Genomic DNA, 70,223 nt, shown 5'->3' with positions numbered 1-70,223 from the left:
TTTTCAGCCTAAAGATAAATAAAAACACTTCCTGACTGAGGTCATCATAATTCATGCATGCAAGGGTTAAAGCTATTAAAGGATCAGTTTGTAGTTTTTGTAAAAATAAAAAGTCACTTGAGTTAAAAATGAGTCACAATCTGACCTGGTTCATTCTTCTAGAGAGGCTGCACTTCAGAAAGTTTGGCCTGTCGGCTCCTTCAGTCAACTTGAAGCCTGTCATGACGCCACACGACAGTATTGGCAGAAGTTGTTGAGGTCATCTGTCCTCTCCCTGGCAGATGGAGGGATGCTGAGGGGAAGCGAGGCACACCCTCCAAATGCCCTGACTGATAAGTGACCTCATTACAGCTCCACTGGGCATGTTTTTCTTACTCGCAGAACACCACGATGATGGCTGGCTCCCCAGGAGACCTCGGCTTTTGAGCCGTGCCAAGCTCTCTTGACTTTCTGAGAGTTTTTCTCTGCTTGGCTCATGGCACACAATTAGTTTCCAGGACTGTCATCATCGGCCTGAAACACTTACATGCACACCACATCTTTAATCCCTCTGCACTAGTTGTGTACAAGAACATTCATTGCCTGTAAATGTTCCGTTTGAGTGCACAGAAACAAAAGCTAGGCGAAGACAGCAGGCCTTAAACAGGTTATGTAAGTCGCCTTTATCTGGCCCTCACTCTTCCACACACAATACATGCAGACGCCCCTCATAAAAACGACTCTAAACCCTAATGTTCACCATAATATGTTGTGTCCGTGCCCAGAAGCCCTCAATCTTGGAGGACTTTGGGTTGCAGTGCTGCGGCTGTAAGTAATTCACTCTCTCTCTCTCTCTTCCCCTCTTTCTCCCCTCGTCCTCCCCTGTGTCTGGAGAATGTAAACAGCAAGAGGGAGGCCAAATCTCTGCCATAACAACCTTTCTTGCAGCTGATACAGAGACGGGGCTACGCTGACCGAGAGTCTGAGCCCGAAACAGTCTAATGTACACAGACGGTAAAGTGGGATTAAGGTTTGGATTGTAATGGCGCAACATTTAGTTGAGGGTTTAAACCTTTTGTGGAGGTTTTTCCAGCAGGGTATCAACATTTCAGACATCTGTCTCATGTGGGACATCCCCTGAAGTGTTTGCCTTGGAAGTCACACCACGGATTCAGAGCCAGCAATCAAAACCATTCCTTCTTTATAGTGTGTTTTATTGCTGGCGATGGGGATTAAGGATTATAATGTCTGCCAGTCAGTAATGTAAGAAAAGAAAATGCTGCTGAGTTTGAGCCCCTGATGATAAAGGATGACTGATCTTACCAGATTGGCAAGAAAATTGTTTGACACATTCATGCTCAACAGAGGATGAACCCTTTTCATTTTCCAGCATGGTTCCTGTAGTCAGAGGTTCCTCTTCCTATTGCATTACACAATGCAAACGACCATAACATTTGTTCGATACAATGATGCTCTCCAGAGGAAGATCCCTTTTAAATTTGGCGATTCCACAACCATTGTTATAGACATCCTGCTGTCAGACTTTTACCCATCATACCTAATGACTCCAATGATTTCCAACATTTCTGGATTGAAGGTCATGCTCTCCAGTGGATGAACCCCCCCCACAAAAAGCTTTCCTCCAGCACAACAACCAAGCAAAACTGGAAACAAGATATGGAAAATGAATAGCCAGATTTCTGTCATTTTATCTAATTGTGACTATTCATGGTACCCAGATGATAAATGCGGATGAGTTTGGTTACTGTGATGATATTCCTGAACACCGTGACTCTGAGGTCAAACTGTGCAGTGCTAGCATGACATTGTGTTGTTGGTTTAATGTACAAATTGGGTTTTAAACTGTGTTGTCTGACGTCACCGTCACGTCGTAACGTCCATAAAATCTCTAAACGGACACTAACATGTTATGTGAAGCTATTTAAAAGCCATTTATCACCCACAATCCCTCTCCCCAGAGATGATCCCAACATCTCCAACTGATATCCAACCCCAAAAATCCCAAGGCCATTTTCTCCCTCTTGTTTCTTTCTCTGCTGAAGAATTTGAACAAATTACCTCCATATGTGTCTGAAGGAGCCCCATGGGACAGGGGGCCAAGAAGAATATACTGCTGACGGAATGCAAACATTGACTTCATCAAACATCACAAGCAGCGTGCTCTGATGCTCTCCATATGCTCACCTGGCAGCGGCAGCCATTTGCTGACAGCACAGCAACATCCCAACCAGCGAGGCTCTTTATCTTCTTATGCCACATGTTGTTTAGTATCTGTGTTGAGGAGGTGGATGGAGGTTGGTCGTGCTGGTTGCTATCACCAGTGAGGTAACGTGTCGGCGTACAGGAGGTTCGTGTTTCCTCGGGCCTTCAAATGATAAGCCAATCGAGAGATAGCAAAGATTTCATGTGTCAATCAAATGTAAATGTTTCATACGTACAGATGAATGGAGGTAAAGGAGCTGCCAGAGCTCCTCTATAGGGCCTCACGTGTTTTCAGCCAGTCACCAGGGAAACGGCAGAGACGGGACAGAAAAATGTGACAGTGGTTAAAAGAAAAAAAATTAAAAAAGCAGAGAAAGACAGGGTTTAACTTTCCCGGTGTGATTAACTTTCAGTCTCAGGTACCACACTCGCTGAAACCTGTGTTTCCTTTGGCACCTGGCCAGAAGCTTTTGACCTTGTTCGATTTCTTTCTCATGTCACTCGGCAGGCGCTCGGCTGTGACCTTTCGGGGGCAATGAATACACGTCTCTGGAGAAAGATCCCTTACAGAAAGTCTCCACGGGCCTTCCAGAGAAAAATCACCCAGTCAACCACAGCTATATTTCACATAATCATTGATGTGTCTGGAGTTATAGTCCTCCCTCAATGCTGACCTCCAGCATCAGGAATGTATGATTCACTGGGGGAGGAAAAAGGGGGTGCACTCTGCTCCTATCTGGCCAACTCCAAGCTGCACTGTAACAGAGCTACAGGTTGATCGTGTCAGTGGGTTGTGCCTCCTCCCCAGGCGTCAAGGGGAGTGAAGGGAGGGAGTGAGGGGAGGGAGGGAGAAGGGGAGAGGGGGTCGTGAAGGATTTGGTAATAACAGGCTTTCTGAGTAGAAGTGGAGCTATTAAAGTGCAGGTGGTTTCATTGTGTAGCCTTCCATTTGGACCCACAACTCAGCCGTCTGATGGGTCGTTTAATGGTGATTAAGAGGCAAAATTAGGAATTCAACAACCCAGTCCACACAAGACTGAGGAGTCATAGAACAGTGTGACCGCTTGGCCACGGCCAGCATTGGTGCTGTTCCACACTCGACTAGTAAAATGTCTTTGAGGCCTCTTAGCTGTGATTCATAAACTAACTGGAGTCTAGACTGATATTCATTTTCATAATTGATGATGTGGTGACTCTCTAAACGCTGACTTGGTAACATATTTGGCTGTTGACTCACATTACTATCGTGATCTTTGAACCACATGATGATGACTCACATTTTGGATATAAAACCAATTGCCAGGATTCCAGTATCATCAACCGACCAGAGCATTTTAGTGCCTTTCAGTCTATTGTTTTGTTTTTTTCATCCAGCAACTTACTGTAAGGAGTGTCTGTTTTCAGAGAACAAAGCCTTTAAACTGATTTTACTCCATGTGCTCAGCATCAAACAGCACCAATAGACAAAGTTAATGACTAGCTGGTGAGTATAGGGGAGCAAGTAAGCAGCTAAAGAGCCAGATATCCAGTGTGTGGAGACCAAAACAGAGATAAAAGAAAGAATATTGAACCCGATCCACACAAACAGGACTCCAACTGGCAACTGTTTGCTGATATGTTCACCATTATAACTGCAGGATCATGTTTATGCCTCCAAGTGGCCAAAAAAAATCAATTAAAGTGGGTTTAAAGAAGGAGAAGAAGAGGAGGAGGAGGAGGATGAAGAGACATTGATAATAATTCTTAAAATGAGATGAGCATCGGTTAAAACACTCTCCCAGTGGAATCAGTATTGATTTTGGTCTTAATCCATATTTCTGTTGTCCTACATCTATCAGTGTGGTCTGCTTCTATCTGAGAACATGTGTGTGGTATTGATCGGTGCTAATCTAATCTGAGCCTGGAATATGAGAGATACTTGTGTGTCTGTATTGATTGCATTTTAGTATTTTCCTCAGACAGGATATTGATATGTCTCATTCGTTGATTATGCCATTTGAGTTATGTAGTAATAATGGATTTTAGTGACTTTACTGTAACTTTAATGCATGTGGTGTGAGCTGTCATTATAGAGACAATAAGGTTATAGATACTAGACACACTTTAACACAGTGCAGTTCAAACTACGTCCTCCGAAAAGGACCGTAAATTTCATCACCTCTGTAAAACAAGTCCCAACAACACCTGGACATTAGGAGGCAGCTCTGTTTAAGGGTAACAAAATCTGCGGTAACACTTTATGATACATCCTATAATTTACAGTGTAACGTGATTGTATAAATTAATACCACACTTACTAGATCCCACTCATACTCTAATCTATGTATAGTGGAAGAAAACAAGACTACGGGGAACAAGGGAGTAACAACTGGGCATTTTAGAGGGAAGGAGAAATGAATTATATTCTACTATACCTCATGTGTTTGGTAAATATTGGGCAGTTACGGGATGTAGAAATCTAGTCTGGGAAAAATGGTGTTCGCAACAACAATACTCTGGGGAACCTATAAAGTACTTATGGCGTAACGTATTTCACAGTTATGTGCCACCGTAACTGAGGTGCTGCAGAATAGTAGCCAAAGGGGCTTTTGGGTAAAAGGGGAAGGAACAAAAAAACTTCATATTACAACCCTCATTATCTGTTGTAACTGTGAATATAGTCCTTAATAGCCAGCTGCCACGCTATTAACAGACACAGGTGTAATACTAATGCATGCTAAAAAGGACGTGTTGTGACCTGAAATCCCCAGAAACTGTTATAGTTTTTCAAAAGCAGGTTTAAAAATGTTTTATTTAGTGAAATTGAAAGAGATGGTGCTGTAAATATGCTCTCTTATCATATATCTTTGTCGTTAAGATAAGTTAGTAGTGCACAATAACATGCTTTCAACTGTTGACACCTAAAATAAAACGTCCATACATTTTATACTTAAAGGGCAACAATGCAAAGTGAGGACTAATTTTAGCACAATGGTACCACCGCACGCATCTGTGGAGTTTCCAGCATGTGCAATATGGCATGAAAGAATGGAGAGGCCTGATGGTGCACTCAGTGACATATCCAAAATGTCACAGTGTGAGCAGAGCAGAGCAGAGCAGCAAGCAACAAAATGACCCGGAAACACTTAAAGAATTCAATTAAACCACGAGATAACATTAAATGTAGCTTAGAGAAAACAGAGGGAAAGGTCACATTATCAGCTGTGCTTTTACATTTTTCCCCTTATCCCATTCGAGGGTCCGAGGACAGAGGGGTGAGGTATGCTGTATAGATTGTAAAGCCCCTTGAGACACATTTCTGATTTGCTGTATTGGGCTGTATACATTAAATTAGCTAGACTTGACTCACCCCCACTGGTCCATTATAGCAAACACGTGTTGCGTGGAAAGCAACATAGTGTGCTCAACGTAGCAGAATGAAGAAAGGTAGGCAGGAGGAGGAACAGTATTAGGCCAGAATATATAACAGGATTTCTGCAGGCATCAAATGTTTTCTTATCACTTGTGGTCAGATGTGTTTGTATGAAGACGGGAAGATGAACACTATCTAAATGAAAATGAGAAATGAGGCCGTACCTGGAAGGACGTTAAACCACAATCACCAGAATTCCTTCATGTGGTGCAATTTGCTGCAATTTTTTTTGAGACGTGATTTTTCTCAGAGGGAGGACTGGATATAAGGGGCTTTAAAAGCTCTTCTTTTTGGCAGAGGGTTTCTTCAGCTCCTCCTAACTAACCCGGGGCAACGGAGACGCCAGAGTGATGCCTGGCCGTTCTCTGGGAGGAAAATCCTGTTTAATGTCTCCACAATAACATTCCCTGGGGTTATTTATTCAGGAATGTTAATGTGCTTAGAATCTACTGGCCTCTGTGGCCTCTGACACGGGCTCCTCTGGGCTTTCCTATCAAGCCTTCGATCAGGCACAGCACAAGCTCTTTGGTGCCGCTGCCATCTGTTTAAACAACAAAGATTGATGCAGCAGGAATCTATTGACGGCCCTACAGTCTGTTTGTGCAGAAGCCTGCCTCAGTGCATTCACACAACGTGCATCTCTATTTATGATTTGCCTCAATTTGACACTGGAAGCTGATGTATTTTAATATTCTCCAGCTTCACAGTGGTGGAAATTCACGGACTTCTCGGTATGCCTCTCACGCACTGTAAACACTGTATTTATGTGTCTTCTCAGCTCCAGGGGCTGTGCTTTATGTCATGGTTTGAATAAACACAACACAATTACAGGATGTAAATGGGCCTCTCCATACATATGAGATCCATTACTTTTCCACACTCATTTAATCTCTCCGTAGGTTCCTAAATGGAAACAGATGCACAGAGCAGCATGATCACCTAACTAAAAATTCATGAGCAGCTGGAGTTATTAACTAACTGTTTCCCTTTAAATCATGAGCCGTTTTACATCAGTCTTTAATATGTCACTTAGATCATTAAAGGATAAGTTCGACATTTTGGCAGGTACCCTTATTTACTTCCTTTCCCAGAGTTAGTTGTGAACACTGGTTACACTTTTATAGCTGTACAGTAAATAGGAAACTCACCAAAGTGTGAGCGGGGAGTTATTTTATTAGTTAGTTTATTGTCCACCATAGTAGAAATTTGTCTTGAGCTTTGGCTAGCTCCGTTTTTGTGGTGTGGTGAGTGGTAATGGTCTTGTCGTTTAACTCTTTAACTCATTTAACCAGCATATTCTACCAAAATGTTTAACTCTTCCTCTAAAACCATCTCTGAATGTAGGATAAGTGACTCAAGTCAAGTGATTTTGGCCGGAAAAGTTCTGAAATTTCTTGTGTACTGTACTTCTGACAAGTGACGACTTCCAGTTTGTTTTTCTTGGGAAACTTGAATGCACCGTGGAGCGTTTTCTGGCCTAATTGTGCTGTAAAAGGTCCGGGGGTCTGGCTTTGTTTGCATGTGAGGGCCTTCCACAGCCTGTGTGAACCCAGAGGATTTCCTGACCCAGTGGCCTCAGTTGTTATGCTGTTTTTCTGACCCTTAACTCAATGCACACAAAACACAAACACACGCCAGGCTGCGGGCTGTATTCACTGATGAATTATTCCACACCACGAGGATGCTAAAACACCTATCCCTCTTTTTCCATTAACATGCCATCCGTGTGTGAGAGACTTCAGGATAAATCAGTGAATGTGGTTTCTCTGCTCTTCACGTTTCAGGTGGTTTGGCCAAAATCACGCAGGGCGACTCCCCTAATAAACCCCACATCCTCTTTATGATTCGTGGTAAATCACACTTAATTGCACTGACAGATGCTATAAAATCTTATCTGCTCATGACGCTGGCCTTTCAATGACATCCACACTTTGACCATTTTTAATGTTTGTGTAAGTTTATGATTTCCCTAAAACTGGAAGTTAGAGGCCCTGACTCGTAAAAAACATAATTCTTTCTGTGTGTAACATTTTTATGATTACCCCTGTACCTCCTGTACCGCCGGCCTCAGGGTCACTCTGAAAACACTCGCTCATGCCCCCCTGAGGTTTTTTTTTTAAATCCACTCCTCATTCCAACTTCCCATCCTCCAAGAAAATTACAGGAATGTTGCGTCAAGTTTAACAAATTTGCTTTTCAGTCTTGCGCCTCTCTGTGATGAACTCATGGAAGGTGTTCGCAGCAGGCCAGCGTGTTTGTCAGGAAATTTGGACAATTAATGGCCGAGACTCTCGTATAAAATTACAGAAACCATATTCTTTATGATTTTAAGTAGATGTGGTGACCTCAGCGTGTTGACTCAGGCTCAGCTTTCAGGGTTGCTGTGGGTTTGACGGCCTCGTCGGTGCAACTCGATCTGTGCCCTTAAGAAAACAGACTTAATGAATGTGTCCCCAGAGGAGCTTGCTTGATCAACCCTTGAGAATGCCATCTCACGCCTCGGTGCTGAGAAATGCTGAATGTCTGCTGCCATCTGCAGGCCCTTCTGGGAGGAAACAAGCCCTTCCAGTCTGGTTGGCCGAGTCCCCAAAGAGCACATCGATTACCAGATCACGTGAAAAGAAGCTGCGTGTTATGGCCAGAAGTCAGAGAGTCTGAGCAGATGTCCCCTCTCTCATAAAGACTTTCATGCTGCGCCCTGCGACTGACTCCTAATGTGCAGGGAATATTAATGCTTTGTGCTGTGACCATCAGAAGCAAAAGAAAATCAATGCGCAGCTTTTAAATCGTGAGCTTTATTGGCTGGTGTAATAACACAGACTGCTTCAGATCTACTTATGAGTATGATCACTTATTATTATGTTGATCCAAACCGAGTGGCTCTTGGTAACAGCATCACCAATTTGCTGATAAGATTCCTTTTTTTTTTAGTTCACCTTCCCACCATAACTACAGTGTTACACCGAGGCCCACAGAGCAGCTCCAGCAGCAAACACATCCAGGGGATTGTGTTGCACTGCTGAGATTTAACAGCAGAGGTGAGTGAGCTTTACGAGCCTCTAAACTGTGGAGGCTGCTGCAAAGGCTGCTTTTAAATCACAGGAGTGAGGTCATGATTCTACCCATTGGTGGGTGAATTTGTGCTTTAGTCGTCACATGTCTCTGTCCTTTTATTGTTGTTTTCATTCTTAATATTTTAAAGATGATACTCAGTGTTCCCAGTAGTTTTCCACCCAGGTCTTTCAACCTGCTTTTTGAACAACTGCATTTCTTTGCGTGTATGTTGGTGTTGGACTCTTATGTATGTTAATAACATCCTTTCTAAAACATGCTGGAGCTCACTGATTGTCAGACTTGGCTGTTTCTCTGCAGGTCTGTGTTTGTCTCCCTCTAACTGCAGCCAGTGGTAAAAACCCTCCTCACAGTTCCCTCCCACTGTCTGACTTTACCTTTCACATGAAAATAACTTTGTCCTTCGGGGGTCTCAGCTTAGCTTTCCGGTGGAGCATCATTAACTCTTCTTGAGCCTGCATGTGGCTTCGCCTCTTCTCAGGCTGCAGCGTCACACACTCCTGAGACAATGTATGTATATAAGTGTGTGCACAGAAAGTGGCCTTAACCTCAATCATGGGGAGGCAGGAAGCTCCCATAACTGTTGCCCTGATTTTAATGTGGTATGTTATTGGTAGGCATCAATTTGGGGCAAGATGACAGATGAATAAAAATAAATCATCTATTTGAGTGGGTGGCAGATGTTAGCTCTCTGTCACTGTACAGACCTGCTTCTTCTGGAAAAACTTCTTCTAAACAGACTTTTATGGCACAAAATGTCTCAAAACACACGTTTTTACGTGGCAGTAAAGTTAATTTGTTAATATTTCGGACACTATATAGTCTGACCGCTGGTAAATAGGCCCATCTGTAAAACATGAACATGTCATTCAGTACGTACAGTGCATACATACGCTGAGTGTGTTCTGCATGGTATCACCAGAATCCTCCCAAACAAACAAACAAACAACCAACCACATGCAAAATACAGACACAAACACCTTTCCTGTCATTGTGCACGAACAATGAGAATCAGAGTCGTACCAAGATACATGGGAGGAGGAGTGTGACTAGCAAGTATGGGGCTGTATAGAAAAATGTAGGCATGTAAAAGGAAGTACGGCACTGTGTGTATGTGTGTGTGTGTATGTGTGTGTGTGTATGTGTGTGTAAGTGGGGGGGGGGGGGTTATAGTCTTGAATGAATGAACTAACAAACATGCAAACACAATAGGCAGTGAATGAGTCAGTGTTGTGTTTCCTGCAGTGAGAACATGCAGGATGTGTCTTGTTCAGCTTGTGTGTGCAGCTTATTTGCAGCTACGACTGATTGTGTGTTTATTTCTTTATTATTATTATCACATTTAAGAGTGGAGTCTCTTCCTGTTTCACATGATATTTACTATGTGGGCTTGTGTTTGATTTCTTATCTTATCTCAGGTCAACAGGAGAACATTTAATTTAGATTAGTCAGGGATAAGTTTAGTTATTAACACAGTGAATCATCACTGTACTGTACTTATCTCCAAGCCTTTGGGGCATTTAATGTAACTATAGGTTGACTGGATTTCTGTTTTGGACATGATAGAATAGTATAAGTGGAGTATTTTTTTATTAAACAATACTCTGAATGACTTTTTGAATAAGAATGAATGAATGAAATGGGTTTAACTTGCAGGACTACTGGTCGGACTCTGATCAGACTAATATGCGCACAGGTGTCACTGAAGCCTCTCCATGTGACTGTCGGTATGAAACTCCCACCATTGTTTGTCTGAGGACGACACAAAGAGCACTTCCACTTTCCAGCATCACATTCTGGGCCACAGACCAGCAGCAGCTCTGCCGCATGAATGGTGACAGCGGTCAGCAGCTCGTTGGCACTTCCAGCGTTTTCACGGCTCTCTGTGCGCTTCTGTGGCAGGTCGGTCAGTCCTGGTCGTGGCTCAGTGTGGAGCGTTCAGGAAAGCAAACGCGTGGACTTTGTTCTAAGTCGGCAAGCGTGGGAGGTTTATGGTTTATCTGACTAACTTCTCCCAGCTGGGAAGGTGAGGTGACTTTACGCACAGGCGCTTCTCCAGGTAAAAGCCACGGACACTTTAGGAGGGGATTACTGCGCGGAGGGATGGCAGAGGAAATCCTCAACGACTCCTTCCCAGATCTGAGAGAGCTGGAGAACAAGGTGGGCAGGAAAACACCGGAGAGTCTCCTGGTGTGGATGAGGGATGCTGCGGACTGTGAGGACGGCTGGAGGTCTGATGTGGTGGACCGGGGAGACCGAGGCTCAGCCCTCAGAGACAGCTTCTCTGACAAAATCAGCAACTTAAGGCAGGAGATGGTGAGGATTCCCACTGTGCTCCCAGCACTGAATGCATCATGTTGTGGCTACTGAGTGGACAGTTTTCTATTTTGTGGTGTCTCTGTTTGAGTGTGTGTGTGTGTGTGTGTGTGTGTGTTTCCAAATTTGCAAATATGCCACAACCTGAACAACTTGTTTCAGCCACCACTGTCCTCATTACATGTTTCTCTCTGAAGAGCAGAAATGTCAAAACCACAGCGTTCCTGTCTGAGCCACTTCACCTGCTCATGTTGATGCCTACTGACAGACGCAGTCACCTGCCTCTCCGCCACACCCCTCCCTGGCTTCTGTCTCATTCACCTCCATTCATTGTACACATTCTGGCTGGATTCCTCCTCTCATTCTCATTCCTCCTCACTTCTTTTGCTCTTTTCTGCACACACACCTCTGTCAGCTCCACATACACCTGCTGTGTGTTCACACCAGTTCCCTTATCTACGTTTTAACTCCACACACACACTCTTTATGCAGAGGTGCCTTCGTTCCGCCGATGTGAGGATCCTGCGCCAGTTGGTGGCCGTGCACGAGGGGATTGAGGCCATGCGTTGGCTGATGGAGGAGCGGGACGCCTTAGTCAGCCGTGGCAGCAGCTTGACTGGCAGCCTGAGCAGCCTAGTGACTATGGAGGAGCAGGGGTGCTCCTTGTCCCCCTGCAGGTACAGCACAGCGTTTAGTTTGGCAGGCATTTAAAACTTGCTCTTGTTTTTATATGAACTAATATTAGATCATGTTTTTGAAAAAGTGCACTCAACATAATAATACTATGATCAAGATTTAACCTGAACCAAAGTACAGGTGAGTCTTTATCATCATCAGCGGTGTTTGAGAGACACAGAACCATAAAAACTTAACCAAAAAGGTTTTTTCTCACATTTAATGTCACCATATGACACATTCATGTTGCAGTGTGAAAACACAGACCGGCAGGAAGGTAAAACTAACTTGAGCTGAGCTTGAGCAAATGTCTACAAAGTAAATGTTTGAAGTTTGCCTGTCACGTGCCAGAAGACAATCGTACACACGTGTGTACGAGTCCCACATTTTGCCAGATTCACTTCTGTCCGTGCGGCGTAGTTGTGTACATTCAGCACACAAGCTCTTAAACCTAAAACAGAGAAAATAAGTCGTTTGGTAAATTTACCTCACTGTATTTTGGGTGTTGATTCAGTGGCTGAGTGTTTCTATCATTCCTCCCACAGAGGAAGTCTGAGCCCAACTCAGGATTTGACTGAAATCAGTGGTGAGGAATCAGAAAATCACCACCCACAGGCTGAGCACGGCGATCCAGACCACAAGAGCTACTATGACATGCTGAGGCCCGAGTGTGCTGAAGCAAGACCTCCTAGTTCCTCCACCTCCAAGTTTGAAGTCAGTCATTCTGCAGACGGCAGGCGTGGTCAGGCACCATCTGGTCCTGCTGGCGTTCTGGTCAGTGCCCCACAAACCCAGGACTCCTCGGATGCAGCTCCATTACGAGGTATCAAAGCCGGAGCTGAGTCCATCAGGAGAGCTCTGCTCAGATCGAGCAGGCCCAGGAGAGAAGTGAAAGTGGATGCTGGTGGTTTAGCCCTCATTAAACAGTCAGAGCAGCAAACTCAGGTGACTTTCAGAGACTCGCAGAACAAAACGACGGAAGAGGACAAGAGTTCGCCCAGCAGAGAGACGGTTTTGCTGGGCTATGATGCTCAGTGGTGCTGGGTGGAGTCACAGGACGACGTGACGTTTTTATGATCCTCTACAAGCACAATTTACATGTTTAAAAGCTGAACAGTTAACTGCCCGTAATGCAGTGGGATTTAAAATGCACTTGATGAATGAATGAATGATGAGTGATGCCTAATGATCACTGCTTCACTGTCTCTGTTTCACCACTCGCTCTGTCACTCTGTCACTGCTTTTGGTTATGCTGCTTTAGGAATTAAGAAAATCTACAAAAATCTATAAAAAAAAACTTTTATTAAAAATGAGGGAAATCACAAAAATGAAGGAGCTCTTTAAAAAGATATCTAGAAATGTTTAACGTCCTGTTCTGGTGAATGTTTTGCACACAGGGGACTCTTATATATTTTAGAGATACTGTTAATGAACTTCTTTTAAATCAGTGGATCTTCTTCCCTTTTCATTTGATTGCACTGAGTGTCATTTGCTTGTCAATTAGACAAGAGTGGCAGTCAATAATTTCTTGTGCTTATTGCTCAAATATTGTCCAGTGTCCTTGAAAACGTTCACATTCTAAAGATGGGAGCCATTTTCCTGCTTCAATTGTTATGCAATGATGAGCTTAATATATCTGTTGGTAATAAACAAGACAAAAACAGTGCTCCTTCATGACCCTTTCTTGTCTCTCAACAGCAGAAAAGCATGAATGTGCTCAAAGAAAGTGTGTGTTTGAATGTAAAATGTCCTCAGACACTAGTGATGGTGAAATAAATCAGCTACTACACACATGCACATACACACATGTTCAAATGAAGCTATTTCAGCTGTTTCTATGGGCCAGTGTTGCCTTTCCTTGTTCCTCTGAAGCTTGTAGAAGTCAGTATTAACATTAGAATTAACACAAATATGTTGTTTGTGGACTTATTTATGTTTGTGGCTTTTATTTTGTGTTATAAATAAAAAAACAAGTGGTTGTTTCTGCCACTGTAATGATATTGGACCTTTACAAAGACATAATCTCTGAATGAAGCGTCTCGATTGTTCGTGCGTTTTAATCTTTAATATTTCCGATGCACCGCGAAGGCAACATCCGACGGCTTTCGTGACGTCACGTATTTACATATCAATCAGGAAGTGTTGAGCCAGCAGGATGATTTCTCCTCGGCGGTAGATCTGTGTGACATTAGCGGCGGATAAAGGACGATGTAATGGTGCAGACACCCGCAAAGGAAACATGGAGTTTGGTTTTCTACGCTGTCTCCTTCTCTTCGGCCTGTCAGCTTTGACTTTAGGGGACGGTGAGTGTGTTTTCAGCGGGAGGGACGCGGAGGCTGTTTTCTTTTATTAGCATGTATGCTAACTGTCTGCTAACTTGCTAGTGTATCTGAATCCAGTGTGTGCAACTGTCTCACACTGCTCTCACGCTCACATACACATTGTTAGGAGGATGTTTTTGTCAGCCATGTTGGTGTGAAGGTGACAACATGTATCTTTACAGTATATCTGAACATGCTGCTAATTGGATATTTAAGTAGCAGAGGAAGTACAGAAAGTTTCTTAGCTTGTTTTTCTTTGGTATTTGGTGTCTAACTTTAGTGCCAGGAAGACCACAGACACGTGAGAGCTCTAACAATGTGTCTAACAGTTTGTGCTCTCCCATATGTTCACTCTTCTGCCCTGCAGATGGACAGGTGACATTTGTGTCAGAGCTCTCGTCCAAACCGGCTCAGAAACTATCAAAGTATGGCTGGTATGGCAACGTGAGGCTGCAGAGGTTCCACATACCAGAGGACACAGCCATCGCTCGCTGGCTCTTCTCTGTCACCAAGGGCCACAACTTCCACTGTGGACAGCACAACGTCACCATGTAAGATCTGCCAAGACCCACATCAGGCAAACATCTGGCCAATTTCCTGCCATTCATTAGACTTTAGACTTTAGACTGAAGTCGCAGTCTGAGTGAAAAGAAGCAATAGTAAAAGAAAAAATAGCAATAAATTCATGACTGCGTCTCTCTCTTTCTCAGCCATATCCGATGGGGTGCCCCCCCAGTTATTAACCCAGTAGGGTCGGTGTTTCCTAATGCAACACTGTGGACCCCCGGCCTGTCTCTGATCCTGCCGGTGACGTCACACAGCTCCACAACCTTTAACCTCTCCAGTCCTGCTCCTGGTGATTGGTACGTTGCTGCTCACCTGCCTGAGGATGACGGCCGTATAGAGCAGAAGGTTTGTATGTCGCTGCACACTGTGTGACTACGGTGTTTTTCCAGGTCCCGTTACTTTCCTGTTACCTGAAATTGCTTCACAAAGACTGTTTTGAAGAATGGCACCACTTATTTCACTGTGTTATTGTGGCGTGTGTGTCCATTGTGTTCGTCTGGATTAGACTTTTGTTTTGCATTGAGAAGCCAATCGTGCTCTACTTAACATTCCCATTCACCCATTCACCCCAACCTGTTCCACCGGAGCGAGGAGGAGGAGGAGGATTGTTTCTTACCCAAAGTAGCTGAACCACATTCTGCTGCTGCCTCTTTTTCTTGGCCTCAGTTCATATTGCAGAGCTGCAGCTTATTGTGTTACTAGTCTTATTTTCCAGTTGCTGGCTTTGATCGAAATATTGGGTATTAGACACGGTTTGCTGGATTAATTGAAGTGAATTATGCACCACTTTATACAAATGCACTTGTTTGTCTTTATCTATCAGGGCTTTCCTTCCTGCTCCTACTTCTTCCAGCCTCAGCTGTCAATCAGAAGAGCAGTGGACACACCCATGTTGCGGCAGGGCACATTCCTCCAGCAGACGGCAGCTCCTGACAGACCTGCACGCCTTAAGTAAGAAGTGTCTGTGTACGCTTTTTATTTCCTGTGGTGTCATCCTCTTCATCTTTCTATATAGTTAAAGTTAATGTATTTGTGTCTGCCTCAGGTTGTATGTTCCAGAGTTTGCCTCTTCTGTCTCTTTCTCTGTGGCTGACTGTTCGTCAGGGGAGGGAGCAGACGCTGGGAACTGCTCGCTGGTCCTCAGGCTCAGCTCCAGCTCCCTGCAGCACGGCCCAGTAACGGTGAACTGCTCAGGGATTGGCTGCTCTACGTCTCTGTCTAACCCACCTTGGGACACCTGGTTACGAGTTGTCCTGGAGAGCAACCAAGACAACCGCACCGTGACCTTTAGTATCGTCTCAAACTTCACAGGTGAGCATAGAAACCAACGGCCGCATACCTTAAACATCACGCTTCACATGTTAAACCTCTGTTCTAACCCCCCCCCGTGTGTGTGTGTCTGTGTGTGTGTGTGTGTGTGTCTCAGTGGGATGTAAGCCAAAAAGTGTAGGCCTCACAGCAGATGATGACATCAACAAACTCCGTGGCAACAGCAGCTATAGCAACTCGACACCAGCAGGCAACAGCTCAGTGGTTGCGGAGCCAGTCGCCCCCGGCAACGAATCGGCTTCGCTGCACAACCCGTTGTTGGCGTCGGCGTGTGTGTGGAGCATCCCCGTGCTGCACGAGGAGCTGGATGTCCTGTCGCTCCGGTTCACTCCTGTCAATGGACCCAACGTCAGCGTTACAGACACACACCCCACGCTGCTCACCTACCCCCTGCACACACACGCCACTGGTGGTACCCTCAACCTACAGCTGACACTGAACACTGTAAGTACTACTGAATAACCACACACACACACACACACACAGAGTATTCTGATAAAGCCTGTTACATTTACTTGTTTTGTTCCAACGTGTGTGTGTGTGTGTGTAGACTAATGTAACCCTGGGGAACAGCAGCAGCGTGGTGGCCTGTCTCTCTCCCTGGGCTCCAGTCCTCGAACTCAACCACTCTCAGCCCTGTCGCACAGGTAGCACACACACCTGGTTAAGTGATGATGCCTATAACAACTGGTATGACACTCTAGTTCAGGTTTATTGAATAAGCCCGGCAGCCTTTTCGAAGATGTTTCCCTGCCTTCTGCCAAGTGCATGCTGGGATAGCATTCTTGCACGAGTGGGTTTCCTTAATCCCGCCCCTAATCTTAGCGTATATAATATTGATAAATAGATGCGCACCTGTCTGTATAAACATAGTGACATTACTTTCTCCAACTTTGCATTTTAACCTAAAGCTTTGATTTGATTTTGTTAATTATTTGACTAAATGATTGCTGTGTTCGGTCATTATGAGCCGCCGAATCGTGTGTGTATCCATGGTAATGCCATCAGGTTCAGTCTCTCAGTATGAAATCTTTAGACCCCAAACATAAACAGTGGCACAATAATTGATGTATAAAGAAAATTAGGCACTAGGTTCATGTCCTGCATCAGATGCACATTGATCTCTATTAGAATTCACCTGATTTTACTGATGTCCACGTGTGTGTCTGCAGCTTTATATGGAGGTTATGGTGTTCACGTGAACGCCAGTGTTCCTAAAGCTGTCGTCAGGCTCCCGTTCCCTCCGCCAACAACATGGTACCTCACCCTGCAGCTCACTTGCAACAGGTAGGAACTCTCTTCTGTAACACTACCCTGTTACACATTTGTACTTGTTGTTTATAGTTGGAGATCTACATTTAAAGTACCCGTCTGTAGTTTTGTCTAATGTAATATCTCAGTCTAGTTCATTGTTTTCTGCGTTGTCTAACATATAAATGTGTTCCTCTTGCAGCAGTGACTGTGGCAATACATCGCTGGTGTCTGTGGTCCCAGAGGTGTTTATCAGTGCCTGTGTGGAGGACTGTGGGACATACGGCGAATGTAGGCTGCTGAGATCCTACAGCTACCTGTACGGTGCCTGTGTCTGCAAGGCTGGTACGACACACACACACACACACACACACACACACACACACACACACACACACATAAATATATGTTGCTTTCATTAAAGTCTTCACTTACACTAAAAATAATATCCCCTTGCTGTAGCCTATTGATATTTATTTGGGATGGTGTGTGTGTGTGTGTGTGCAGGCTGGAGGGGTTGGGGCTGCACTGATGATACAACGGCTCAGTCGCACCGTCGCCAGTTGACCGCAACTCTGCTGCTCACGCTCAGTAACCTGTCCTTCCTGCCGGCCATCGTTGTGGCCATCAAACGCTGCTACATCACCGAGGCCTCCGTCTACCTCTTCACCATGTTCTTCTCCACGGTAACACACACATACACTCGAGCAAACATGTGGAGCTATAGCCCAGCAAGGGTTTGCCACTGTCATCACATTTTCTAATGAATAAAATGATGATAAAACTAAAAGCCAGGCTCAAATTGTACAAATATTTTATGACCTAATTCAATGTAACAAACGGCATATTGATGTGATACAGGGATGGAAAAAAAAATCATCTATGTGCATGTATTACCTGCAACTGTAACAGTGTAACTGAAAGGCTGCACAGTTTTTGAGCATCAACAGTGATTCTTCTTTCTCCGTGTTCCCGTTCTTCCTGTAGTTCTACCATGCATGTGACCAGCCAGGTGTGGCTGTACTGTGTATAATGGACTACGATACCCTACAATACTGTGACTTCCTGGGGTCAGTCTGCTCTATCTGGGTCACCATCCTGTGCATGGCTCGCATAAGAGACACATTCAAATATGTAAGACGCCGGCTGTCGCCCATTTCTCTACAGTACTATTATCAAACTTTTCTGAGCATTATATGACATTCTGTGTTTTCCTCTTAATCGTGTGTGTGTGTGTGTGTGCTGCAGACTCTGTTCATGCTCGGGGCTCTGCTGATTGCCATGTCAATGCAGCTGGACCGCAAGGGTCTGTGGAACCTGCTGGGGCCCGTCCTGTGTGCCATACTGATCATGGTCGCTGCGTGGGTAAGATATTCACAAGCGCCTTGTTCATTTCATTTCAAAACCATTAAAGGCAGGTCTGTAGCAAGATTCAACTGAAACAATCCCCCTAAAGCCACAGCACACGAACACTGACTGGTCCGGTCTCCTTCTTTTCTCTTGTGTGCAGGTGTACCGAGGGGTGCGGCGACGACATTGTTACCCACCTTCTTGGCAGCGCTGGGTCCTCTACCTGATCCCCGGGGCAGTCTGCGCCCTGATCGGGGTATGTCTGTACATTTTTGCGGAGACGGAGGACAACTACTACTACACACACTCGCTGTGGCACATCCTGGTGGCCAGCTGCGTGGTCTTCCTGCTGCCACCGAGGGAAAAGGACCGGGAGGCGTTAGGCTGGAGCAGGGGCTGGAGCTGGAGCTGGAGACCGCGGGTCTGTGGGTACACACTCTGTCAGAGCAGCAAGGACGAGCTCTACACTGTCACATAGGAGGAACAGAGACGCTGAAGGGACTGACATTGATTGTTCAACAGCACTACAAAACATTCACATAAGGATGAACGACAGAAACGCAGGGTGTCTGCTTGTGTTGACAAAATCTTCTAGTATCTTTTTATTGAGACCCATATTCTCGTGGGTCGGCCCTTCTCACGTTCACATTCACCGAAGGTTTGAAACTCTTATGATACAGTGGAAACCGCACATAGTGATCACGTCTGTCTGGGTTAAGGATTTCTGTCTTTGTCTTTATTTCTCATACAGATTGCCATTGGTGTATTTAGCACATGAATATAAAATAAATGCTTTGCTACGTATTATGTGACCAGAGTGGCTTCAACCACAGGTGCTTTCTGGGTTCAGAAAATAACTACAGAATCATCTGAACCCAGAACTTAATGCCATGGAAAGTAAAGTAAACAATTCCAGGAGGTTTAAAATGTTTGTCCACATGTTGTCATATAAGAAAGGACCCAGATGAACACTGAAAGCAGACTGCTTGATCATTACAAGCTTTTTGATCCATATTTGCATTGTAACCATGATCACTATAAGCGGTTTCTACTGGATTTGAATAAAAAAAGATCATAAAAATATAGCTTGCAGACATCCTGAAATATTAGCACACACACACACACACACACACACACACACATACCCCATTAACCCAAATCAAACCTGCTGAAACCTCCAAGGTGGTCCGTTGCACCAGCGTAGGTGTGAATTTTGAAACCTTCAGGTAGCACACCACCTGACCTTTGACCTCATGATCAGGAGCCTGTACATATTGTGTATGTACATATTTTACTAGAGTAGGAAATTAATGTTTGAAATATTTATAAGGAATAGCACTTTGTTGAACTCTTTTAAATCTTTATATTCAGCTTCTCATTGAGTCTCATTTCTGGACCTGCTTGTATTTCATTTCCATCTCCGATTTAGAAAACTGTTTCAACCTCTCGATCCGTTCCAGATGCGCTTAACTGTGATTATGTGATTAACTTCCGGGTAGCTCGAACAAACATTAAATTAGTTAGACTGAAGTCCACTTTCTAGCTTTGTTTCTGGGACTTTCAACCATATAACATGGCCTTCATCAGCACAGCAAATTAGCTTTTAGAGCACAAAAAGAACCAGTTATGCTAAACATCTAATAGAAATGATTTAAAGAAACTGCTCCTAATGTCTTCCCATAACATAACTTCAGCTTCTTAGCTTCACTCCATGTTTCTCAGCCAGTAGTCGGCTGTAATTCAGTCGTGTCCACATCTTCTTCTGTTCATGGACTAATTCACATGGACTCAGTGTCTTTTCCAGTCTTGCCTGTCCACTTGTCTGTGTTCTCATCCAAAACCTTTATTACTTTTTTTTTTTTTCACTCTGATGCACTTTCATGATTAAAAAGCTAATGCTACTATGTAATGTACATAGCCCACATGTGTATGAATCGGCACTTCATGAATGTATATTCAGATTTCTGTGTCCAGTGCCTCCTCTTATCTGTATCCTCCCGTATGAGTCTGTGTGTGTGAATGTGTGTGTTTTGTGTCTTGCACCTGAGCGTCTCCATACTTTCTTTAATGTTTACGTGGCGTCTGTTCCTAAGTGTCCCATACTGTGATGTTTTTTTGTTTTCTTTCTCATTGTGATTTTGCACTGGTTCAAATTGAACATTTATGTCATTACGCTTGCACAGCTTTCCTTTAATTGCTGAAATTTATGTGTGTGTGTGTGTGTGTGTGTGTGTGAGAGCGAGAGAGAGTGTTGTCACATTTAAGTACGAAAAGACATACCTTCACTCCGACATACTGTAGCTCTCATGCCGTATAAGGATGGAGAAATGTAACGTTCAATGTGAAACATGATTTTACTTCCTTGTACTGGACAGCTAGTTTTCAATCCATTTAAAAAAAATCCAAACAGCATTATGCCTACCAAAAATAAATCTGTTGTATAAGAGAATGTTTCCTGTTTTTAGTGCTTTTTATGTGGACTTGTACCATTTTTCTTCCCTCAGGCGCACACACACACACACACACACACTCACACACACACACCAGGAGACGATGGAGGAAGGGAAGCGGATTATAATAATCCTCAGAGATGTGGAAAGTGCTTGTTTGGAGTGTTGAAATACACATCTCACTTGTGTGCCCATATATAGCTCACCTCCATTAGTAAATTTGATGGGCTCCTGCTAAGCTGACACAGATCAGAGCAACAGTTCATAACGGCAGGCCTAACTGCTCATTGTTCCTCTGATGGACAAAATCCAAGCTGCAAAGTCTGACATATCCTGAATTTAAGTCCCTACAATGAGTCAAGCTTCTTTGTTGTTTATAATTCAGGTTTTCTGTCGTGTGACATGTAAAATCAGTGGAGAGTTAAAGTGAATTATCAGCTAAAAGGGAACCTTGTCAGTGTATGTTGTGTTTACAGCAGTGACTCCCAACATGGGCTTCAGCATTGAAGGGATGAATATAAAGATTTAATCCACACAAAGTTCAATTTTTCTTTTTGAAATACTGGATACTTTCACCTCTCCACCTCTCCATTGAATAAAGAGGCCTAAGAAAGTTCACACTTGTGTTAACACTTGTGTTACTTCGGCCCATACAGCCAGTAGAGGGAGTCAGTCCAGTAGGGGAAACTGCAGCTCCCACAAGACCGAGGGAGTGAATAACGGGGGAAGCAGACTTCAGCCTGAAAGGTTAATAGTTAGAGATGAAAGGTGTGAAAAGAAGTTTGTAAGTTTAGACACATTAACGGAGGAGAAGGAGAACAGACTGAGCCAATACTTTCTTCAAATAGCGGCTGGTTTTTAAGCTTCTGGAAGTGGCTGTCAAATAAGCTCTCTAATTTCATATAACACATTTCGGTGACGATGAAGATCCCAGTGTCAGAAACTGTATTTAACAATTCATCTGGTGATAAATTCTTTAACAGTCCACGTGGCGAAGCCTTCACATTTAATAAATGCTAAAACGGGCCACATAAAGACTTTGTGCTCAAAATAGACCCAAAGGCTAAGCGGAGACAGAGCATGTGAAGGAAAGAGAAGATAAGAACGAGAGGACGTCAGAAGAAAAAGGAAGAAGTAGATTAGAAAATAAAAGCCTGATCACACATCCACGCACACTCACAGGTTACCACAGCATGCAGAGCTGAGAGTACAACACAACACAACACTGACTGCTGTTGTGACATTTTATTGGGATGAAGAACATGCTTGAGCAAAATTAACAGCGACAACCATCACAAAGTGTAGCTCTGGCATGGAATGAACAAAAAAAGCAAACTGTACGATAAATCACAGACATGCTGAGGCAATTCTTTTTGGCTAAATACATATTTTACATCGCTATCACTCTACTATAGAGGAACTTTCATTCCTAAACCGGCTTATGAGAGACGGAGCAGATTCTTTATAAAATCCACAGAGGAAGAAAGGAAGACTTGGTATTACGAGTGATTATCATGAACAACAGGAGAGGCTTTCCATACTGAGATGGGATGTAGATGCCGGATGAACATGCAGCAGTAAAGGCTGTGGCAAGTAGCACTAAAAGCACTTGTCTCTCGCTCTCTGGGAATAAGATGTGAGGCTGCCGAGGTATGCGTTAACACCTGCGCTCTGAGAGGACGCTCTAATGTTGAAATCCTAGCTGTGGTGATGTTGTAGCGTTGATACGGACAGTTTGACTTGAAAGAAAAAGCCTTAAGTGGTTGCTATGGTGACCAACACAGACAACGGACACTGAGATAATTGAGTCTGACACGTTTTTTTTTTTGTTTTGTTTTGGCCAAGCATCAGCCATGGGAGCCGCCTGCTGAGTTGGTACCTGCTTGCTCGGCCCCTTTCGCATGCCCGTCCTCCTCTGTCACCTGGGCGGCAGCCTGAGCCGGGGAGGGGCTAGAGTGCCGCTGGCGTCTCATGAAAGGGAAGACGCTGAGAGGATGGAGAGAAAGGATTTATTTATTTATTTAAGTAAAAGAAGCGCATAAGTGGTAATAAAGCAAAAGCGAAATTGTTACCTCTTCTTCGTCTCCTGGGGGACTATAGCCTTGGCCAGAAGAGTCTTGTATAGATCAGACTTTAGATATCTTGGGTAAGAGTCCTTTACACACAAACACACACACACACACACACACACACACACATAAATACAATGGCATCGTACAACATTAGCACCATAGTAAGTTCTAATAACCTTCCTTAAAAGTTCCTAAGTGTTGCTTATAGGTGAGAAAAGACTAAATCTATACCATATCAACTTAAAGTTCACAGATAATGTATGTTTTGACAAAGTTTTCTTAGTTTCTCTGGGGAACTGTTGAAGTTAGTGTTGTATGTGGTATCCCTCAGGGGTCAATACTAGGCCCACTGTTATTCAGTTTGTACATGTTGCCTCTAGGCCATATATACAACACAAGTCATGATAATTACGCTGATGACACACAGTAACATCTATCCTTTTCCCCTGGAGATCCAAACTCTGTGAAATCACTGCCTGAATGCATCATAGACAAACAACTGGATGTCCCATAACTTCCTGCAGCTCAAAAAAACGAAAGCGAAATTTCTCGTTACTGATGCTAAACCCTTCTGGAGAACTACCACACTTGTTAACATCGCTTTTGACACTGACTTTTCTTTTCTAGAGCCACATCACCAACATAACAAAAATGATCTCAATAGATCTTCGATTCCGTTTAAACATACTGTATATTGTGAGCACATTGTATCTCCCCTGGCATTAGATTTGTTATTTAAATAAAGTATTTAAATAAGTTTTTTTGGTTGATTCTAGGTTCTTCAGTGTGAGTTTGCAAGATTTGGCTCCTTAAACACAAATCACGTGTACAATACTGCTTTTGTTTTCGTTGTTTTTTTTAAGTATTGGGAGAAACTTCCAAGTAGCCACAGATTTTTCTTCTAGTATGATAATAATAATGTCATAATTAACTGTTATATATAATTGGTGTGTGATAAAAACCATTAGTCTGGTCTATTCAGACGTCTCAGATCTTTCCAGCGCCATATCCAAAGATTAAAGATTCAAGTATCAAACTGAAGCGGGTCAAAGGTCAGACCTTCTTCATGAGAAAGTAGATGTGCATTTGTGCGTCGTCCATGACAAAACGATGTGGGCGTCTGATCCCCTCTAGAGTTTTATCCATGGTCTTACTGTCGATGTTGACCCAACGGGAAGCTCCGGGAGCCAGGAAATTTCTGTGTCACACACAAGAGAGTGGCTGTCATCTGATAGCAAATACAAGCGTGTATTTCTGCATGTTTTGCACGCTTGTCAGCTTACTTGTAGATCTCCTCCACTTTCTCTACGATCTTGGAACTTTCTCCGTGTCTAACATCCTCACAGGCCTGCCAGAAACACAGGTTCTCCGCTAGCAGAGAGACAGACAGTGTGGACAGGTGAGTGTGGACAGAGGTGACGATGCAGGAAAAAGTGATGCATGATCAGAGACTTTTTATGGCGTGGCTGGCCGCCGTGAAAAACCTTGGTCCCTGGTCATATTTCATACAAATCCTTTTCCTGCCTCCCTTCCTCTACTGTATATCTCACCCCTAAAGATGTCTTAGACTTGGACCTTATCATGACACTAATCTTCTCACCACTGGGATCAGAAGATGTCTGAATGCTAATAAGAGCAAGAACCAATTGAAGGTTAATATGAAGAACAATTAACTTCATTTTCTCTGCTTATTAAGGCACTAGGCTTCTCCATATGAATATTTATTCACATGGAGAATAAAAATAAGAAGGTAAGAAGACATGTGGTGAATTCGTTACACCACTTTATCTTTATCAAATCAAGACAAGCCATCAGGATTCAGGCCCCGCACAAACACACACATACACAAGTATATGAAAGTGCTCATGTCATTCTATATGTGGATTATTAAATCCTCCTTACCGCTGAACTCTTTCTCCAGGTAGGTCATGAATTCCCGCCTCCCCATGACGTCATTGAGCAGCTCCATGAAGCTGAAGCTCCAACGTTCGACTCGGAGACGCGTCGGTGTCGGCACCCTGCTCACAGAAACACACCCGCAACACACACCAGGCGCACAAATACATTTTTTTTAGACGTCTGTAGTGGACCGTAGTTTGGTTATAGTGCGTGTGCACCTGTGTGTGTTCTCTCACACTTCTGAATTCATTGTCCAGTGAGCGGCGTCATCTGAGATCCAGGGGTTACTGGGAAGGCAGCCTTGCATAATGGGATCCTGGTTCAGGTACTGCTCGCTGTATTTCACAAAGCTGCACAGCCACACACAAAGGGAGACGTATGCACACACACACACAGAGCAAAAAACACACACACACACACACACACACACTGTATTATTGTATTAGTGCTGCAGATCATAAGAGTTAATGGCCACTAATTCCAACTTGCCTCGGGAAGCGTCCATTAGTGGCTCTTATAGTGGCAGCACTAAGCCTTACGTGAAAGTGTGTGTGTGCGCGTGCTTGGTAGAGACGGTTCAGTTTGGTTCAAGCAACATCAAGTCCATTAGTCCGCGTGTGTGTGTGTGTGTGTGTGTGTTCATCAAACTGACACATACCCTTCTAGGCAGATGGATGACTTCACACGGTTTCGACCGAGGGCTCTTCTACAGGTTTCAATCTGTTAACAAAGGCCAAAGGTGTAAACACACACACACACACACAAACACAAACACAAGGGAAGCTGTAATATACACTCAATAAAGTGAGGGTGCATAAATTATGTATGATGTTTACCTCACTTTTGTAGTACTCACTGTTCTAGATCTGTTAAGAGAAACAAAGTGTCATCACTTTAGGTCACTCAGTCATTTATACAGTCATTTCAATCGTAGACAGCTTGCCTGTGTCTATAGATTATTACCCACACAAACAATGGCTGTAAAAATTAAAACAGGATATATTGTGATAAATGGGGAATGCACAGTATGAGACTACTATACTGGTCACAATAAAATGTTAAGTTATCATCACAGATCTTATTATACTGGACTGCTGCTTGTTAGACGATGTTCTAATCAGGCATGAATCTAATATTTTAATTTAAATGTATTTCTATAATAACACAAACTTACTGTCAAACAATCCCAGCAGCCAGAAAGAAGCAAGAGAGCAATAAAAACAAGGAGAGGCGACATCGATAACAGACGTGTTATCACATCAGATCATTCAGAATAAACAGTGAAACAGGAGGTAAAGAAATGTGAGGATGTCACTAACCAATGTAATTCCTACGCTGTAGTTATTTGGTCTCTCTAGACCCATGTCCAGCACATTATGGACCCCAGGCTGAAAGAAGTACACACACATAAGCACACAACTACCTCAGTATTTGTCACTGAGCTTGTGTTTATGTGTGCGTGCGTGATGAGAACATGCGTGTGAGCGAGCACTTATCCATCCTTGAGCTTTCCACTCCACTAGCTTTGACTTTTATTCTCATGTTTCTCTTTCTTTTTCTCCGTGCCCTCGTCCCTAATTCATAAGGGCAAGACAAGATGGAGTCCCTCCTGCACACCCACTTGTCCTCTGCCTCACCCTCTCCTCCCTCCCCCCCCTGCCGTTGCCTCTGTCTGTCAGTCTCCATCTTAGAGTCAAATGCAGCGCTGTGGTGTTTAGGCAACATAAAGAAAGTGGAATGTAATTATTCTTCTTTTCCCTCTCTCCATTTCCCTTCCTCTCTCCCTCTCTCCCCCTTTCTCCCTGTCTCTGCTGTCCCTGTTGTCAGTTGAGGCTTTCACCAGATGGGTTGAATATTTCATGTAAGGGGTAGAGGGGACTGTGTGTGAACATTAGTGGGACCTCTGACTGTTGTACATACAGTATTACCAGAGTATAGCATAGTACAATATAATATAGTAATATATATTAGTATTATTATAACATTATTAGTAGTATTATTGTAATTTATAGATTAGCTTAGCTTAGTATAATATAGTATAGTATAGTATAGTAGAGTATAGTATAGCGTAGTATAGTGTAGTATAGTAGAGTAGAGTACAGTAGAGTGTAGTATAGTGTAGTATAGTAGAGTAGAGTAAAGTAGAGTATAGTATAGTGTAGTATAGTATAGTATAGTATAGTATAGCGTAGTATAGTATAGTATAATATAGTATAGTATAGTAGAGTAGAGTGTAGTGTAGTGTAGTGTAGTGTAGTATAGTAAAGTATAGTATAGTAAGTAGAATTAGAGTAGAGTAGAGTGTAGTGTAGTATAGTATAGTATAGTATAGTATAGTATAGTATAGTATAATACAGTATAGTAAAGTATAGTATAGCATAGTATAGTATAGTATAATACAGTATAGTAAAGTATAGTATAGTATAGTATAGTATAGAATAGTATAGAATAGTATAGTATAGTAGTATAGTATAGTATAATACAGTATAGTATAATACAGTATAGTATAGTATAGTATAGTATAGTATAGTATAGTATAGTATAGTATAGTAGAGTAAAGTAGACTAGAGTAGAGTAGAGTAGAGTGTAGTAAAGTATAGTATAGTATAGTATAGTATAGTATAGTATAGTATAATACAGTATAGTAAAGTATAGTATAGTCTAGTGTAGTATAGTCTAGTATAGTATAGTATAGTATCGTATAGTATAGTAGAGTAGAGTGTAGTGTAGTGTAGTGTAGTATAGTATAGTGTAGCACAGTATAATACAGTATAATACAGTATAGTATAGTATAATACAGTATAGTGTAGTATAGTATAGTATAGTATAGTGTAGCACAGTATAATACAGTATAATGTAAAACACACTCCAATCAAACACAGTAACAGTGAACGTACCGGAGGTCTGTTGATGAGCCAGTAAGCCTGCTCCTGACACTCTAGAACAATACGGTCGGCCTTCCGCCTCTGTTTGGACGCTCTAAACACAAACCACACTGTAAGTTTGTGTATGTGTGTGTGTGTGTGTGTGTGTGTGTGTGTGTGTGTGTGTGTGCGTGTGCGTGTGTGTGCGTGTGTGTGTACCTGAGTTGCTCTCTGGCTTGCATCACCACAAAGTCCCAGGTGTGGTTGATCCTCTTGTGCAACAGACTGTACCTCTCCTAAAAAGGCAGAGGAAAAGGGACAAAGAGAGAAAAGTAATAATAACATAAGCCTGTTTGCCCCCAGACTAACTTCTCCATTAACTAACACACACACACACACACACACACACACACACACACACACAGATACACACTCTCCTCACCTTTTCATACTCCATCAGCTCTCCTTGTTTCCTTATGTTCTTTTTAGCCAGATAGATTGCTGATGGAACATAAGGAAGAAAACAAAAACTATATAGTTATATTTCATTTGTCATATTGGTGCAATTTCCCATCAGCCCCCTCGGTTTGCCTTACCGTAGTCCAGCTCTGAGGCGGGCCACCGGGTACTGGTCCAGAAGTAAGGAGTCTGTGAAAAACAAGTGGCGTTTTTATTATGTTTTTAAACATTTCTAGCAGAGACCGATAGTGGCAGCAGACAGCGGCAGATGGATGGAGGATTAGGAAGTGGGTTAATGGAGTGGGAGGCAGAAAGGGAGACGGATGGTGACAGAGTGGGAGGTGACGGTTCAGTGCGAAGTGGTAAAGTAGTGGATGAAGGGCCGCTGGGTTTGTACCAGCAAGGCAACATGAGCGTTGTGACGTACCTGGAAGCGGTAGGGCGAGTCGTCAGCCCGCAGCACCAGAGAGCGGGGCTCCTTCAGGGGGTAAATATACCCGTATCTCACCAGCATGACACTGATGTGCAGCGCTTCTGTTTAAACAGCACAGAGGAAACTAATGAGTGGGCTGACATAGGATTATTTTTTCATATACAGCTCCTTTCATTAGGGATAAAGCTCTCACACTGAGCGCACCGAATGTGCAGAACAATAATATTAATTGGCCACCAGCATAATGAAACTAGTATGAAATGCTGTGGGTTTCATTTGTCGTGCATCTTCTGCACCCTGTCAGCGATCTCTCACAAATCAAGGCTCCGGCGGTGAAAAGCATCATCAATCTTCCGTCTCCTCATTTGTTTAAGAGCCCTACTTTTGTGACTGACAGCTACCAAAAAAAGCTGTGTGATGCATTTTAATCTGCTCTTACTCCCCTCCACCACCACCCTGCCTTTTTATTTCTTTTTTTTTTTCGCTGACTGCCTCCTCTCCTTCCTCTCCCTCCTCTCCCTCCTCCTTCAGTCTACTCGGAGCACTTTTTCCCCAACCTTTGTTTTAGTGCAGGTACGGCAGAGTCTCCTGAGGGGAAAACTTCCTCGGGGAGGCTAATCAAACTCAGATCACCAGGTGAGTTAATCACACGTGGATCCTCTGGGGCTCACCCCATTCCTGTTTACTGGAAACAGCAACCCCCACCCCTCTAACACACACACACACACACACTACAACATCAGCTTCAGAGAAAACACCATATCCTGGCAACACACTGGCAACGACACACAATAAGTAATCACAGCAAAGTCACACACACACACAATCCGTGCATCAGTGCAGTTGCTCACCCTCCTCACTGATTATGTATTTCTGGATCAACCAGTCAATTATATCACGGCCTGAAGAGCAAGAGAGAGAGAAAAGAAAGGAATGAGACAAGAAAAGAGGACAAACTTCCTCCCTCCACTCTGCAAAGCACACAGTAGTCTCCAAAATTCACCGCTGCATTATTCATGCCCACTGGGACAAACACAAGCTGCAATGTGCATGTCCACACATCCACGCACACGGATGCTGATGCACACTGACATACAGGGACACACACACACACACACACACACACACACACACACACACCTGTCATGGCGTGTGGGATGATAGTGATGAGGAGCCTCTGGTTCCTCATCTTCATGCCCATGTCAGGGTCCTGCATGGCCACGATCACTTTCTCCATCTATCCGGAGATCACAGGCATGTTGTCACACACAGATGCACACAACCACACACACACACACACACACACACATACACACATGCAGTTGTATACACCATAAATAAACGCAGTTAAAACACTCCTACATGAGTCAAAAATCGAAAAAGACAATGCAAACATTACATGTAGCAGCTTTTTAATAACTTGATATCATCCCTCTGTGACTCACACAGTGCTGTAGCTGCTGATTGATAAGTCACATTATTATTATTATCATCAATAACATAAGGTCACACACTCTCATGCATCCTTACCTTTCGAAAGCATGTCATTTGGTTCCGGTTCCAGCCTCCCTTGGTCAGGGTGTTGATGGTCATCTTGCGGGATGCTTGGGATCACTCGGCCGGAGGAAAAAGTGCAGGACCGAAGTGCTGTCGGGAGCGCGCAGCGGAGCGCGCACTCCACTTTCTTTTTTTTTTTTTTTTTCCATCAGGCCGCCCGGTGCCTGTCGGGCGCGCCCCTGTGTAGATTAGAGGGGATTACAGCATCCCTCAGTGATGGCCAGCATCACGTATCGTTCCTGTACAGAGGCGAAAACAACAGCTCGTCTGTGAGTCACACATGTGTTTAAAATATCAACTATGTCTTTAAAATATTGTTTCCACATGTGGTCCACATGTGAGGAACTCTACAAGCCCTCAGTTAAACAGGACATTTTGTGACATGATGCCAAAAAACACAATGAGACTACTTAATAGTGAAGTTCTTCATTTAGCATCACATGACTGCAAACCAGCAATCTGGTTTAACCTCATTCAGTTTACCAGAGAAGTGTTCATACTAAATATGACATATAAATATAGTATATAAAAAAATATATATATAAATATAATATAATATAAAAAAAGTATGGCACACACACAGAATGCAATGTAAATGCATCTGCCCATACATCATTAGAGTTAATTCTATGTAAGACATTTAAAAAAAGTGTTTGTTGGGTAGTAATTTACAATGTAAAATCGACAATTCCTCACAAAACTTTTAATTGTGTTGTGATTTTATAAACGTGACGTTACACGTTCGCTAAAATAAGTTAATTTATGAATAAATCAGACAGAAATGACCATTAAATAACATTTGGTCTTCTTTTTAGGTAATTTAATGTGAGATAATTTGCTTGTTGGGTAAAATAACTCACAGTGACCTAAACCTCCACCGTTTAACATGTTTTTGTGATGTGTATATATACTATAAATCCCACTTAAAGCTGACAGTGAATCAGTCTTTGTTGACATTTACTGAACCGCACATGCGCTCTGCTGTAAACGTTCACGTCATTTAATTTTATCCCACGCAGGCTTCCGTAGAAGCCGGAAGTGATTGTGTCTTCGCTCTGGGATCGTTCACTACTCTCATCCTTTGCTAATTTATTAACTAGATTCAGCGTTTTCGCAGAGGTAAGAGCTTCACTAAATGTATGTGCTTTCTGTAAAAGGTGGCTATGATGGTAACTACCGCACATGAGACATGTAGCGGAATACAGAACAGTGTTTTTAGCTAACCGTGCTAACGTTAGCGCTGGTTGTAGCAGGATGGAGGAGCTGGTCCACTTCAGAAATATTCACCTACACTTTAAAACACTGAACTATAACAAAGTTTAACTTCACAACTGGACTCTGTCGTTACTATCCTTGTATCGGTGTCCACGTACTTGGTTGTTTTTGTCGTGGACAAGTTACTAAACAGGCTTAAGATGAGTGGGTTGCTGTGTTATAGCTAAATGTAGGGTCCTTAGTTTATTGTAGTTTCTCTCTGCAGTATATAAAACACATCTACGACAAGTAGGAAGAGATTTCAATCTGAGTGAAACTGTCCGATTAAGTAAAGATGAAATAAAAAACAAAACTAGATAGATTAATTAAGATAATTTCAATATTTTGCAAAGCCAAGTCTACAACATGATGCCCATATTGAATGTTGAATATCACAGTCACCTCATTGATTACAACATTTTGATCTTGAACTTTCAACAACACATTTTACTTCATGAAGATTTAAAATGTATGTGATTTTGTGTGGGTGTCTGGCAGGTGGTGATGGGTGACATCCGTCAGTCGTTGCTGCCTCGTGATGTGCTGAGTGCAGCCAAGGAGCTGCTGTATCACCTGGACATCTACATATGTAACCTGGTGCAGTCGGGCCGGCAGCCTCCGCAGGTCGACTCCAAAACCCTGGAGCTGGTGGAGGAGTTCATTCTGCATGCGCCGAAGGACCGAAACACCCCAGCCAGGGTGAGGCATGACCCCGAAATGCATGTGCACCAATGTACAGAATGTAAACACATATGAACAGACAACAAACTGTGTTCTTTCAGAGGATGAGCGCTCTCCAGGAGCTCCAGCTGCTGGAGATCATGTGCAGCTGCTTCCAGGAGCAGAGCCGGGATGCTGTCCGTCAGCTCATGTTCTCCGCCCTCTTCAGTCTCCAAGGCAACCAGGCGGACGAAAGTCGCATGGCGCTGTTAGGCAAGCTGGTCTCCATGGCGGTCGCCGTGGGCAGGGTGCCTATCTTGGAATGCGCTGCTACCTGGTTACAGGTGAGGATCCAAACACACTTATATACTTAAATGTGGGTTTTGTGTGTGTTTTTATATTTCTGCTCAATTTTACTCCTTGACTGTGTGGTTAGTCCAAAATGAGTTCTTTTTTATTTGTTGTATTTCACCTCCTTAGTAATTCTCTCCATGTGTGGAGGGTCCCTTATCTTTATTGTACAGCACTTTGGTAACCTGTTTTTTTAAATGTGCTATATAAATGAACTGAATGGGACTGGATTGGACTTGTACTGCGGATGTACTGACCATAAGCCCCTGCTTGTTTCTGTGTCCTGCAGAGAACCCACCGTGTTTACTGCGTGCGCCTTGCTCAGGTGCTAGTAGACGACTACTGTAGTATGGTACCAGGCTCTGTGCCCACCCTGCAGAACATCCACAGCGCCAGCCCACGCTTCTGCTGCCAGTTCATCACTGCTGTCACCACCCTGTATGACCTCACCTCAGGTACCTGAGTGGGACTGAAAATAGGATTTGACTTCTTTTAAAAGTGTATTTTGTGCAACGGGAATGTCCACTTGTTAAATGTCTGAAAATGTGAAATACTCTGCACCTGCGTGGTCTCTTTAACAACATCTTTGTGGGTGTGCGTTTTCAGAGGAGCTCACCCCTCCTTTAGAACTCCTCCAGATGATCGTGTCGTGGATCCAAGACGACCCCCGTCTAGTCCTGATTACCTTCCTGAACACACCCCTCTCTGGCAACCAGCCAATCAGCTCACTTGAAATCACGCCGTTAGGGGGGTTGGTGCGCTGGTGCGTCAAAGCGCCGCTGACTTACAGGAGAGACAAGAAGGAGGTGTTAACTAATGGCGCCGCTGAGAGTGAGCCAGAGGTGGGACCTCTCTTCTCTACTCTCCATCTGAGTGTCCTACAGGTGTGTGGTGTGTTTACATACATGTGCTTACAGTATACATTTATATGGAATGCACAAACCCCCCCCAGCTCACACAGTGAAGATGCCATTGTCCGCCCCCTTCCACATCCAGGTCTTCATGCTTTTGCCCAACATACTAAATGAGAAGGGGCTTTTCGGCCGCCTGGCGCTGCTCCAGATGGAGTCCCTGGCCACGCTCACCGCAGACCTTTCCAGGCTGTTGGACCAGGCCGACAAACACACGCACTCTCCGTCCGCCGATACGCACGCACTGTCCCAGCTGACCCTGGACCGGCTGGCACAAGCCCTGCAGGTGGCTATGGCCAATGGAGCTCTGCTCTGCTCAAGAGGTGAGACTGAAAAGTGGGTTAGATTTATAATTCAGGAAAAATCCCTGCCTTGTCACAGGTTGCCTCAAAGTCCTCAGTAGCTTCATTATTGGGCCGGAGATAGGAAATTAATTTGACAGATACTCATTGTATGTGCTCTATTTCTTTCTGTTTGTCTCGTCTGTGCTGTCTGCTCAGGACAGTGACATGCAGAGTGTCCACACAGCACACATACAGCAACTAAGACTTATAATTTGGACTTTTTTCACAGAGAATTTAATAATATTATTGTACTTAAAGCTGGCATCTGTAATTGTTTAGTTACAAATGGTCAATCCATTTATAAATTATTATTATTCATTGTAATAATTATTGCAGTGCTTGTCTGATCATATCGTCCTGGTTGACAGAGAAGGTTAATTCAAAACAGAGCCTGAACACATGGAGCTACACATTTAACACCATGTTTGTATTTTCATTCATAAGAATTAAGCCTTAAAGGGTTTCCTACCTAGTGAATCTTTATAGGGAGTGAAACTCCAGCACAGCATCTCCACCTTCTTTGGCTTACACCTGCAGAGGGCAACCATGTGTGACAAGCTGCAGATCTGACCTTACCTGACCCAATAACTAAATGAGTAACTTGGTTTAACTGCTTGTCAATGTGTCATCCTGCTCTGGTGATATTTGAGAGCTGATTTTGTGCTGCTTTGTCTCTACAGAGGACCTGAGAGCCATCTGTTCGCGCCTCCCACACAACAAGTAAGAGCTATTATCTGTAAATTAATCATCTGCACTGTTTATTTGGTTTCAGATAGATAGATATAGGCATCAGCCTCAGGGTTATGTCTCCATGGTAACGTGGCCCACAGTGTGGCTTTCAAATTCATTCCAGTAAATAAAGGTCAAGACATATACTCTTAATTTCTGATGCCATTTTAGGCCACTTTTCCTTGAAAAATTGTGCTGTTTTCTGTTGCGTATATCGATTTGAACACATCTCTCTCTCTCTTTCTCTTTCCTCTCTTCTTCGTCCTCTGTTTGTGAACGTGTATCTCCAGTTTGCTCCAGTTGGTGCTGTCCGGCCCAGTGATGTACTACAACAACATCCACAACCCTCCGCTGGCCTTCAGCCCGCACGCTGCCCACTCCCCCATCGCCTCACACCCCACACACCCTGCACACACCCCTCACACACCCCTCGCCACCCATCCCTCCTCTCACTCTCAGTACCCCGCTCAGCCTTTCATGACGGGCATGCCCTTCCCCTTTCGACCCAGCCACTAGAAGAAATAATGCTCCAGCTTGTTTGCGGGTGTGAAGCTGTGTGTGTGTGTGTGTGTGTGTGTGTGTGTGTGTGTGTGTGTGTGTGTGTGTGTGTGTGTGTGTGTGTGTGTGTGTGTGTGTGTGTGTGTGTGTGTGTGTGTGTGTGTGTGTGTGTGTGTGTGTGTGTGTGTGTGTGTGTGTGTGTGTGTGTGTGTGTGGATGTTGGGCTGTGAGGGTTGTTTGTTTTCTGTTTTTGTTGGTGTGCATGAAGTGATGTGTGATTGAGTAATAAGCAGATCTGCTCGCTAAAAGTCTGTTTGTCCAATAAATATTTTTTTACCTCACTCCGTCGGTGCTGTTCTTTATACCGACCACTTGTGTTCACTGTTGTCCTGCTCCCAGCTCCAAGTGCAGAACATCAGTATTCAAATGGCCGTCAGATGTGTATTTCAGGACTTCATTTGAATTATTGCAAAGTACAAGGTGACGTGGAAAGAGTACTAAGGCGTAGGCTTAATTATGGTCTATGCAAATTAAGTGCTGATCTCTATAAATATCATTCCAAAGAAAAAAAAAAGTCTATTTTAATAAATCGTTGATTCTCTTAATAAGTCGATGCAGAGGTAAAATGTGTGTGCAGGGTTTCAACCTGCACTGCTAAACCGGTTCAACAAGTTGTGTGCACGTTGCCCTCCACTCACATAAATACAGTATTTGCATGGAATCGTCTAAACTGTTTGACCAAAGACCAAACGAGTCTTGAATTGGAGAATAAAATGGAATACAAATAGAAAGTGCAGGTGTACACACCACAAGAGGCTACGTGACTCATGCTGAGCACAAAAGGCACAAGCATCAAAAGTTAGACTCTTCACCTCTGTCCCAAACCAGCGTGGGTCATTAAATAACCAAAGCTGTTTGCAGGAGCCCTGTGTGCACAGGCATGGCCCTGCTAATATACAGATAGCATATCGTTCCTGTGCACCACCTAAAAACATGTTCAGCCCTCCCCAGGACCCCAGCTGCCCTCATCCACTATGAGAATTGCATCATCCTTAGTAGTCTCTGCTTTAAGTACATTGCACGAAAGTTTAGGACCAGTGTGAATTGGAGAATTATTAAAGCTGGGGGAGTGTCTGTCTGTAAATGCCTCTCTTTTTTAATCCTATTTCCTCATAATCTTTTGTACACATGCTCTGTTTGTGCTGGGAAGGAAGTAAACATACCAGAGACTCCTGTGTATTGTTACTATGACAGGCAGTCACTACTTCCTTATCTATTACAATGGTGCACCTATAATTTCTTTTAAATGGCATGGAACAACTGTACCGAAAGGCGTCATGCCTCAGACCACAAGATCACCACGAGCACGTCTGAGTGTCGCTGCATCTTAGATTCCAGCTGCCACCTCATATTGTCTCTCAGAAGTGAGCAATGGGCTCCACTGAGGGCCGATTGTTCCTGTGATCACACGCTGCAGATTGTACTGTCTGTGCTCTTCCCCCTCCGCAGAGCTCATGGGTGGGACAGTGATAAGGATATCTTTTCTGTTAGGCTGGTGGAAGGTGCCAACAGATAATATTCGAGTGAAAAAGGCGGGATCGAAGACAGACAGGGGGAGAGAGTGTTCACACTAAAGAGAGTGCATGGTCCTAGAAACCAGACAGGGACTCAGTCAGGCTTCTACTTCTTGTACTTTGGTGTCAATATTGGTAAAATCACTTGAAAATGGCATCTGAAAAAACATCACATCTGAAATAATCTTCACCATTCAGCCTAATATGTCTGAAGGTTTTATGATCATACGTGGCTTTGTGTTGTCTTCTGCATCTTGGGCATGATGATCTAACCTAATCAAACTAACTTTAGAAAGAAAAAACATATTATATAATATATACAGAGCTGGTTTTGTCTGAGCACAGTTACATAGTTTTAAGTAAATGGCAGCTTCTTTCTTGGTTTGGGTTGGTCCACATATCCCCTTGTAGGTGTGTGTTGTGGTTGTGCAGGACTGCCTGCGTCAGCAGCTGCAGATTCCTGGTTTCCTGCTGGAAATAAAAAAGCCTCCCAAGGCCAAACACCAAATCTGATTCACTAAGAACTCCATTTTCCAAGCTAACCATAAACCAGATGGCAGTTACTTTATTAAACTCTTTAAACCATGCCAGTCACTGAATATCTGCTCTGCTCGGACATTTATCAGATGATTGTCACGATGAGTATTTTAAGCTAAAAGCGTGAGACCCTGGAAGTGCTTCACGCTTGAAGTAACAAAAGGCAGAAGTAGTATTATGATTTTGCATCAGTGGAGCGCAGGTGTTCACAGGTTCCTCTACTTGCACTTCCTCTGTCAGCCTGAAAACTACCTGCAATTTCAGAATTAACTGAGCACCTGGTCATTCGAAAGCGAAGGAGGAATCAGAACATGTTGCTTTCCCCTGGCCTTTGGGCACCGTGTAATTTACTGTCAGTGAACATGCACACAGCATAAGGTATCATTAACAGGCTTACACTGTCAGATCCCACAACGCAGGGATTTATCCATAACAGATTATAAGTCCAGCTGTGGTTGACGTGAGACCAGCTTCATTTGCTTTTCTCAAAGAAAGTTTGAGTTTACATCCTGCAAAGCCTGATCTCATAATCGGCTTCACCTTGGAGCGTTGACTGTTTTTGAAGAGGTAGCAAAGAAGTTTTTTAAAGGTTTAAGCTGCATTATGAGAAACAGAAGACCCGTCTATGTCATCCAGTCCTGAGCTCCTCCAAGAAACTGAAGCTTTCTCTGTTAGGTTCACCTGCTCTATCCAATATGGCTGCTCTGCCACAGAGTCTGCATTTATGATGCCCAGTTTTCGTTGACAATCTGATAGAGGTGTTAATTAAATTTACAGGTTTTAACACGGAGGTCGTAGTCAGCGGTGATGTTGTAGCAGAGTGCGTTTGGATTAGAGGTGTTTCTGATATTCTGCCCCCTTCGTTAATATAAACGAGACGAACAAAAGTAAGAAACATCTCTCAATATTTTAGCTTCAACTATAAACTCATATAACTGAATCTACACATCTCTGAGGATGTCAACTAAAACTGAGCTTCATAAAGATAGATGTTAAGGCGGGGCTGTTTTATTGGACTGATTTAGATTGTGCAAATGTACCTAATAAAGTGGACACAGAGGGCATCTCAGTTAGGCGGCTTCATCCTCTGGGGACCGTGCACAACATTTAATGACAGCCCATCCCAGTTGTTGTCGCTGTCAGCGTACAAATCTGGTTTTGGGTGAGCGGCTACAAGTCTGTTCTGAAATCCAGTGTTTTTGCAGATGTTGCTCAACCTCAGAGGGAAGTTAGTAACTCACCTGAAGTTGCTTAAAGACATTAACAGTCACCAGCAGGATCTCTTATCTAACACCTCTCTGTCTCAGACAGGGATAAGCTTGCATGGCTGGTTATCCATTAACATTTAACAGACTTCCTGTGCTTCTGCTTTGTAACCGGCCAATAGTTTAATGTTTTATGTGTGAAAGTTTATTAATTGGAAAAGAGGATGTTTTCATGTGTATGAGGGGAACTACAGTGTGGCACAACGATGTTTCTAAATCATTTCAGCACACTGGTTTGGTGTTGCATGCTGCACAAGTGGTTCTTAGTAAACTCAAAGTCAGGCTGGGAGTACTGTTAGAGCGCCGTGAGTGGCAGCTACAGATACTGTGGTGACTGTTTTCCATACTGTGCATTTATGTTCATAGTGTAAATATTTACTTATCATCATTACATATATATTTATTTACTATTGCTTATTCTTCTACTGTTGCTTATTATATTTCTATCACTGCTTATCTTAGCCCCTGCCTCTGTTGCCACTGTAATATGTGAAAGTCTATCTGCTCTATCTAATGTAATCTAATCTATCTAAGGAATGATTACACAGAAAGAACTATTAAATCTGCCGACAGTCTCTATGGTGACGTTACATTCTTGGCCTCCGACGGTACGAAACTACGACAACTACAACCGTAAAAAATGCAGTTGAACTTTCAGATCTCTTAATCCTCGACGGTGAGGCCGCTGTGTCTAAGAGAGGACAAACATAAATTCCCAGTATGTCCGCTGTTTTCTTTAGCAGGAGATGTAGAGGAGTGTAATAAGTGCACTCTTGGGTAACATGTGTGTCCTAAAAAACAGTGATGGGAAACACAGGTCCTCTAAGTCGCATCAGCCCCTCTTTTATGTCACTAATGATGGAAAGGGACTCAAAATGTGGGAAAATTATGTTGTGGGAAGGTTATTAAAACCTGAGCTCAGACCACCCAATGACTGGTTTGCACAAAATATACGTTAGCAGCCGGGCACCAGGCATAAACATGTAATTACTGAAGATACCCAAAAGAGCAATTACAGGGACAGACACACAATCACACTAAGGCAGTTTGGGTTCAATAATCAATAATTAAAAGTCATAGCAAATAAATAGGATTGCAAAACCAGCGATCAAAAAATAAAAAGAACCACTTGTTTACAAGGATTTACTAATAATTTACCACCACTGGCGCCTGCTTCGCTGCTGCCCACCACAGATGCCCAATCACAGGGCAGTTGATTTGTCAACTATGTCTGTATGAACATAACACCGGGTGATATAATAACCAGATTATCAATACCGTCTCCATGCTCAGCTGCTGGAATAGTGCTTTTGTGTCAATCTAAATTATTTACCAGTATTGGCTTCAGTTTATCCGGCTCCAGGCGACAGGCGGCTGTTGGTTTCCTTTAAGCTTAATTTGTGTAATAGTGCATTATACCTGGACGTTAGAGAAATGAGCCGGAATGGTCCCAGACAACTTGACTGGAAAAAAAGTCTGTGTCTGACTTAGTCAGCACACCGATGACCAAACTAAATAGGTCTGTACTTCCTCTCCTTTCCTTGAGCTGCTGTTTTCACAGCTGCACCACAAAGCTGTGGGGTCTGAAACGTTAACAGTCCCGGGAACACTGGTCTTATGTTTGTCCTCGTGTCAAGGTGAGCAGCAGATGGAAGTCGCACTGTGGGTCATTCCAGGTAATTCATGACCAACATGAACCACGGGCTTCTTCCTGAATCAAAATACTGGTGTGGTTATAATATTGTTTTACAAAAACTAAAATAAAGTGTGTCTATGAAATGCAACATAAATCTTAAAAGATTATTTAACTTTTTGATTTAGTCAGTTTATTTATATCTGATGTGGCTATAATATTCATACAGGTGCTCTAGACTATTGCTCTTATGAGGAAAGCTGTAAGAATGTGGTGCAGACTGACATTTGAAGTGAAGAAAGTACCATGAAGTGGAAACTCTCAAGTGGAAGTCGCAAAGCATCGCTGAAGATGCTGAATGAATTTAGCTGAAAAGCTGAACTGCAGCGTAGAACTTAAAAAACTGAAAAATGAAAGTAAAACTGGAAGAATCGGACGTTGGAAAAGCTGAAAGAAAGCATAGTACTAGTACTAGGAGAGGTTGTAGTAGTAGTACTAGTAGTAGTAGTAGTAGTAGTAGTAGTACTAGGAGAGGTTGTAGTAGTAGTAGTAGTAGTAGTAGTAGTACTAGTTGTAATACTAGTAGTAGAAGTAGCAGTAGATGTGAAAAAGGGGTAGTAGTAAGAAAAGTAGTGGTAGTAGAAGCAATAGTAGTAATACAGGTACAGGTAGTAGTAGTATAGGTAATAGAAGTACTAGCTGTAGTACTATGAGTGGTAGTAGTAGTAATAGCAGCGCAGGTAGTAGTACAGGTTGGAGTAGTAGTACAGGTAGTAGTGATAGTAGTAGTAGTACAGGTAGTAGTGATAGTAGTAGTAGTAGTACAGGTAGTAGTAGTAGTAGTAGTAGTAGTGATAGTAGTAGTAGTAGTACAGGTAGTAGTAGTAGTAGTAGTAGTAGTAGTACAGGTAGTAGTAGTAGTAGTAGTAGTAGTAGTAGTATTGATAGTAGTAGTAGTACAGGTAGTAAGCTGAAGAAGTTGAAGAGGATTTTAAGATTCTGCCCCTTAATGTGAAAAAAGTTGAATATCTTAAAAAGTATGAAAAGTCGAAGCATTAATGCCTCAAAAGGTCTGAACATGTCTGAAAGTCTGCTGATCATAACAAGATCGATTATTATTATAAGAACAATAATAAAAGCTCTGCACTGTCCTCTGTCCTCTCTCACACACACACACACACACACACACACACACACACACACACACTGACAGCCCCAACACGTGTGACCTTCACTGGCAGCTCTCGCGATAACTTGCGTTTCTTTTGGCGCTTTTGGACCCACGTGACGCGGTGGGACGTGGCTTTGGCAACCTCCAGCCAATCCGGGATCTATATCTGGAGGCAGCGTGGTGAACGGCACCGGGCTGGGGAGGCACCGGCACAGACACACGGCAAGGAAGCGGCAAGGTGAGGGACCTCGTGTCGCCTGCTGTCAGCGAGGAAGAAGAGGGTTTGCGCACCGTTGAAGACCAGGTGAGAGGTTTTTTTTTTTAAATTCTGGTCCCGGAGCCCTCCAGGTCTCGGTGGGGTGGCGTTTAAGCTCAGCGTGCGGAAGTAACCGAGCTGTCCAAGCTGTCGTTTCTCTCCGGAGAGCTGAAATAATATCCTCTATCCTTTTTTTTTTTTTTTTTGAGGTGCTTCAGGTTAGATTACCGCCATGAGTGACGCTCTCAGCCCGGTCGTGTCCCAGCATGCTGAGCGCGTAATAGCACCTGTCACCACGTTTCACACGTTTCCACCCGGCTTTTTTTTTTTTTTTTTTAATATATTTTAATACTGACTGGAGATAGGAAGCGTGTTGTCAATGCACCAAGGGCGCCATAGTGGTCCCGACCAGGAAGTCCTGCAGGGGGAACACCTTCCTGCCCTGGGTGACCTGCTCAGGGGTGACTGTGTCAGTAGGGGGGCATTATCACACCCTGCCTGTTTACTGACCTTGACAGGCAGCAATAGGCCCCTGCACAGATAAGACTGATAGATAAATAGGTAAATGTGTCTGTGTAGATGTAGGCTGCTCTAAGCTTCCTCACATCACTGCCTCATTCAGGACGTTTCTTCCAGAAGAAGCTTCACTCAGGGTTCAGTGTCTCGCCCAAGGACATAATGAGGGGGGGGATCGAACCAACGACCTTCCAGCCTCAAGGTTTACTTGCAGTAAAGATAAGCTCTCTTTGGCTGGTTTCAAATAGTCTAATGTGCTTTTATAGGTTTAGGTGAAGCCATAAAGTGATCTGGCACTCAGACAGGCATCTCAGATTGGACAGGAACTAGTTTTTTGCTTATGGATTAGTCATCTGAAGGAGGTGTGGTGTGGCTCGCTGTGGTGTGGTGTGGTGGTTAGTCATTACTGGCACATCCAACGCACTGCTCCGACGAGCAGCAGGTGAACTTGACAAGCCCTGAAAACTGTGACACGTCTCGTCTCTTGTCGCACTTCATGTCAGTAAAGCAGTTAAGAGCTGGTTTGGTGCAGGTGTAGGGGCATTAATGTGTCCTCTACTGCCCCTGCCACCGAGGTTTGAAGACATGTGTACACTGTGGTGCCACCTGCTGGGTTCTGTGTAGAAATGTTGGAGCCATTATTGTAGTTTAAAAAAAATAAATGAATTAATAAGTGTTAAAAAACAAAAAACAAAGGTGTCCTGCTCAGCAACCAGCAGCATCCTGCGCTGTCTCATTCAGAGTGTGCTGCTGTTCTTAAGGATACTCGTGCAGGCCTAATAAACGGGATTTGGCTGTCCTGTTCTACTTAATTTTCCCAGGAGCTTCTTGGAGCTTTTCCCCCAGTGTGACTCTCACATGATCTTCCACTGCACAATGACTCCTACGCTCCCCTGACCCCTCTCCCCTTCGCCTACTCCCCCTGCCGACGTTCTCCTTTGCTCACCATCATCTTTTTTTTTTTTTTGTCTTCCTCACTAATGGTACAAGACATGAAATGTAGGAAACGTGTATCTCTGCAGATTACAGTTCTCAAAATCATCTCATCTCATCTCATCTCATCTATTTGGTGCATTTATACGTGGGAGTGCAGTCTTCACACACATGCATGCTTCCAGTAAGGGTTCGTCCACTAGTCAGACAGGATTTTCTCTTAGCTTTCTGGCTTACAGGCATCGTGTCTCCTCCAAAGCGCCTACTGTAACAGGAAGGAGACTATTTTTATCAGCAAGTAGCTGCTGCGGCTCTTCTTGGAACGGCAGAGCGACGTCTTTTTGATCACAAGTGTCTTGGATGAAATCACCTAATAGCTATTTTTGTCTTTTGTCTTTTTTTTTGCTGAATTTACGTGTGAACACAAAGAAGGTGTATGAACAGACAAATTGGGTTTTACACACTGTAATGATAGTTATTATGTTATTATTGTTATGGCGGATGTTTTTAAAGATGCACTGACTAGTAATAATGATGCAGTGTGAAGTTGTTACGGTATAATTTAAGTTTAAACTTTATTTGACAGTGGAATTATATTCATGCTCCCACTTTTACGTTAATTCAGTGAATGACTGATGCACTTATTGTATGATTTCAAGGCCATTTTTCACCTCCAACTTCTTCGCCCCGCTCTCAACGACCCCTAGCTGAGTTCACAATAGTGCCGTTGTAATATTGGAACAAAAGTCTTCTTGCCACAGCTTCAGTAACCTATGAAGCAATAGTTAGTGTTTTTTTTTTTTTTTTCTTCAAAGGAATTTGTTCTGCCACTAAGAAGACTGAGGAAGCTGTTTTTGCAACATGTGAACCCAGAAGGGAAATTCACCTTTCAAGCACTGACTGTGATATTTAAAGTGTCTGCAGTCCTTGAGGGTGAACTTTAATCACACTTAATTAGAAAATATTTAGTCTCCTCTTGTATCTTCTGTTTTTTTTTTTAGTTTTTCTTTCATGTGATCATTTTGAGAAAAGGGCCCTGATGACCTTTTTCCTCTCTTACTGGTCTGCAGCGCTCGGTGTGCAGATGACTTCTGCCCAACATCGTCCTCTCAGGGCGCCGGCCATGCCGTCCGTCTTAAAAAAGGCTGTTGCCTGCGCCCGCCGTTCTCAGAAGGGCGTGACTCGAGCTCGCTCTCACTATCTCTTGCGCACACGTGTCTAAACGTACCTGACGCAAATACAAGTGATGCCTCCTAGTAATGGTTTAGATGCAACGACCATGTTGTGTGTGCTGCCACTTTTTTACTGGAGATGTTGGTGTTCTGTTTTATATCGCTAGAGTCCATAGGTCTCTTAACTGAAAGTGCAGCTAATCTGATTAAAGTATTAAGGGCCGGTATGTTTGGTATGTAAGATTATAGACGTGGCTCTGCCCACCTTAAAAGAGCAATTAGCTTTACAAAGCAGCTAAGCCTGGTCTGACACCTTTTTTTTTTTTTTTTTTTAAGTCCATATTTGCAGGTGTTTTTTAAGGATACAATTTTTTTTTTTATATAGTTTGTCACCCTTGGGGTTAATCTACTGTAGTTTTCAGTGAGCTTGTATATCAGCCATCAAGGTTACAGAAGCCAGGAGAGGCCTGGGGCTGTCTGAGGCCAAGTCATGGTCTAATATTAGCTGCACTTCATAATGCCTAGAATAGCAAAAGTGTTTTCTGAGCGAACTAATTGTGTTGCCAGGCTTCTTATGTGTCCGTACCCTCGTTTGCGTTATTCAGATCCACTCGGAGTACAAGGTCAGGCTCATGCTCAGTCTTGGATGCACGGCGTTGGAGTTTAGCAAGGCTGCGTTTTGGCGCTGCAAAGTAGGGCAGGCCCGTCGGTCTGCCTGATCGTTTGTGTCCCCGTGGCATTTGCCAGCGTGAGCTCTCCTCACGCAATGTCCGTGTTTGGGATCTCCCTCCAGTGGAGCTTGTGAATTGGCCCGTAGGGGTCATTAAGAGAGTTTCTTTGCTGTGTAGCTGCACAGCGTTATTTCATAATCGCTCCAGGCAAGCTCTGCTCTCACTTTTCAGTTTTAGCTTTACTTCTTCTTCCATTGCTTTGTTTACACGGAACAAGCAGTTGGTCAAACAAACGGCGCACAAATAAAGTTGTATTCCACATTTGGGGCTAAAGCCTGCTGTCAACAATACAGTTTTTTTTCTCAGTGTTTTTATTGAGTCCACAGTTCGGTCAGTGTGGTAATGCTTTATCCCGCGAGGCCATATACTTGGCACTTCAATTCATATTTAAGGGCCATTGGATTAATCTACCTGATAAGAACAGGTTTGTTTGAGAAGCTTTGGTCTGTTTTGTTCTCCCCTGAGGGTCACACTGATCCTGTGTGCTCACTAGAACTGGGATTAGGCTTGGCCAACACTTTCTTTGCTTATGGCTTGAGAAGGTATTTGGCAGTATTTCACACAGTTTCACCTTAAATCAACCAACCTTTCATGCAAATGCATCTGTTTGGAGGGCTTCACTGTCTTATGGTTTGCACTCATTTAGGTGTAAAAGATTGCTGCAGGAAAGAGTTTGGAAATTAAAGTTAAAGACGCACAGTGCTCTTCCCTGGTTACAAGATCGTGTGTTGTTTTCTAATGATAATGACCTTTTAGCTGTTCGACAGCCTTTCTCCAACCCCAGTTGTGTTTTTTCTACATTGTCGTCCAGTGTATTGTAAACTTTGTACTTCTTCTATTGATAACGGGCCTTTTGTACGAGTCATATTTGAACAAAAAAACCATTGTGCCTTTTTTATAATGAACAAGGAAGCGATGCTCCTCCTCATTTTTGTGTCGCAGTGTTGTCCATTAGGTAACTTCCCAAGAGGGCATGAATGTCACTGCAGTAGAATAGCTGCAGTGTTGTTTTTGTCAAACCTGTCGCTTTACAAGTTCATTTGCAGAGAAGACGGGTTCAGATTTTGAAGCAAGTATGGCAAGCCGACTGGGTCAAAACTAATACTTCAACTTGTGATCATTAAAACCATTTATAGTTTCAGTAGATGTGCTCTTTATGTTGTTACACTTGTGAACTGTATCATCATAAAAGGGTGAGACTGATCGTTATCAGCTGCTATTCGTTCTAAATAGTTTGATTGGTGGGCTGTTTGTTTAAATGTTTAAATATACAGCAACTATGCAGAGAAGCTTGATGTATGAAGTTCTATTTTTTGTGAAAAGATGTCTTTAGAGATAACAGGACCCATCTGACCTTACATCGCAGGCCTCTCTCCTGTGGACGATCACATGCGTGGCTCTTATTCCACTGCTAGTGCATTACAACATTTAAGAAAATATACAAAAGACTTAGATTTCAGGTCCGGTTCCTCTGTCAGATAGAAACCTTGCTTTGTTTGGCTTGTCTTTTGAATCAAAGCTAGTGGGAAGCTGGTTATTCTGTTATTGTATTCTTCTGGCGGTGGAGTTCACATGGAGGCATGGCGTCTGTGTTGACCTGTGCTGGACACTGGTCTTTTGTGCCCAGAAACAGTGCTGCCTTTCTAGTTAGCAGCAAAAGGAAACCCCATGGATGTTTGGACAAGAGGTGGGACGTGTTCTTTGGACTCCTCATTATTCCCAGAAGTGAAACAGTTACACAATGTGCAGAAATAAAATCTTAAAGTGCGTTAGACTCTTTTGAGGTATAAAACACTCACGTAGACTTAAAAGGTGGCTGTTTTTGATTTAAAAAACACATTTATAGCCACCAAGTCTGCAGGAGATGAGCGTTTCATTAATAGTTTCACTCAACTTGTTTGTTTTCCCTTTTTTAGAAACCAGTGAAGCAGCAATGGACCAGGCAAGGTCGAAGATATCCAAAATTGTGAGTATTGTAAATAGCATTGCATCCTAAATCCTAAAATAACAAGCTTGTGCCTTCAGGAATGATCCTTCCTCTTATTACCACTTCAGAAATGAGTGTTATTATAACTGTGCATGTTGCATTATTGAATGTTTTTTCTTTTCATCTCTGGAAACAAACACGTACGTCGTCACGTTTCATCAGCACTTGATGTTGGACATTATCAAAGTGCTGTAAATGTCGTCATGAGTAAGACGAGGGTTGTGATTATTTTCTAATCACTGCAAATTTATCCCTTTCAAATGAGGCATGTTTTGAGTTCATGAATTTGTAGTTATCAAATCATTATTTGCACTCTTTAATTATTAATGAACCATCATGAACAATGCTTGGCATGTTTGTGGACAAAAAAGAAAACTGTCACCTGCTTTTGTCTCCTTTTAATTCAGCATTTATTCAATTAACAATTTAAGCCACTGCATATAATTGTAAATAAATTCAGGCAGTAAGGGGTTAATGTTCTGATCACACTAATGCACAATAATAAATCACCAGGTCTGCACGATTCTCTTATCATAAAAACTCATCAAACTCAACCATAACTGAAGTGTCCACTAGCTTCTTCTCTGTCCAGACAGTCTTCGGCTTTTTCCTACACAGGAAGTGGTCAAATAGCCCACCAGGGGTCTTCCTGATGAATCAAAGTACTAGTTGAAACAGCAAAGCAACACCATGCTGGAGGAGGAAACCCAAAAATTGGTCTTTGTTTTGGTCATTACTGATCAAATAAGCATTAATACAGGATTTATTAACATTAGTAAAGCCACTAGTACTGTATATTACACTTGTATTTGAAGTATGGCTCATTAGAAAGTAATAAATCTGCTTATTGCAGAACATTTAAGGCTGAACTTTCATAATTCATATGCAAAATACATGTCATCTCAAGAATGTCATAACAATTTAATTGAATTGCAGCTCATATCCGCTTATAACCACATTATTTCCTCATAGCTGCATTGTTCTGTCATTACAGTTTAATGGGGAGCCCCACTCCTACACGCGCTTCAACCTGACGCAGAACATGGAAGGCGATAACAGCCATGTGGAGATGAAGCTTTCGTCTGACATGGATGAGGAGGTTGGGGCGAATGGCGTGGGAGAGCACCTCAATCACAACTCAAATCGCAAAGCCTATGTGGCTCAAAAGCTCGCACGCACCCCCAAGAACCTCTGCGTCTTGGCAGCCGCCACCCTCCTCATCTTCATCATCGGTAAGAGGGGGCTGTTGAATGAAGAAGCTGCATTTATATTAAGTTTGCATCACTTTAAAATAACTTATGGAGTTCCTCAAGGATCGATTTCAGAGCTACTACTTTTTAATCCATATTGGTGGTGTGACCAGAAGACACGGTGTGCCTTTCCCCACCTATGCAGATGAGCCAGTGTTTTAGATATAAGGACCCTGGTGTCAATAAGTAAATATTAGTTTGACGTCTCAGAAAGAAGTCAGTCGGCATGAAACCTGGTGTAACCATGTCCCTTTCTGAGCAGCACAGAGAGACTATTGAAAGTTATATGACTAAAATTCAGGCTTAGGCATGGAGTAGCTGATTCAATGAAATGTAATGCATGCTATGTGTACTGTACAGGACTGTGATGGTCGGTGGTGTAGCATTTCAAAATGCCGACTGCGTTTTGTTTAGGCTGTAACTTGATGCCTTTAGTACGTCCTTGGATGTGCACCCTGTCTTTTCTATCAGTGCTTCAGGTCCATCTTTCCCTTATTCCTCATTTGAAACCCCTGCTAATTTCAGGGTACTTGATCGGCTACCTGGTTCATGAGAAGACGGACATTCCTCCCAGCAGTGTGCCCGTTGTGCGCCCCTTTGAAGAACCCTTCGCCCACGAGACAGGTGCTGCCCCCCTAATGGACTGGGACGATGTCAAAAAGCTCCTCGCTCAAAAACTCTCTCCAGCCAAACTTGAATCTGTCTTCAGGTGAATGCACAGTCCTCACACTGCCCGTAGAATCTGCTCTGAGGCAGTAATACAGTAGCTTATGACTATTCCTTTATATGCATTACAGTTCTAAAAGTGCGGCATCGTGTCCTGTGTTCTTGCCCTTTTTCTATTCCCCTCATGTTGTATTTTCTCCCGTCCTAGTGAGTTTTCCAGTGACAGCCACCGCGCTGGTTCTTCAGGTGATGAGTTTCTGGCGAGCAAGGTGTTCAATAAGTTTAAGGACTACGGCATGAAGACCTGGACAGATGAGCACTTTGTCAAGGTTCAGGACCCCCCAGCTTCACGCAGCAACAAACTTAAATTCAAGAATGGGAGGGAGGAGCGTCCGACCGGCTTCCTGTCCTACAGCGGCAATGGAACAGTAACGGTAATCCTCAAGCTACATTAAATATAAATGAATGTATTCTTTAAATTAAATCGACGAAAATGTAATGATTTTGTTTTTTGTGTCCAGGGGGCCGTCCTGTATGCGTATTACGGGCAGGAAATTAACTTCAGGTTGCTGCGGGACAGGAACATCAACATGACTGGCAGAGTCGTGCTGGTCAGAGCTGGAAGGATCAGCTTTGCTGAGAAGGTGGGCGGTTTTGTGACTTTTCATATTTTGTTAACTTTCCTTAATCGCTATGTGGTTTGTATTTTTACCAATATTTAGCTGTTGGTGACAATAATAACTAACTTGTCTCTCCATATGTCTCTTTCCATTTTGTGCTTGCAGGTAGCCAATGCTGCCAAGATGAACGCTGCTGCTGTGTTGATCTATGCGGACTCTGCCGATTACTCTATTGGAGAAACCACTGAGCTCTTTGGACATGTGAGTGTGGACAGTTTAGAAACAAAATGTTGAAAGAGGAAACTCACCGGAGTATGTCAAATAACTTTTAACCGTAATTTGCGTTTGGAGAGTTTGGAACCATTATTGCTTGAGCAGCCTGCACAGGAGCACGAGAGGGAATATAAATTCTTTAATAGTGTTTCAGTAATCAAGAATTAAGGAAATGGAAGAAAGGAAACCAAAATGTTTCTGTAGATTTTAGTTTTTGAGCTGCAGAAATACAGACACACGTATGACCGAGCTTTGCAAATGTTTTGAGGATGGAAACATATTTGACATGTTTGTTATGGTTCAAAGACTCACAGTAAATGTACTTTATGAACTTAACTGTTGATAAGAGGAAGCAGATGCACTTCTCCTGCAGCAGTTTTGTGAACAATACATAACTTTTCTTTTTTTTAAATAATAATAATTAACTTTTAAACTGAAAGGTTTCGTCTAACCTCCCTCTATCCGTCTCCCACAGGTCCACATGGGCTCAGGGGATCCCTACACCCCAGGCTTCCCCTCCTTCAACCACACCCAGTTCCCACCTGTCCAGTCTTCAGGCCTCCCAAACATCTTGGCTCAGACCATCACAACAAACATGGCTACCAGCATTCTGGGGTGAGGCTGCCACACGCTGTGGACCATCTGAAACAATCCTCTTGGAGCAAAATGATTAAAGATTCTGATAGATAATAATAAATACAGTGCTGCGACAGTTGGCTCCATAGTAGTTAACGTCATGAATGTTTGTTGTCTGCGTCCCACAGGCAGCTGGGGGGTCAGAATGTGCCTGAAGGGTGGGGAGGCATCTACAAACTGGGAGACGAGACTGATCTCATCACCGTGGAGGTCAACAACATCCTCACTGAGAAAAAGATAAATAATGTCTTCGGGGTCATCAAAGGATTTGTGGATGCAGGTACAACAAGATGTTTTATTTAAAGCTGCGGTAGGCAGGAAAGGAAAACAGGCAGAGTTTGTACTAAGCCCCTCCCAGCAGATTCCTTGCCCTTGCTTCATGCCCCTCTTTGGGTGAAAACAGCCCCTATAATATACCTGGTGGTAAATACAAATTCGCAGGTCTTTGCCAGTTTAATACCATAAAATAAGAATACAGTGTCAGCGTCATTAGTAAATAGAGCCTCTGTATCTCTATCTCTTGAGGTACATGTGAAATATGTGGTTTCCTCTAGAGCAGGGGTGCCCAATACGTCGATCACAATCGACCGGAGGTAGTGCCGCTAGATCATTTTGACCTGGTCATTTTAACAGTAGTGGGCACCCCTGCTGTAGAGGATCTACTGCGACACATGTTCTGAACATATCTACAAGTTTCATGATGATTCGCTAACTGGTTAATTAGTTAAGGCCCATTTCCTTCTAAGCCCTGACTTTGGCAAAGACATCTTGATCGATGATGGCCATGATCTTTGAGCAGTCTTGATCAACTATAACAGAAATGTGTGATGTGTTTGTAGAGCAGCCGATAGAAACGCCCTCTGAAAGGACCAGAGAGGTCGGAGAGGAAGTGCAGGAGTCTAGTTTTCTCTCGGACCTCTAGAATTACAACGTGACACCAAAAATAAACTGCCTACCGCAGCTTTAACAAGAGAAAGATGCTGTGATCAGAAATTCAGTGGACTGAAAAACGATACGAGTGAACCTGTTCTCACTGGCTTTTTTTTTTTTTTTTTCCCCTCTAGATCGATACGTGGTGATCGGCGCTCAGAGGGACGCTTGGGGTCCAGGTTTTGCTTCGTCGACCGTGGGAACCAGCGTCCTTGTTGAGCTGGCACGCTCCATCTCAGACATGGTGAATAACGGTGAGTCTGAGGTGTCAAACTGTGACGACAGTAACGTTGATGTGATGGTAATATCTGACCTATCTGAGTCATCGAGCAGCTAAAGATGTGTTTAACTAAAAGAGAGCAGTGAAATACTGATTTCTGTGTTCCACAGATGGATTCAAGCCGAGGAGGAGCATTGTGTTTGCGAGCTTTAGTGCTGGAGAATACGGGAGTGTTGGCGCCACCGAGTGGTTGGAGGTGAGGATTGCACAATGAATGTTTTTTTTTTTTTTTTTTAAGTCTTTCTTAAAGAGCAGTTTTTATGCAGTAATAATGCTGACTGCTTTTGGTACATGCAGGGTTATCTTTCTTCTCTGAGCATGAAAGCCTTCACCTTCATCAACCTGGACGGTGTCGTGGCAGGTATGAGCTGCTCGCTAAACTTTAGATATAGATATTTAATGCTTCCTCTACCTACAATACGACATTATGTGTTTTTCAGAATGGCTGAAAATGAATCTTCTTTTGCAGGTTGGAGTGGATTTAAAGTCGCAGCCAGTCCCTTGATGCACAGCCTGATTGAGAGAACTCTGAAAGAGGTAAATCCCACTTTCACTGTCATTGGTTAAATACTATGATCCGTTTCTTTGGGAATGTTCTAACGTACATATTTACAATTGTCTTCTCCACAGGTGAAATTCCCAAAGAATTCTGCATCTCTCTATTCTCAATTTGCAAAAGGCAACTGGGAATTAAATATGTAAGTGTGTTTATACATCACCTTCACGTCCAAGCTTTAGTGCCACATCACTGTCATTCTCATGTTTGGGCAATCTTCATTCCCTAATCCTCTCCTTTTTCATAATATTTACCTATATTGGAACATAGAGAAGCTAAAGCTCCATCTTGTATGTGTTTTTTTTTTTAATCCAGTTTGGAGCCTCTGAAGTTGGATAATGCTGCGTATCCTTTCCTCGCCTTTTCTGGCATCCCCTCAGTCTCATTCAGATTCACCTCTGGTAATTCAGTAAGTCATCCAGCTGTACTAAAACTTAGATAAAACTTTTTTCCAATAGCCATAACCCCAGACGACCTTGCACACTGAGCCGTTTCATTAAGATCTAGGTCATTTTCCGTGACTGTAATTCTCAGCGTGGCTTGTTTTCTCCCCGTCAGGACTACCCCTACTTTGCCGCAATGTGGGACACCAGAGAGAAACTGAACATAGCCACGGGCAGCCAGGTCTCTGAGCTGGCTGAGGTAGCGGCCCAGTTTGCAGGTCACATGGCCCTGAGGCTGATCCATGATCATCTGCTGCGGATGGACCTGTTGAAGTATGACCGTATCATACGTAGTCACGTGTCTCAGATCAACACGAAAGTCAAGACTCTGCAGAGGGTGAGTCGGACTGAACTTTCAGGTCACTTGGCTGTTGTTCCCTCGTGAGTCTTCGTGTCATGTCTGTCTGTATAGAGACGGATGTGCTGCCTGTTTGCTCCAAAGAGGCGTCGCAGTTAATTACTGTGGACGCTGTGTGTGCTTCCAGATGCAGCCCCTGCTGCTGCCCAAGACCCTGACAGTGAAGTGGTTGATGTCGGCCTCCGGCTCGTACAGCCGCGCCGCTCGCAGCCTGGCGTCCGACATCGACAACAGCGACCTGGAGGACATTGAGGTGTGCCGCCTCATCAATGACCGCATGATGATGGTAAGACCGCTACAACTTCATCTTTATAAAGAAGTGTAAAAACAATATTACTGATGCTCATTCTGTAGCTGTCTCCTGTTCTAATCTGCCCATGCGTGGATTGTTGGTACTTTACACTTTATTTATGAACTAAATGGGAAGGATTGGCAGCGTACAGATGTACCAGCATGATTAATAGATCGTGTTGAGAAGGACAGATCATACATGCAGTAAACACACTAGAGATTTGATTCTTGGTGTGGAGGAATAGTGGACCACCCTGACACCTTAAGGGAGAGTGGTATGTTTTTATGGATTTGAATTGAATGGTTGAATCCAACAAATGAAAGTATTTCCAAAACCGGATCTTCATATAAAGCTGAGAAACAGTAAGGGAACTCATCAAATTGCACTGAGAAGCTTTTCTAGCTTAAGAAACGAACATTTGCCTGCACTTCATGAGGTGTCAAAGGAATATTTGTGGCAAATGTTATCATTATTATTATTATTATTAGAGAATCAATAACACATTTTCTTCTCTCCCTCATCCCCTGTTCCTCCTCTTGTCTCTGCAGGTGGAAAGGAACCTCCTGTCGCCCTACGTGTCCCCCAGCCAGAGTCCTTTCCGCCACATCCTGCTGGGCTCCGGCCCTCACACTCTCATGGCTCTGTCCGTCCACCTGGAGGCCCTCAGGACCGACGACCCCAAGGCAGACGCCGACCTGTTCCGCAACCAGTTTGCCCTGGCGACCTGGACCGTTCAGGGCTGTGCCAACTCTCTAGCGGGGGACATCTGGTCCTTGGATAATGAAATCTAAAGAGTCACTCGCCCCTCCTCCCTTGCTCATGGTTCGGCCCTCTTATCACAACTGGCTGTGCTAAAACCAGTAGGCTGTGATCGTTAACCAACATATCCACAGCTTTTTGAATTCACGTAAGCAGATTGAGGAAATTATAAACGTGGATCCGTTTCTACGCGGATACCAACATCATCAGTCATAACCTCTGTCCCATAGTTTTAAGATTTCAATGATGGGTCGCCTTTGTTTTCCCATAAACCCAAACATTAATGATAAGATACACTTTGGTCTTCCGCCTTAAAGTTTAGGAGCCCCTCTTCCACACACACACACACACACACACACACACACACACACAACGAAGCTGAAACGAACAATGGTTCAATAATTCTACCATGTGGCACTTAAATCTGCATTTTGAATTCTTTGGTGCTACTAACGACTACCTTCAGATGGCACTACGACTTTAGATTGGTGTTGCCCAGTGAATGAGTTGAATGTAGTGAAAGTGTTGCTTCTTCAGCACAGTATCGGGTCTTAATCACAGGAAAAGGCCGTGTTTGGCAGCTCAGAGATTCATAAAACACAAAAGGGCAGTACGACGCAATAAGCTAATGACCCGCGTTTGTTTACCATCGTTACTACAAATCAGAGCTGCTGGTATTCTCATGCTCCAACCTGAGCCGGTGTGTGCTGGTAGCTATAATTTCGTACTGTGCTGAAATCTGCTGCTCAACTCATCGTCAGAGATTCAGAAATTGGTGAAAAAGGAGCAGATGTGGTGCAAAGAACAGACCTAGAAGTAGATTTGTAGACGATCAGCTGCTGTTACTTGCTGTGTTACTCTTAAGAGCGGTCCTACTTCCGCACAATGATTTTAAAGAAAAAAAAAAGAATTGGTAAAATATCTGAATCATCCACCTCCTGACATGAGAGCGAATCTCTGTAGGTCTTTTCAAAACTCAAGGGAGAAGGTCTCCAACCACGTGGCACTGACACAGAAACCGTACGTCTATTTATTGTGTTATTTATTTATCAGTGGCAGGGTTCACTATAAATAGTGGGTTTTTTTATCGCCTTTTATAAGAAAAAAATAATGTATAATTATCGGGAGCAGTGCCTTCCATAATTATGACAGTTATACTGTCGAAATGACAAAAGCAGCATCTGCTTACAGAAGGGTACATGTGGACCGACGGCCAGTAGCGACCACAGAGCCGGAGCCAGGCACTTCTCAGCAAACGCAGCTTTGAGAGGACTCGTTTCTACTTAACCGACACTGGATTGGTCCTTTAGGCAAGGCCAGCTCGCACATCACACGCTGGAAAGTACTTACTGAACACCTCCGGCCGTCTGTCGCTACCGGTCCCTTGGTCCATGTACACCTTCTCATCCTGACAGCATTATCGGGAGCAGTGTCTCCCATAATGTGAAGAACGAAAGAAGGTAGTTTTTGCCTACCGCTGTGTGTCCGTATCGGAGGCAGTGCCCTCCATATTTCACTGTAGGGGTGGATGTTTTTATTATCGGGAACAGTGTTTCCCATAATCTGTATATATACCGTACATGGCAACACAATGCACACGTTGTCCGCAGCTTTAGAGCTCTTGTATGATGTTTCCACGCTAATGTTCCTCCTGTAGTTTCCTCTACGGCAGCTTCTGCTCACAGATCTGAAAGACGGGCGAGTTTTCTTCTGAGAACATTCCCCATCGGTCTCCTTGGAAAGGAAAAGAAGCTGCATGTCCTTTTTAAATTGTTCTGGGTTTCTTTAGTGAGCTGTTTTGTCTCATTTAAATCAAACACTGATGGCATGTTGTCTTTTCTTTGGGCTTCATGTGGAGCTGAGAAACAAACAAATGTTACACACATGTTGGGAGTATTTCCAGAGAGCTCCTGCAAAATGGGTTTGTTTTTAATGATTCAGAGTGAAAGTGCATTTACTTCTTGTTTTGATGTTCTTGTTTCTTGTTAAAGAGATTTTCCTTGTGCCTTCTTGTTTCCTGACTGCGTTCTAGAGCTGAGTTTCTACATACAGTACTTACAGAGGTTTTGGAGAATGTATATTTGGCTTGTTTTGTTTAGTTCTGACATTTACTGGTTCAAAGGCCCGTTATGCTACAGTTACTACAAGAATGAAAACCATGTAACTGGTGTTTAAACATGAACAGTGAATGTTGCAGTAGCTAACAGGTCCTCCTTTAGCTCGCTGGTCACTCAATGTTTTCAGTTTGTTTTATTATCAGAAGCCTCAACAGGAAAATAAATATATAATTGTTTCAATCTGTGAATCTGAAATGAGATTTGAACCATTCATACGTTCACTTTGAGTGATTAAAACTGATCTGCTGGGTCCCAATGAGGCATTTTGCAGGATGTTTCTAATATTTCCATTCAATATTTAAAAAAACCCATCTTTAATATGAGGATGCACATGAAGGAGTTGATCCATAAAACTGGTCTGATAAATCTGACGAAGCATGTTTCTGGAAATAGTTAAAATAATGTTTTGTTTTTTCTCTCACTGTATACAGTTTTGCTTCGCTTCCCGTTTGTGTTGCTGCAATAAACAATCACATCACAGCTGTGGAGTCAAGTTGTGATTATTAGTTCACATTATTAGAAGGTACATGACATTTTAACACACGTTCCACTAGCATTGGATAGAGATCATTAATTCTGGGCATCACCTCTACGGCATCCATTACTTTTAGATAAACCTCTGGAGCCTGGACACTCCTCAGTCAGTGGTTATTCTTCATTTTTATTATTTCCTACATTGTTGATTAATATTGAAGACATCAAAACTATGAGGGAACACATATTGAACATGTAGTGACCAAAAAAAGTGTTGAATATGTTTATATGTTTGATTCTTCAAAGTCGCCACCTTTGCTTTGACAGCTCTGCACACACACACACACACACACACACACACACACACACACACACACACACACACACACACTCTCTCGACAGTCCATCTTTACTTTAAGACATGAAGGTCAGTCGGTCCGGAAAAATTTCAAGAACTTTGAACGCATCCTCGAGTGCAGTCATGAAAACCATCAAAGTTAACTGCACCTCAGGTCAGAGGCTCAAATAGAGACTGTGAGAATCAGGCCTTCATGGTCGAATAGCTGTGAAGACGATGTTATTAAGGAAGAAGAAGAAGAAGAAGAGACATAAAGAACTGACATTAGACCAGAGGAAATCTGTACTTTGGTCTGAGTCCAAATATGAGATTTTTGGTTCATCATGTCTTTGTGAGATGCAGAAAAGGTGAGCGGATGGTTTCTTCATGTGTGGGTGAAGCCAAATTAAAGGCTACCACAGCATTCTGCCATCTGGTTTGAGCTCAAGTGGGACCATCACTTGGTTTTCAACAGGACAACGAGCCCAAAGCTGCGTCACATGACCTGACCTCCACAATCACCCGACCTACACCCAAATAAAACATAAAACATAAAACATACTCTGTTTGTTAAAAACACTTTTTGGTTCACTGTATAATTCCACATGTGTCCCCTCATAGTTCTGATGTCTACAACATTAACCCACTGGTACTGTACATAAGCAGCTACATGCATAAATGATGTCGATAATTAAAGGCCGCCTTCGCTCTAAAAAGAGTTCTGCGTATTGCTCCTTTACCTGGATGTCTGACTCTGGAGGACTGATTTCACCTTCGTCTGCTGAAGGGAAAAGTTTCTCTGCACTCACCTGAAATGTGAAAGTGAGTGTTTGTGTTCAGACACGTCTTCTTCACGCTCCTTCTTCTTCTTCACCTTCTTACAGCTGTTGTGACAAGCTTTGGCCAGATGATGGAGACAAAATAAACCAGATGTCTTCAGTCTCACTGTTACTTTTAGTCTCCCTTTAAAATATTTTTCATTGTGAAAAAGCCCCAAACTTTTTCCTGTCAAACCTGCGAGGGGAAATATTATATATTATATATTACTATAGAATAAGTAGAGAGTATAATTTACTCATTTTGTCTGCTTTTTTACTGCCAAACAACAACCAACCAGTCATTTAAACGACATGTATGAATGCAGCTTACAGACCAAAGCAGTGAGCCTGCTTGCAGAAGCTTAAATCACATTGTAGAGAACTAATATTGCTAAATAAAACCAGTGGCCCTGCTCCTTTAAGAGTGGGCTGCCAGCCTGAATGTGTGTAGAGATGTGAGAGAAGTGAAGAGGTCTCACTCCGCTGCTGATTCCTGCTGCAGAAGACACGAAGAACAAACGAGTCATATTATATTTTACTAAATGCACTTTGTTACTCAACCAATCCATGAACAAGTGTGCAATAATCCATATAATGTTTCCATCACACCCTGCTGTTGTTTCTTTATTATTATTGTATTACTTGTGTGTATAATGTTTCTATATCATGTTTATTTAACTCTGTGCTTCATGTCTTGTCCTTTGAGCTGCAATAACAGTCAACTGTTTCATCTTTATCTTATGTGGTTAAACTAAATGTGCAGATTTATTTCTCTTCTTTATCAAATCAAATCAAATCAAATCAAGACTTTACTGTCACATGCTCAGCAGTTACATGAAGGAATCACTGGCAGTGAAAGTCTTGTGTCTCTGGTTCCCGGTAACACTGCTAACAGTATCATTAAAGAAAAACACACCAGCAAGTAAGTCATATAAAATAAGGTATATACAACTAAAAAAATAAATAAAATAAATAATAAATAGATAATAGATAAATAGAGGTGCACAAGTGTTTGTGCAGATTATTTACATGTGCAATATCTTGTTTTTAGTAAAGCAAAGCAGAATAAAAGCTTTTTTTTTTTATTAATTACAATTAAAATATTAATGTCCTGCTGTTTCCACTGGGGAGGGGGAAAAACTTTAAAGCTAACAAGTCATGTGAATGAGTCAGTTTAGCTCAGCGGGCACACAGGAGCAAACAGGAGCCAGTTTTGTCTCCGGAGTGATGCCTCTTCTCAGGAACAGCCGCTCTCTGCGCGGCGCACAGCCACACGCAGCCCTGACGCAGCGGCCACAGACCCGCGCTGTGTCGCAACTGAGTCCATCCAGCACCGGACCGGCGCAGACTTTCACCTGGCTGAAGGCTCGTCCGAAGCGCCGTGAAGGTGCCACAGGTGTCCTGGACTTGTAGTTTTTTTTTTTGTTTTTTTTGTTTTTCTTCTCCCGGAGAGCCAAAAGGCACCGGAACAGGAGGTGACAGCCGGTGACAGGAGCAGAGCCTGAGACAGGTAGGAGCTCTCACCTGCAGCACTGCGCACAGCATTAGACTTTCATTATAATGAAGAGGAAGAGCAGAGGATGTAAACATGTGGAGGAGCCACTGCCTGCTACATAAGCAACACACACCGGTGTGTGTGTGTGTGTGTGTGTGTGTGTGAGGCTGCACAACCTTCAAAATAACACAAAAACACAAAACTGACTGTTTAATTAGAATATAATCCTGATTAAAACCTCTGATATGAAACAAACACGAGCAGCACAGGTCACCTGACTCTTTAAGAACACTGTGAAACTCTGTGTTTTTCCTCCAAACACCCAGAAAAGTTTGCTCTGTCCTTCTAACATGGTTTGCCCCCAGGGGCTCAGCCTCTTGCATGTTGATGGAGACATTTCACATTAAAATGGAAGAAGTGGACCTCCCACACATGGAGACATGGAGGGGACACCCCCCCCACACAGGTGTAGTTAAAGTGGACTTGTGTTTGCTTCACGTTGTTCAACACCAGCCGATGGTGTGAAGAGTTACAAGCCAGGTGTTTTTATAAAATCCCTCCATTTTCAAGTCGTTTCATCCAAAGAAGACTTCAAAAAAACAAAAGCCGGTAAGTTTCAGCATTTCCTTCCTTGTTACATGTAACAGTCTAATATCAGTTTACCTGTAACTGAAGCTAACGTGGCTCTTCTGTAGCTCTGAGGTGTGTAAAGCTGCACATGTATGTTCTCCCAAACATACATGTGCAGCTCTGTGGGCTGAGATGAGACTAATAAGGGCATTAGGGGGGTTAACAGGTCGCACAAATCATCAAGTTAGCCTTCATTTTTTTCACTTGTATTGTTGGAAATCGTTTTCATCACTTCACTGCTTCCTCATCTGCAACTCAGATCTAACGGAGGACCCCAAGTCACACTTCAGAGCCCCCCCTCAGTGGGTCCGACCGTCCCTGAGGACGCTGAGGGAACGATTCACCTGACTTTTGGATGTCTTGTGACGGAGTGAACGATTCGGACAAGAAGCTGCTTTCAGAGATAAAGCGAGATGGATAATCAAAGAAAAGGGTTGCTTCATTGTCTTTGAGGGAGCCAGAAGAAGAGAAGGGTGAGGACCGAAGAGGGTCTATGTCCTGATAGGATGTCTGTCACTGCACTGCTTCACCTCAGGACACCTCCATCTTTGCTGGTATCAGAGCCTGTGTATTGTATTTGTATTTGTATGATGTACAAATGTGAAAAAATGTGTTGAATTTTTTCAATTAAAATGAAAAAATAATCATTTATGTGTCTGTGCTTCTTTCAGTCTTGTGAGAAGTCTGTTAAATTCAAACTTTCTTATTTTTGTGTGTGTGTGTATATTATATTTTGTTCAGAATGACTTGTAGGTACAAAGGTTTGGCTGAATTGTTTGGTGTTAGATTAGTTAGTTCGGGGCCAACACAGACAAGGACTGAGGCAGCGGTAGACCAGCAGCTCCTGAGTGCTGCAAGGTAAAATGAGTGTTTTTTCAATGAGGTCTGGTGGCGAAGAGCCCACTGTAACTGCTTTTCATGTCAAACAAAAAGGATCTTACAGGTCGGTCTTAGTCGGGATCCTACAGGATTATGTTGTGGGCTGTTTACCAGCCATTCTGATCCCAAAATATGTAAAGAAAAAAAATAGGGCCCAGGTTTAAAAACACGTAGTTACCCTTTAACTGAACACACCTGAGGGGGACCTACGTGAAGCAGCTAAACAGCATTGGTGCCTCATGGAAGACATTGTGCCACAGAGGGCTGAATGCAGGTACGGGTGCTTCCTGTCTCGTCTCACTGGGACGACAGAACAGAACGGAGCAGTCGTAGATATTCTCAGTAAAACACACCTGTGCTCTGTCTACCATGAGGAGCCAAAATGTCTGCTGTGAGTAAGTTAAATCATCCGTCAGCCTGCAAGGAAATCTGTCTGGAGTGACTCCGAAGAGACGCTCACAGGGAATATAAACCGTCCTGTGCAGGCTACATGTTTATTTTCAGACAAATGGTGAATATATATATATATACTGTATATATATATATATATATATATACTGTATATTTAGCACACCAGACCATAAATCAGTTTTTATAAAGTCAAATATGAAATAAATAGGAATTCAAAGACTAGATGATTTGTAAAGAACGATTCTCATCATGAGAAGTCTGAGGGTGTTTTTTTTAAAAGTATTATTTAAATCAGATCTTCTGATCCGTGAGTTTTAACCTTTTTGTTCCACACTGTTGCCCCTAAAGTTGGAATAATTGATCAATACCCCCGATGTTGTTAAAGCCTGAATCCACAGTCTGCAAAGGTTCATTGTGGTTTAAGTTTCACTGTGATATGTTTGGAAGAGTTTGATCAATAAAGTGGAGAAGATAAACACTTTATTTATCAAGAATAAATCACATTGTCACGAGGGGTTGTCAGTTGCTGTCAGTATTGTATCTTCACTTTGCTACACACACACACACACACACACACACACACACACACACACACACACACACCTTGCCATAATAGATAAGCTGTCATTATCTGCATATCTATGAGTAATGCTGACAGTTTTATGTGCACTTTTATGTCAGCCATTTGCACATAACTGATTTTTATTGGTACAATTAACCTTAATGGTTGCAAGTGTTTGACTATAAAACCTTTCTGACCCACTGTCTTCCGACAGAGTAAAGTCCAGGTTACTCTCGTACAGGAAACTGTTGATAAATCACTCGTTGCCAAATGACTGATTGTATGATTTCATGTTTACATTAATCTATAACAATGATGTGAGACTTGCATCTGAATTCAGTCGGTCGGCACACGTTCAGGAGTCTGACTTGATCCGCCGGCTTTCAGTTAAGTTCATAATTCTGAACGTCTTTGCTGAATCTGCTGGCGATGCATGATTTCCTGGCTTGGTTTCTCATATGAGGACTTGCATGCTGTAATTTGTCTTCCCTCATCTCCTGCTCCTCTCCTCACACCTCACGTCACCACAGAGTTGGATTTTCCTTTAACTACTTCCACTTTTCACATGCTGCAGCTTGTAAGTGCCCCGGTAGGATCACCGTGTTTGAAGTGGATATGATCCAGTTTCAACCCCCTGCTTCCACTGAGCATTATGTCAGTCTGCGGTGATGGTGGGAGTGCCCACACAAATACACAGAGAGCTCTGTGAAATTAGCAGATTCCTGGGAAACACCAGAGGCTGAGGTATTATCTGACATTCCTGTAAAGGGATATTGTGAGGCTTTATGTCCAGCGCTGTTCCAATACAACATTAAACTTTAATAACGTTTTTAAAAAAAACAATTCTGGATACTGACAGAGGAAATATAGCACACACCCTTTAGAAAAACACTTGGTTTTCTCTCAAGTTTTCTACTGTAGCCGCTCTGTTCTGCTGCTGTATTGAAGTTAAAATCCAGCTCTGATCTTATTACGTGCAGGATGTTCCATTAGTTCCTGAACCAGTAGGATGAGGCTGACAGTCATATGACATAAATGTAGTTAAGCACATTTACTGACACAAAGTCAGTCATGCTCTCCTGCCTTGAGACCGATTCAGTGACAGACCGCTGACTTTTACTGATTTTTACAATTTACACAAAGAGGTTGACGGTTAGAATCCATTGTTCATGTGGGGTCAGCGGTGGTTTTAACTTGCGTGCGGCAGCTTGGCTCAGTCCAAGCCTTCCCCTGCGCAGGAGCCCAGCTTAAATCTGAACCACTAACTTTTTTAACAGAAGTGATTGGACCTCAGATTTATTAGGTCTGATGTTTAAGGTTTGGTGTCAGAACTCGCTGATAGTTTGGGGGTGTTTTCGCCAAGTATCCACAGACTTTACTTTGGAAGTCTGTTCTGCTGAATAACAACAGACTGAGAAGTGTGTGTTGATCTTTTTAGTCTTATTTGTCAGGCTGGTAAAACACGGCAGGTAAACCAGATTTCATACATTTCTGGGTTTCATAGCAAAAATGCCAATAAAGGAGACTCAAATTTTATTTGGGGGGCAAAATATTTTGGCAGAGAGCTTAAAGATTTTAGCAGTAAAACTATTATTACTGCTCTGAGACAGTGTGATTACACAAGACCGGACCTGCACAATGGTCTGAAACTGTCAATATTGGCTTGATGCCCAGCAAGCCGTTAGCAATAGTGTCAAATACGGGCAGTGCAGGATGTCACAACCTGCAGTGTTACACCACCTTCCTGCTCGAGCAGAAAAACGCCTGATGAGTCAGAGCAATTCAAACTGTAGTTCATACTACAAGTCAGCAATTAAGAATGACAGCAGGGGATAAGATGTCAGCGTGATGAGAGTTTTCCAGGAACGCTTCGGACCAGCTCGACTGTTCACTTGGATTATGTGAACAATAATCTGATATGAAGATTTGAAGCTGTTAAACTTATTTTGGAGTAAAAAAAAAAGAGAGAGAGAGATGTACTGTACAGGATTTAGCTGCTAGCTGATTTCCACATCATTATTCTGTGCCATCAAAATGAGCCACACGTCACTTTATACACTGTCCTGCGGCTGAAAACACCCACCAGAGCACCAAATATGTATTAATCCGCAGCTGAAAATAGTCCCTAACAAATCCACTATTAACTCCTGCTTGGGGAACAGTTGATAAAACCTTTCACCTGTTCCAAAAAGTAATAACGCTGTCTTAAAAATGAATGTAGACATTTTTAAGTAAAAGAAAGTACTGAGAGAGGATGTTGACAGTAAGAAAAATAAAGCCTCTACTAAAAAAGATAGGAGCCATTGCTTTGCTTTGTCCTCAGGAGAGAATGTAGTTGGCCTGGCCTCTAATAGTTCATCTCCTATTGCCATAGTACCCTAATAATGGGGGTGTTAGTGTTCAGGGTCCATAGAAACACCATCAAACAAGGTGAGTTGTGTCACTGAACTGGTTCACAGTTAAATATATGACACACATTACAATGATCTGGTTAAACTAGTGCCATGAGTTTGCTGTCAGTAGATTAGAGAGTCAGACGAAGTGTTCAAGAGGTCCTGCTAAACTAATGATGCAATTCAAAATGCTTTTTTTAGTGAGTGGTGCCATGTTGACTTCATCAGTGGGGGGGGGGGCAGCAGGATGAAATGAAAGACTTTCCTGTTGACAGTGGAGTGTATGAATCAGCAGTGACTCTGCGATTGAAAGCGCAGGAGAGGCAGGTCTTTTATTCCTGCTGACCAGTCCTGGTTAATTATAAGCTTATCTAGGAAGACAAAGAGACCGGATGGAGGAGAGTCGGGCTTTATGTGCTTATATTGTTTTAGTCGTGCTGTAACACGCACAGATGATCCTGTCACACTGTGCGGTGAACAGGTGTTAGATTAAAGCCGTCTGTGAGGATTGAATCCATCTTGTCCTCCAAACGCTGCAGGTTTCCAGCGCCAGAAGAAGCAAACACAGCCCCAGAGCATCACCGCCATGCTTCACTGTAGGCAGGGAGCTCTTTCCGGCCTCATTCCTCCTCCTCCTCCAGACATACCGCTGATCCATAGACCTGAGAAGTTTGTTTCATCGCTCCACAGAACAGAATCCCCAAGCTTACTTATGTGGTTTTGAGTAGATCGGAGCCGACTTGTCTCGTGCTTTTGGGTCAGTAGTGGTGTACGTCTTGGAGGTTAAAGGGGGTTGAATAATTTTCAAGAGTGCAACGGAGAATGCAGAATCTCATGACAGTCCATCCAACAGCAGCTGTCAGGAAACTGCAAATGTGAACCCTCTGTTGGTGTAAGAGGAAAAGTCAAAGTCCTTTTGAGGACATTTATACAAAATTTCATGGCAATCCATTATTATTGGGCCTATTATCCATTATTAAGTAGAACGCCGCTGTAGCCGCCCTCACTGGAGCTGCTTTTCTTGCACAGTCGTAGTGTTTTAAGTGGCTTCAGTGCTTGGGCTGTTTGCGCAGTTTATTTCTGGCCTTTCTCACACTCTCAAGGGACTGGGTGGTGTTTGCGTGTCTTTACGTGCCAGGGGGGTGGGGGCTGCAGCAGTACACTACCTTCTCCTGCCCGGCCCGGCCGCTGACGGAGTTGCACAACAAAAATGTAAAAATCTGCTGAGGTCATGTGATGTCGGCCTCTGGCATGTCACAGGCTGTCGTCAATAGAGAAAAAAAAAAAAAAAAAAAGATGCAGCGTGCTGTTTTAGCCTGAGCCAGTTAAGCATGAATAGTGTGTGTCGATAAATGAATGACATCCCAGTGCCTGTTTGTCACTTAAAAGCAGGCAGGCTGTCGAGTGTGTGTGTTTGTTTTTAGTTCGTGAGCTCGGTGTGTGTTACTGTCCGGCGTGCTCGTGTTCCTCCGTGCACAGTTACATACGTAGTCTTGTTTTTTTTTCCTCTCAGACAAAGGAGTCATTTGTGGAGCGAATGCAAGCGAGGAAGAATAGCCTGGTGTTTCTCCTTGTTGTGAGCTTCTCCTCTGACACTGTAGGCTCCAGTCAGCTACTTTACTAGGTGGTGGGTGGACTGTGTCCTCGTGTGTCTGTGTGAATTGCATTGATTCATTCATACTGCCCTGTCCTGCACGGGGCCCCTCAGGCATTCCTACCACAGCCCCCAGACCTGGTTTGGAACAATGTCAAGTCAATTCACATCAAGTATTGAAAGTTGCTTCCGGTTGTGGCCTACTATAGGTTATTAATTCAGCAGGGGATGGTGAAATAGAGTTTCACATTCTTTTCTGTGGAGATTTTCAGGCCATATATCAAACGATGTATGATCGTGAGCCGTGCTGCGAGGTGATTATACTGTGGATGAATCAAAATTCATCTGACCAGAGTGGTTTCACCTTTCAGCTTTTGTTCTGCTGTTATGTTATTATGAAAAAATGACTCATCTCTGTGGTTTACTCCGTTCAGGTGTTGCCAGCGCTCTGTTTGGTCATGTGTGTAAAGAGTGAGTGGGTGGATGTTGGCTTCCGCTTCATCTCACTAGCTGCAAAGTTTCATCTTCCTTGAAATGGCAAAAAAAAAAAAGTAAAGGCAAGCGGATGTGAGACGAACAGAGGAGAATTGTGATGAGGTGGCTGGTTTTATGTGTAATGATGTGTTCACATCAATCATTACTATCATTTACATTTAAACAGAGCTGTTGTTTCATGTTGCACATTGTGTCACGTGATGCAAATGGTTGATAATGTCATTTACTTTTTCACAAGCAGGAACTGCTGCACTTATTATCAGCCTGTGTGTGTCTGCAGGGGGCTCTGCAGAGCAGTCAAGTCCTTGTCTGTTGAAACCCTGTAAACCTCTCCAGAGTCCTCTGACTCATTCTTTCATCACAGTGTTGGGTCTCTCTGTGGGTGCACAAAGACCCATGGGTGCTCACTTTCAGTTACTCAGGCCAGAGGGGACACAGCTCTTGTTAAGGTGTTCACATGCTTGTCTCATGTTGTCGTCTGCACAGGAAACACAGCAGATCTGCAATTAGAGGTGACTGTCGGACCAGAGCGTGACCATTTCGTCTTTGTTTTGCTTTATTTCAGGCAAGTCCTGAACCACACTCGTGGGCTCGTGTTTACCGATGGATGAGGATGAAATCATGTGAGCGTGTGCAGTCCTCACAGTGCCATGGACTTGTAGCTGGACAGTGTCTCACCTCAGTGGACTGGGGGCCTCGTCTGCACGTTGTTGACCTGCTGTCATCAACCTGAGAGGGGAGTCTACGGTCCAGCAGGCGCCAGGCAAGAACACCAGGCTTCTATGACTGAAATATCGCAGGTAAGAAGATCTTTCATCCACCTTAGTACCTTGGAAAATTATACTTGCTCAATGCTGTTCTTTATTTCTGAATTCACTGCAGCTGGGTGTGACTGTGTGCTGTTCGTGTCTGTGCCCTAGTGTACACTGCTAAAACACACACATGAGTTTGGTTGTGTATCTGAGAGTTTATCTGCCACACTTTCTGTTTGCTATTCTGTCTGTGTGTGTGAGCTATGCAGACATGAGATCATGCCAAACAGTGACCGTTCATACAGGTCACTGTATCTCTGAATGGGAGCTATTCACCTTTTGAAATGCAGAGGAGCAAACACAGGAGACGATGTCATCTGGGGTCACACTGGTGGTTTTTCATGCGTGAGCTGGAAGTAGCGTGGCAGGGTGGTGAGGAAAGGAGGGAAAACGGCCTAAAAGCAGAGAAGATGGATGTGGTTGACCACTTCCTGTTTCAACACATATGTGTTTGTGTATCCAAAGGGGATCTGTCATACCCCAAAATGATTTATCATCTATTTGTGGGATTCAGTTGCAGAATTGCAGTGTTAAGCTGATGAGGTAGAGTAGGAGGAAATGAGAGTCACATTGGCTGCTATAATAGAAACCCCTGTGTTCCTCAGGCACAAACAGACCCACGCACAGGATGCCGGCCAGCCAGACACTCCCAGACAGGTGTCTGCAGGCCTCGATACAACGAGAAATAATAATGGAATGTGTTTGAGAGCTAAGATGGAGGGAAAGTGAGAGGATCAGACAATACAAGTGTGTACAGTATGTGTGCCTGTGAAAGTAGGAGCTGAGCCAACATGCCTTTGTGTGAGTGGGTGCACTCACTGGCACTTTGTATATGCTTTTGTCTGGCGAAACACCACACGAATGACTGAATGCCGCCACTAGGCCGGTTGTTTACTTATCAGAGGCAGACCATCGGTGCTTAGCTGTGCAAATGGCTCTATAACTGAAGCAGGTGGAGTGGCAGCCCTGTTGAAGATGCTTATCTCACAGACCTCCTTCCTCTGCCAGAGGGGATGTCTGAAACACTGAGTTTAAGTAATGTGAAGGTCAGTAGTGGAACATAAGTGCTGTATTTAATGGATATTTGAGATACTTGAGTACCATTATTTGATTATTTCCATTTTGTGCCACTTTATACATCTGCTTTACTGAATTCCAGAGGGAAATATTTAACTTTCTACTTCACTACATCTATTTCACAACTCAAAGTTGTATGATGTGCCTTGAGCCATTGCTTAAGATGGGTCTTGGCACCTCAAAGTCCCCTCTAGTTGATTGCCTTGGTGCCAGGCCACTGTCAGCCTTCTGTTAAATGAATTAATTTAAAGAAAGTGGAGCAAGACCATGGAAAGCCTTATACATTAAACAGGCATATTTGAAATTTTTAAAGTTCTGAATATGGGAAGTGAGGAGGCTTCTTGAAAGTTTTTTGCACATAAAATGACTGCATACATTTGAGCATTGATGTTTTGTCACACATTAAGTAGATCATTAAAATTTTGTGTAAATAAAAGTGGGCCTAAAATAGAGCCTGTGGGACGCCTACAGTACAATCAATGTAAGGAGATGTGGTGCTGTCAGCACAAACACATTTCTGTCTATTAGATAGGTATGATTTCATCCATAAGATGGCTTCCTCAGAAAAATTCATCTTAATTTAGACAAGAGAACCCGGTGGTCAACGGTATCAAATGCCTTCTTTAGAGCCGGATTATAAAACGATACGCTGCTATATATCTAAGCAGTATTTGAGTTATCGTCATTTTGACCAGCTACAACATTAAAATACTACTTAGAGTAATGCTTACGGTAAAAATACTAATCTAATAAAACACAGTCCTGCTGCTGAAGTACTTTTGATTTTGACATTCTTAAGACACGTTGATGCTCATATTTCTGTACTAAAGCTGAAGTATGATGAAAGCTTGACTCTGTTGGTTTACTGTACAGAACAACTGGAGTTACTAGTCATACTTATTCCAGTATGTTGGCCTACAGAATACGGTTTGTTTGAATATTTTAAAAGTCTAACATGTAACATTATACAGCAGAGACAGTAGCAGCAACACAACACGTTTACTGCTCTCTTCATACTCGCTGCTGAGATGATGTTGAAACATGTAGTGATGCATTTATTTGTTAATTATGATGGGAAGTGATAAAAGGAAATCTGACGTCCTCTAAAGTGCAGCAATATGCAACCGGTTACAAATACTGAGGTTTTGTTATCACATCGTGGAGCTCTGAGGTGGCTCTTCTGCTTTGGTTGGCTGAGTAAAAACACCTAAGCTCTTGTTCATATTGGCAGTTTTCTAGCCACAATTCAGTTTTCAGGAATCTAGGTGACTGGTAAACAGTAAAGACTGAATTTTAGGTTTCACCATTTTAGGTTTTGTGTAGTGGAAAAGAGAAATGTGTTCCATTGTAGCCGGTAATGCTCCAATAATTGATCCAGGCTTCCTAGGAAAGTAGAATTAGTTGTCACTCAGGATTTAAATAGCGATAGTGGGAAGGAGAGGTCGGAGAAAGTATGAGGATGGAGGGAAAGGGGCTAGAAGGGAGTCGGGGAGCGGAGAGAGAGGAAGCTCCCAGAATAGCAGCAACGACCAGTGAGTGTGCTTTTTGTGGAGAGTGTCTCTGAATGCTTGGAGGGCCTCGGGGGCCCAGACTGACAGAGGAGAACTGGGTGGAAAGGGAGCCTCTGGAAGTCAAAGTGTGTGTGTGTGTGTGTGGGTGTGAGAGAGAGGACAGTGTTATTTTAACCCCGAACCTACATCCGGCTGTCACACCATACCCCCCCCCCCCCGCCACCCCGTCCTGCTGCTGCTCCAGTCCTCTGACTCCTGAGTCACTCTACCTGCAGACCAGTGGTCACACGCCTCGCTGTCGTTTTTCAGCTTTCCTCTCCTTTCACATTCAGCCCTTTCTCTTTCTTTCGTTCCTCCACACAGATACACAGCTATCACATTACCAGCCCCCCTGAGGACTGGTGTGGGCATCTGCCGCTCCCCGGGTGTATTGTATGTTCGCCGTGTTGTTCACGCATCAGGTTTCCTGATTAAGTGACCCTGTAATAGATAACCTTGTGACAGTGGCAGCTTACAGCCACAATCTACAAGACTAGAGCCTCCCGTAGTTTTAAATTCAAGCTCTGCTTTTTACATCAGAAAGATAAACCGACCATTATTTCTCAGTGATTTGTCTCATTAGGAGGGATAATCTGGTGTAACTTCTGGTGTAACTTCTGTATCTGGCGTCAGTTTTGTGCTCTACACCTCTAACAGGGTCGGCCTCTGGTTTTACTCTAGTTGTCTCTTAAAGGGAAATTGTGGGGCGCCTGGTGACCTTGTAGTTAGAGATGACATATCATATAACCACAAAGACCTGTTTAG

The 70,223-nt window shown here is 43.2% G+C and overlaps 5 protein-coding genes across 5 annotated transcripts; 4 read left to right on the top strand and 1 right to left on the bottom strand.

The window, feature by feature from the left end:
- Window positions 1-10,783: 10,783 nt before the first annotated feature.
- Window positions 10,784-12,754, top strand: LOC139213732 (leucine rich adaptor protein 1-like). Its single transcript, XM_070844330.1, has 3 exons — window positions 10,784-11,002; window positions 11,495-11,679; window positions 12,223-12,754. The coding sequence occupies exons 1-3, from the start codon at window positions 10,790-10,792 to the stop codon at window positions 12,752-12,754; spliced, it is 930 nt and encodes a 309-aa protein (XP_070700431.1). The 5' UTR covers window positions 10,784-10,789.
- Window positions 12,755-13,823: 1,069 nt separating this feature from the next.
- On the top strand, window positions 13,824-19,869 carry pgap6 (post-glycosylphosphatidylinositol attachment to proteins 6). Its single transcript, XM_070845115.1, has 13 exons — window positions 13,824-13,980; window positions 14,366-14,549; window positions 14,709-14,910; window positions 15,389-15,516; window positions 15,611-15,876; window positions 15,992-16,338; window positions 16,445-16,541; window positions 17,067-17,181; window positions 17,348-17,490; window positions 17,653-17,831; window positions 18,133-18,279; window positions 18,394-18,510; window positions 18,656-19,869. The coding sequence occupies exons 1-13, from the start codon at window positions 13,917-13,919 to the stop codon at window positions 18,971-18,973; spliced, it is 2,307 nt and encodes a 768-aa protein (XP_070701216.1). The 5' UTR covers window positions 13,824-13,916; the 3' UTR covers window positions 18,974-19,869.
- Window positions 19,870-22,792: 2,923 nt separating this feature from the next.
- Window positions 22,793-30,265, bottom strand: rgs11 (regulator of G protein signaling 11). Its single transcript, XM_070844780.1, has 17 exons — window positions 30,203-30,265; window positions 29,813-29,909; window positions 29,524-29,574; window positions 28,667-28,773; window positions 28,377-28,428; window positions 28,223-28,281; window positions 28,000-28,076; window positions 27,814-27,895; window positions 26,236-26,304; window positions 25,753-25,776; window positions 25,575-25,636; window positions 25,153-25,266; window positions 24,920-25,035; window positions 24,301-24,388; window positions 24,077-24,215; window positions 23,018-23,100; window positions 22,793-22,931 (listed from the first exon to the last, which is right to left on the bottom strand). The coding sequence occupies exons 1-17, from the start codon at window positions 30,263-30,265 to the stop codon at window positions 22,793-22,795; spliced, it is 1,422 nt and encodes a 473-aa protein (XP_070700881.1).
- Window positions 30,266-31,987: 1,722 nt separating this feature from the next.
- Window positions 31,988-35,317, top strand: ints15 (integrator complex subunit 15). Its single transcript, XM_070845319.1, has 7 exons — window positions 31,988-32,182; window positions 32,266-32,487; window positions 32,784-32,949; window positions 33,101-33,378; window positions 33,491-33,728; window positions 34,430-34,469; window positions 34,769-35,317. Exons 1-7 carry the CDS (start codon window positions 31,988-31,990, stop codon window positions 34,992-34,994), a joined length of 1,365 nt encoding a protein of 454 aa, XP_070701420.1. The 3' UTR covers window positions 34,995-35,317.
- Window positions 35,318-41,358: 6,041 nt separating this feature from the next.
- On the top strand, window positions 41,359-56,411 carry LOC139213875 (transferrin receptor protein 1-like). Its single transcript, XM_070844552.1, has 18 exons — window positions 41,359-41,460; window positions 46,681-46,730; window positions 47,746-47,983; window positions 48,527-48,710; window positions 48,876-49,101; window positions 49,189-49,311; window positions 49,453-49,548; window positions 50,036-50,175; window positions 50,325-50,476; window positions 51,261-51,380; window positions 51,517-51,602; window positions 51,704-51,767; window positions 51,876-51,943; window positions 52,037-52,104; window positions 52,278-52,371; window positions 52,521-52,742; window positions 52,891-53,049; window positions 53,604-56,411. Exons 2-18 carry the CDS (start codon window positions 46,698-46,700, stop codon window positions 53,844-53,846), a joined length of 2,316 nt encoding a protein of 771 aa, XP_070700653.1. The 5' UTR covers window positions 41,359-41,460; window positions 46,681-46,697; the 3' UTR covers window positions 53,847-56,411.
- Window positions 56,412-70,223: the final 13,812 nt, after the last annotated feature.

This window comes from Pempheris klunzingeri, chromosome 15, assembly GCF_042242105.1.
Source record: "Pempheris klunzingeri isolate RE-2024b chromosome 15, fPemKlu1.hap1, whole genome shotgun sequence".
In the NCBI taxonomy this organism is placed as follows: domain Eukaryota; kingdom Metazoa; phylum Chordata; class Actinopteri; order Acropomatiformes; family Pempheridae; genus Pempheris; species Pempheris klunzingeri.
Note: the sequence above shows the minus strand (reverse complement) of the source record. Positions and strands in the feature narration are given on the sequence as shown.

Bases quoted from the DNA above. Each gene is read 5' to 3' on its own strand.
- rgs11 (XM_070844780.1), bottom strand. From the start codon at position 30,265: ATGACCATCAACACCCTGACCAAGGGAGGCTGGAACCGGAACCAAATG. The intron at 25,777-26,235 runs GTTAGTGACATC...TAACAGATCTAG, and splicing joins ACAGCGTAGGAATTACATTG to AACAGTGAGTACTACAAAAG. The intron at 25,637-25,752 runs GTAAACATCATA...CTTTGTTAACAG, and splicing joins GTGAGTACTACAAAAGTGAG to ATTGAAACCTGTAGAAGAGC.
- LOC139213875 (XM_070844552.1), top strand. From the start codon at position 46,698: ATGGACCAGGCAAGGTCGAAGATATCCAAAATT. The intron at 49,312-49,452 runs GTGGGCGGTTTT...TTGTGCTTGCAG, and splicing joins GGATCAGCTTTGCTGAGAAG to GTAGCCAATGCTGCCAAGAT. The intron at 51,768-51,875 runs GTATGAGCTGCT...CTTCTTTTGCAG, and splicing joins CCTGGACGGTGTCGTGGCAG to GTTGGAGTGGATTTAAAGTC.
- LOC139213732 (XM_070844330.1), top strand. From the start codon at position 10,790: ATGGCAGAGGAAATCCTCAACGACTCCTTCCCAGATCTGAGAGAGCTG. The intron at 11,003-11,494 runs GTGAGGATTCCC...CTCTTTATGCAG, and splicing joins GCAACTTAAGGCAGGAGATG to AGGTGCCTTCGTTCCGCCGA. The intron at 11,680-12,222 runs GTACAGCACAGC...TTCCTCCCACAG, and splicing joins TGCTCCTTGTCCCCCTGCAG to AGGAAGTCTGAGCCCAACTC.
- ints15 (XM_070845319.1), top strand. From the start codon at position 31,988: ATGGGTGACATCCGTCAGTCGTTGCTGCCTCGTGATGTGCTGAGTGCA. The intron at 33,379-33,490 runs GTGTGTGGTGTG...TTCCACATCCAG, and splicing joins TCCATCTGAGTGTCCTACAG to GTCTTCATGCTTTTGCCCAA. The intron at 34,470-34,768 runs GTAAGAGCTATT...GTGTATCTCCAG, and splicing joins TCGCGCCTCCCACACAACAA to TTTGCTCCAGTTGGTGCTGT.
- pgap6 (XM_070845115.1), top strand. From the start codon at position 13,917: ATGGAGTTTGGTTTTCTACGCTGTCTCCTTCTCTTCGGCCTGTCAGCT. The intron at 13,981-14,365 runs GTGAGTGTGTTT...TCTGCCCTGCAG, and splicing joins AGCTTTGACTTTAGGGGACG to ATGGACAGGTGACATTTGTG. The intron at 17,182-17,347 runs GTAGGAACTCTC...TTCCTCTTGCAG, and splicing joins CTGCAGCTCACTTGCAACAG to CAGTGACTGTGGCAATACAT.